General features: G+C 53.5%; 1 long non-coding RNA gene across 2 annotated transcripts; it reads right to left on the bottom strand.

The window, feature by feature from the left end:
* Positions 1–17,208: 17,208 nt before the first annotated feature.
* Positions 17,209–19,994, bottom strand: LOC121662936. Of its 2 annotated transcripts, none has more exons than XR_006015485.1 (3): positions 19,623–19,994; positions 19,371–19,528; positions 17,209–18,791 (listed from the first exon to the last, which is right to left on the bottom strand). It is a non-coding gene; the product is annotated as an uncharacterized LOC121662936 (long non-coding RNA). The 2 variants fall into 2 exon arrangements; XR_006015482.1 differs by having other exon boundaries at positions 17,210–18,241; positions 18,329–18,791; positions 19,371–19,994.
* Between the last annotated feature and the right edge of the window lie 35,488 nt (positions 19,995–55,482).

Below are 55,482 nucleotides of genomic sequence, written 5' to 3'. Positions count from 1 at the left end.
GGGACAGGGACAGGGATGGGACAGGGACGGGGACGGGACAGGGACGGGACAGGGACAGGGATGGGACAGGGACGGGGACCGGGACAGGGACGGGACAGGGACGGGACGGCCGGGACAGGGACAGGGATGGGACAGGGACAGGGATGGGGACAGGGACGGGGACGGGACAGGGATGGGACAGGGATGGGACAGGGACGGGGATGGGAACAGGGACGGGGACGGGACAGGGACGGGACAGGGATGGGACAGGGACGGGGATGGGACAGGGACAGGGACAGGACAGGGACGGGACAGGGATGAGACAGGGACAGGCGGGACCCCCTCACCCCGGGCACGGACCCCGAAAACCCCCGGGCCCCCGGAGCGGAGCCGGGCACAGCTCCCTGGTCCCCGAGCGGGAGCCATCGCTCCCTCGCTCCGCAGCCTCCCACCACAGCCCTCCACGGGACGCCCCCAGCCCAGGATGCCAGGACGCCACTTTTGAGATAGAATCAACAAATTCGAGGTCAAAATCTGGCCTTGTCCTCCTAAGCTCAGGATACCGAGGGTCTTTGGAGAGAGAGGAGGTGATGGATGCAGGGATTTGAAGGAGACAGAGGGAAAGTTATAGCTGGGTTCCCCTTGGGTTTGTGAATTGGTGTTTTGTTTTGAAAACACAGATATTTTCATCCTCCTAAGAGATGTTGCTTTTAGGAAAAGCCTTGTTTTTATCCAAATGTCTCTAATAAGAAAACTACAGGTGAGAGGAAACCTCAGGGGCACAAGCAGGGCCAACAGAGCCCCTCTAAGAAGAGAAGAAGATTTTGGGAACCTGACCTTGACCTGCAGGAGCAGGTCTGCAGGTGGAGAAACTTGTCTATATGCAGTAATTAAATTGAAAGTTTCCTTTGAAAAGTCCCAGTGAGCCTGTTGTGAGAGAGCGATTGTTTTCACCCTGCAACAAATTACTCTGGGACTTTCCGTGGTGTGTTTTGAGATAGTTTTTAATACAAATCCCTCCACAGAACTTACACTTGAACTGGATTGTAAAGACGACTGAATAAATTTAATACATTTCATGACTCATTTGCCAGCACTTCTGAGATAACTGAATCTATACACTCCATCCTGTGTTATTAAGCAAAAAAATAGAGAGATTGAGTAACCTACAAGGAAGGTTCATTCAAGGTACCACATTAATTGAAGGTATGTAACTGAGCTGAGGGGGCTGGCCCGAGGTCCCTGTCACAGCACAGGTGACCACACTGTGGTCAGGACTCTGACTTCCCTGGTTCCATGGGATTTGCAGGGCTGTGTTTCCCATCTTTGCCATATTCCTAAAAGCCTTTCCTGCAGGAACGCCTTGTCCTGCAGCAAATTAGATTGCATTTTTCCTTCCTGCAGGTTTAATCCAAGAAAGGGATCCAAGACAAGGAAGTAAACAGAGTGCTGTTGTTTTATAATCCAGAAAGAAAATAGGGATCAAGAGCCCAGCCTTGTCAGTGAGTGAAATTAATCTAAAGAACGTGAGGGCTGTAATTATGATACTGACTGAGATACAGGTTATTAAAAAAATACAGGTCTTCAGTGCCTTAACAAACAGACTCTCCTACGGAAACATATGGAAAACAGATTTTTAAAATTCTTTGTATTTCCTGCTTATGCCAAACCATTAATATTTGGTGTCAATTGCACTAGGGATTCAAACTATTCATTTCTGGTCTGTAGCATACTCCCAGTAAAAACTGAGTTTATACTTCAGTAGCTTGCTTTCTTTCATTACTCCTTTTAATATCATGTCTTGGCCTCCTGTGGTGGCTTCCACGTTTGGCAGTTCTGTGTGCCTCACATCCTTTCAGGACAAAATGTCAGATTAAAAAAAAAATTCTTTTAAACCTACAGATTCAAAAGTAGAAGGCCTGGAGTTGTAGAGAATCACATGCTCTGCACTGCGCCACTGAAAAGCGAAGGGAGAAGTAGGAGATCAGCTGGCAGCTCTGTTGGTTCATGGAGCGAGTTAAAAGGCTCAGCAAACAAAACATAAAATTATGTAAAAATAGAGCCAGCTAGCTTGAGATTGGACTTTGTCTCTTAATTAACAGCTCTCTCTGAATCACAGCACTGGGCTCTGTCAACAAGACTAAAATGCAAGGGGGTGTTCAGACAGGCACCCAGCAACAGTAGCTCACACCTCCCATCCAGTCCATGTCATTGGCAGCTTGAAATCGAATGCATTTTCTGAAACGAGTTACAAGTCTGCTGCTTGACCTCAAATCTTCCTGTAACAGTGTTTGTGGTTTTGTAATCCCATTTTCCTGGTGGCTTTTTTAGTGTTTTTCTTGCCCTTTTTCACTGGGTGAAAACCCAGCGTAATCCAGGGGAGAGGACAGGGAGGAGGAGACGAGGTGACCGCACTGATCCTGTGGGGAGGTTCTGTGTATAAAATCAGCAAAAGCTCTCGGCCTCACCCCGGGAGGACAATGCAAGGTGCAGCAGAGCAGAGCAGGGTTGGCGGCTGCGCACTCGTGGCATCTGTCCCTGCTCCTCAGGTGTGTGCACAAGGGCAGTCCCTGGCCCTGAAAACACCGTGTGGGTGTAGCCACAGCAGGAAGCTGCACTTTCCTGTAAATCCTGGGGTGGGTCTGTATAGGAAAGGGCTTGTTTATGGAGCACCTGCCGTAGCTCCACTGTCTGCCAGTCCCAGTGTAAATGGGTTTAAATCATGTGCTTCAGCTGGAACTGGGTTTTCTATTTCTGTAACAGCCTCGTCGAAGGGAAGTAGTTGCTCCATGCATCCATTTGTGCTCCATTTCAAAATGTTTGATCTCTGTGGTTTTGGTTTTTGTTTTGTTTGGGGGTTTTTTCTAAAGTGTTTCGTTTTGTTGTTTGTGAGAAGTAAGCATTGCAGCTCTCACGTCAGTTTCAAAGACAGGACTGCTGGGGCAGGAGATGGTAGTGAGGGGATTGAGAGGGATGAGAGAAGGAAGGAAATAAAAAGAATGAGGAAAGGATGTAGAGTGTTGTGATGGCAAGCTGAAGTTCCTGCCGGGTGGGCTGAATGGGCAGCAGCAACCAATAGAGAGAGGAAAAACTCAAAATACTCTAAAGGAATCTCCGGGTTCAAGTAGCAGCGTGTTGAGGCTATCTGCAGGCTGATGTCATGCCGGGCGGTGGGGACAGCCCCGGGGCAGCCGTGCGGTGCCACCAGCGGGCACAGCCCTGTCACCTCGGGTCCCTGGGCTGCCAGCGAGGGCCCAGGAGCAGGGCAGGGACTTGCAGACAGTGAGCTTTGCTGTGGGGGTCACCCCAAAATGCAGCCTCCCTTGAGGACTGCGGGCTCTGATGAAGTCAGCAATGCAGCAAAGTGACAAACTGAGGGTCTGGCACGAGTATCTCACGTGTGCTGTGGCATCAGCTCCTGGGGGCTCCCCTGTGTTCATCTCAGCATTCCATGTGGCTGGGAGGCATCACCATTCCTTCCCAGGGCTCAGATACATAAAGAACTGAGATTGTCTCGCAATATCCAGCTAGGAATGAGCATCTGCAGAGCCAGAAATCAAATTCCGGTGTCCTGGGGTGATGCGTGCCTCGGGACTCTGGAAATGCTGGTAGGTGGTGCTTTTGGGGGGACTGCAGGTACACAGCCTAAGCTGTGACTACTACACCCACCTTGGTGAAATAAGCCTCAGTCAGGAGGAGAAGGGATTTACCAGCACACCTGCAGCTACACTGGGGCTCCCTGGCAGCGCTGGCAGTGCAGGGATCAGACCCAGCTGGTGCTGCAGTGCCTCTGGGGTCAGCACTGGTTCTCTGAGAGCTGCAGCCACGCTGCTGTCTGTGCCAGGGCTGTGCTCCCCATCACTGCCACCCTCTCCAAGGAAAACTGTCTGCTAGAAACAGTTCATAATCAAGAAGCCATTGGATCAAGAAGCCATTGGATCCTAACTGGAACTCTCTCTTCCTGTACTATCAAATGCCCCTGAAGCCTCCAGAAAGAAGCAATCTACAACGCCAGCATGGCCAGGAGCACAGGGGCTGATCCCCCCTGCGCTCACACTGCAGCACATGCCTGTACTGCCTGAAAAAAACAGGCAGAAACTGTAATGAGGAGAAATGATGCCATCCCAAAAGGCTCAGCGTGAGCTGGGTTCACTGGTTGCTGTTCCTAGCCCGAATAGTTTGCATTCACCTCCAGGTTCACACAGCCTTTGTGTAATAAACTGTCATAGCCCCGGAGAAGGGAACATTCAAAAAAGCACCCCGAGGCAATGCATAGCAGAAGCCTGAGAATCCTCCTGCATGAGTCACTGACCTCCACACACTGCATCTATTTCAGCCTTTAATTAATAAGGTTTTACATTTCTATGGCACTTTCCATCTGGAAAGATCCGAAAATGCCGTAAAGACTAAGGGGTGTACAGCACCATTGAAATGTGGTTCCTGTAGAGGTGGGACTGTGCCAGCTTAGCCAAGGGCACAGGGGAAAAGGGTTCTTAATTTTAAATGCAGCCTCTGTTACGTCACTGAGTATTTCATATCTATGGAGAACAGACAAAAAGATTTTCGTTTCTAAGGCACTGCTTGAGTAAATAACATTGTAGATTTTTTTTGTTATCCAGGGGGGATGCAGTGCAAAAAAAGTACTGGGTGATTTTAATTTGGGGTGTTAAAGGGTCACAGAAATTTAAACCATCATTGGATGAAGGGTTTCCTGTCTCCTGATAAGTAAGTTATTCCCAAATGTTGGACACAAAGCAGAAGCCAGTGGAGGAAACAAATTCCACTCTGACAGCACCTGACTCCACATCCGGAACACCAAACTGCCTTGCACATTGCCTGAAAGCTCAGCAGGACCATGTGAGGCTTCAGCAAGGTAAAAACCAGCCCCAAGCAGCAAGTGGGGCAATGGAGAAAGCCAGGAGGAAAGAGCCCTCCTGTCCCACGGCTGACACAGCCCCTGAGGGGACCCAGGGCTTTGCCGAACCAGCACAAATCCCTTCATTTTATTTCAAAAGGTTAAACGAGTCCAATCGCTCTGCTCAGCGGATGAGCAGGGCCTGGCTTGCATGAGGGAAACCAAAAGGACTGTCAGCCACAGCTGGCATCCCTCTTACTAAGTACTCGGCCAAAGTGGGCTGGGAACACTTGACCACAAAGAGTTTTCAAAGGAATGTCGAATTCCTTTTTTTCTCAGTGTGATTCTAAACTATTTTTATCTACCTCTTTCTGGAAGAGAGACACGGGCATTGCCACGACTAGTCGTAAACTTTCATTACTTCCCGAGGAGAAATTGCAGGGAAATTACAGGCTAGTGCACTCTTTTTATGTCTCTTCTGCTCCGGGCATGTCAGCACTGCTGCATTCCAGTCTGCCCCCAACACATTCCTCCCTGCGAGTCCTGTCCCCTCCCCGCCTGCTGATGGACATTAATGACCTTCCTCGGTAATTAACGCGTTGAGCGCCGCAGCCCGCGCCAGATGAGCCCTCAGCGGTGTGCCAGCGCTGGAAAAGCACACATTCCCGGTGTGCGGGGTGGGATCGGCCCCGACTCCCGGCTCCAGCGCAGGGTGCCCCTCGGCCGCGCTGCACCTGAGCCGCACCTGCCCTGGGTGTGGGGGCACACGGAGCCCCCGGTGCGCCGTTCCTGGAGCTCCCTTCCCTGCGAGCTCCTGACTCGCGCATGCAGAGCTCCACACCGCTCCTCCAGGCACACAAAGGTGTCTGGAGAAACACCCCCAATCCTTCACGTTTCAGCATTGACGAGGAGGTGCCAGTAGCAGATATTGATTACCCCTCTCCCATAAAGACAAGCACCTACAAGCTGTTTCTACACTGTTGTAGTATCAGGGAAACTGAGGCAGAGCAGATTGGTGCTGCAATCCCTGTAGCTCCTGCCCCAAACTCACATCCCTGCCATTCCCAGCCCCGAGTCCAAGCACTGTCTGCAGTGCACCAGAGCTCCCTGAGCCTGGAAATCCCACACCCACGTGGCTTTTTAGGCATGGAAACTTCATCCAAAGGGAGAAATTCTGTCGTCAAGGTGAAAAGCATTGCTACTGAAATGTGATCAAAGAGAGAGTTATCAACTTAAGTGTACTCAGGAGTTTCTGTTCCAGACAGAATTATCAACAAGAAACCAATCTTATAAGGTAGCTGCTATTGACAGGGAAGTAAAAAGGAATACAGTTCTTACCAGACAGACCTAAGTTGCTCCAAATTGCTGTCAGCTTGAAATATCTTGCTGGTAATTTGTTTCCAAATTCTTTCTCCCTAAATTTGATTTGTTGCTGTACAGTGGATGATCTATTCTGCACAGCACCTCAAAGAACATTCCCGTTGTCCTGTCCCTGATTGTTTGTGAGCTATCACTTCTGGGAGTTGGCAGCATTTATTATAAAAAGGCACATCATTGCTTGAAAAGCAGACTTCTGTCTGAGGCTGTGGTATCTGCTGCCCTTAAAAACAGCAGCTGAGATTAGTGGGAGGAAAGTCATCAAGGAAAAGCCACTTTTCCTCCCCATCTTTGAGCTTGTCCACATAGGCAAGCGGCCACTCTGTGTGTCTGTACCCGGGGGCAGGGGAAGGATGGGGCAGCCTTTCCTAACAAGACGTGAAGAAATCCTTTCACCAGGATCCCTTTTAACCAGGATAAAATCCCACCTCCTGTGCTATTGTAGCAAGAGCATGAACATCACACCCAGCCACTTTTTTCTGCTGATCCCTGCTCTTTCTTGTATGAGGGAAGAAGAGAGAACTCTGACTTATGAAGCACCCTGCTGGGTTCAGGGATGTCTCCTACACGGTGTGTCTGGGGCTTTCCCAGGCCTCTGAGCAGTTGCCCTCTGCTCTCCAGAGGATTTATTTCTGCACACTTGACACAGAGGCAGAAATGTGGAACTCCACCTCACCTCTCCGTCAGGATCCGTCCAGCCTGCATCTGGGTGACAATGAGGAGAGCAGTAGCCTTGCCCTGGCTTTCTTTTTCAAGAACATCCATGTGTCTTCTCCTATCCTTTCTCTGCTTAACCCACTCTGTCCAATGGTTTAAGCAAATTCAAGGAAATTCTGGTTTGGGGACGAGGAGCTGCCTCAGCTTATTTACATGGCTCCAAGGCGTGGGCAGAACAGAGAGACTTGGCTTCCCAGAAATAAAGGCTCTCGCTCATCCTGTGTGTATGGCCATATTTGATAAAAAGAAGGAAGATATTTGTGGATCTTTCTGGGAATGTATGGGCAATTTTAGCATATTTTTGCTCTCCAGCTTGCTGGTGGTACCCATAGGTGGCTTTGCTGTGGGTAGGGCACTGCAGGCACAATGTCAGGCACTTCAGGTCACCCCAAGAGCTCGCGCTGCACCTTGGACAGGTCTCGGTGCCATCCAGAGCATGGAGAGAACTGGAGAGTTGGGAGCTGGTGGAAAGATTTCACTCCACCCACGTAGGCACCAGAAAATTAATAATTGCTGCAAATGCTCGAGAGCAGCACAAAACACAGTGCTAATTCAGCTGGCTGTAATTCTGCCACACAGTTTACTCTGACATCGCATCAGGGAAAGCTCCACTTAAGCAATTGTAACATCACTGAAAGGATGGAATTAAGAAAAAAGGAGAAGGAACATAAACCTCCCACCATTGTTATTTTCAGAAAGCAACAACAGGAAGAGCCAGTTAAAAGGCCTTGAGGCTCTGAGCTGTTATTCCTCCCTGGAAACCAGCCACGTAATACACAGAAAACCCTGAGCTCTGTGTGTGGGGGCTGCTCCGTGCCCACCAGGGGGATGTGGGCCCATTCCTGGGGCACGTGAGCCCATTCCCATGGGCAGGTCCCTACGGAGGGCTCCCTCCCCACCCCAGCTTTGGCCACCCTTGGCATTTGCTCTGCTCTGGGGTGCCCTGGGCAGATAATCCTGTGGCTGCTCTGGGGCAGCATCTCCCAAGTGCCACTGGCAGGACTGGAATGCCTCTGTCTCCTCACGCACAGTTATTGCACCAGGGCTGCTCAGGAACCAGCAATTCTTCCTCTTTGCCGGAGCAGGCTGAGCCTTTCCGAGGTGACCGAATGCAGGTGTCAGCCAGGCAGGAGCAGCACAAATCAATCTCTCACTGCTTAAAAATATATCTGTATACCAGATCTGAACCCTTTCCTCCAGAGTCTTGTGGCAGAAATGGAGTTTTAAAATGCTCAATTATTTATAGCTGAAATGCTGGGGAGAAAAATAACCTCATTTGTTGTGCTGGAGCAGAACGTGCTGGTCCCCATCACCCACTGTTTGCACAATGCCCAAGGGTCGTGAGATCTGGACAGGGGGATGAGGAACAGGGAGCAAGAAGTAGTGCCTGAAAGCAGGGTGCCAGCACCCCAAAGCAGAGCCAGTTCACCCAGGGACGTGGTCAAACCCAAATCACGACAACCCTGAGGTGTCCCAACTGTTGCTGGGTGTTAATTATTGAGAGTTAAGTGGGGTGGGTGGTCCTTAAGTACAGGCTTCTCCTGGCAGTCCAGGGGGAGAGGACAGGTTTTGTAGACCCACAGATGTTGTGTCAAAGGGGCATTTTGCAGAGTTAACAGCTTTTAGGAGGGAACCTGTGGGAGTTCCTCCCAGGGAGGACTGTCTGCCTAAACTTGCTTTTTTTTTTCTCTCCCTGTGTTTTGGGAGAGCTGCTGCTTGCCAAGGGCCCAGCATGGGGAGCGGGCACTGCGGGTCTCTGCCTGGTGAAGGAAGACACCACAAGCTGCAGTCACACATGACAGGAAGAGCAGCAAGAGGAGATGAAGGGGAAAGCAAAAATGAGAGACCAGAGGATGTAAAGACATCAAGTGTCACTTGGCTGCTGGATGGGGACTGGAAGAATTTTGCATGGGTTTAGAACAGAATTGAATCATTACAGCTGTGTAGAGCCTGTCTCCCTTACTGAGTTCCCCACTGGCACCCACTGGACAGGCAGGAGCAGTGATTTGGAGGGATGGTTTGGAGCCCAGTTAAGTACTTTCACTTGTGTAATTTTGTCCAGAAGGAGAGAATCACCACCTGGGGTCCCCTTCTCTCTCCTCCCTGTCCTGGGGAACATGGGCATCAGGAGGGGGCTGAAATCCCAGTGCCTTGTACTCAGCTGCTTTGTGGTGCATTGCACTGAGCAGTGGTTAAAAACCTCAAGGATGACTAAGAAAATGCCTGTAACCATGGCAATCCTCTGCAGCCACAGCCTTCCCCCCTGCAGCCCTGGCCAGAGGACCTGGAGCCACCCCTTGCCCTGTAGCAGGCAAGAACTGGTCCTGACACCTGTACTGTCCAGGGATAAAGGATACTTCCAGCCTGAAGGAAACAACCCCTGATAACTTGGAGCTGGTAACCACTACCTGGATCAACAGCCAGGTGCCAACATCTCCCAGGGGTTAAGGACAAAGGTGCCATAAGAGGACCTGCATAAAAGGCCCTTCTGCTCAAACTCTGAGAGAAGCCTTGGCCTGTCCCTGGGAGTATCGCCCAGCTCCACAGCCTCTGTCCTTCTTTCAGGCACTCGGGAGACTTTGGGCCACATCTTCCAGTGAAACCAGTGAAAGTTACAGCATTTGGCTGCTGAGGAACTGGTGGCTTGGCCTTCAATAAGGATAAAGCTGTTTAATTCCTTCCCACTTCAGCGCTACCTTCCTGCACAGCCCTGTTAGCGACGCTGGCACAAAGAATGTTAGGGATTAATGAGACAGGTGATTAAATACAGTTCTGATTACATCCAGTCCTGGGAGGATGGATGTGGAACTGCCCTGCTGTGAATTAAGTAATAGAGTGGGAAAAAGCAGAAAACGTAGCAGGGAAGTGGTTCTATTTCATTAACACCCTCATGCCTGACGGTGCTGGCACCTCTGCCCAGTGCAGGTGCGATTGCAATGTGACTTTGGGACCCTGGGCAGACCTGGCCCTCAGCCAGAGCCAGGGACATGTGCTCGTGCAAGGATGAGTAACACGATCAGGAGGGAGAAACAGGGAAAAACACGGCTGTGCACTGAACTACTGTCACTTCCTTGTGCTGGTGTTCTGAACAAAAATCTCATCCGTGCCACAATTTCGCCCCCAGCACCTCCTCTGACCACTGTAGCGGATCCCGGGGGATGGTGCAACAGGTACGTTGTGGTGCAGAGCAGCAGCACGTTTTTAGGACAGGCAGATTCCCACAGTATCTCCATACATTTGCAGAAGCTATCCAAAATCCTGTGGAAGTCTGAAAGTGGGGAAGTTGGGAAGTGCAATAGTAAACCCCTTCCAGTGAGAGCACTTCAAATCCACAGCTCTCAGAGCACTGGGGCAGCCAGCACCATTATCCCCTCCTTACAGATGGGAAAACTGAGGAAATCATTTGCCTTGTGTAACCCGGGAATGCAGCAAGATCCCAGTCTAGGGAAATCTCAGCCCTTGGACCATAAATGGGTCCTCAGATGTCAGCACCAAAGGCTGTAAAACCTGAGCCCTGCTGGCCAGCTGGCTGGTGCAGCTGGGGAGGTCTCACTGCTGGCAGGTCTGACAAGAAGCTGAGACTGCCCAGCCCCACGCCCTCTGCATCACCTCCCTTCCAAGGATAAAAGCTTCCCGTGAGCACCACTAAGGTCGTTGGGAGCAGGTAACTCCAAGCCGTCCATCTGCCTGCAGGCAGGCACAGAGCACGGGCAGAGCCCCCTCCGCGCAGGGGCACGCCAACACCTGCCTTTGTGCTCTCCAAAACCTCCTGGCTGCATGAAGCCACCCCTTGTGCTGACCACAAAAAGGCTGAGTCTCGACTGCACAGCCCCTGGAGTTCAAATTCCCGTTTTTTGCCGGGCGCTGGGGCACTTTACCCACACCCTCCTCCTGCTGCCAGCTCTAACGCAGGTACGGGGGAGCACTCAGCACACTCAGGAGCAGAGCAGCCTGCTTGTAAACTCAATATTACTTGAGGTTTGCTCAGAGTTCATGCCCCAGGTTGCAGTTAGATGGAGTGAGGCAGTCCCAAGTGCTTCTGATGGATATAAAAAGGATATGCAATCAGACGTGCACTTAAGCAAGTATATTACCAAGTTAAATGACTAGAGTTTTACTAAGCTAATTAAAAATGGAACAAAGCGATGATCAGATTAAGGTCATAATTAATAACTCTATAGGTTCAAATTATCCAGTCACCCAATAAATTCTCCATGTAATCAGAGGCAGCTGCAGCTAATAACTTGAGGGAATTCGTGTCCTGCTCAGAGGTCTTCAGGAGGCAAGAGCTGCCCTTAGAGCAGTGACCTCGGCTCCCCGAGGTGCCGTGCTAACCCTGCTGCTCAGGAGCCCTTTCCCTAAGGCTTCAGTGTCTATTCCAGGTTGCCTTCCTCAAGGGAAGCGAGGGGACTCAGGATGGGTGAGAGCCCCTCGGTCCCCACCTCCTGAGTAATCAGGGCAAGAGCCAGCACCCACCAGCAGAGTGGGGTCTTGCCATGGTTTATCTCCAGTTTTTAGCAGGGATGAAGCTTTTTAAGGAGCCCAGAATTTGGTCTGTGCTATATTTACACTCGGTGGTTTAAGGCCCTCTCTTTAGGTGCTCTCCAAGTGGTTGAGCTCTGACATCCCCCCACCAGCTGATGCTAAGCCCTTGGGTACCTGGCTGGTGCAGACAGAGAGGACTGCCCAGCACCTCCCTTAACCTGCCCCAGCTCCTCAGGAGCTGTTGGAAATGCCCAGCGTGCTGCTCTCCGTGCTGGGATTTGGACTCTTTCCATCCTCAATGCCCAGGATTTGGCCAAGTTAATGTTTTAAGAGGGTTGTTTGTCTTCTTGTTGCTCAGAGCCTGGAACAGCTGTAAGAGCAGGAGAGTTTGCCAATTACATGATCCTATTGTTAATTATCTTAATTATGAGTATGCTGCTAGGTGACATCTCCACTGGAGGCTTGTGCTGCAGCATTCGGGTCCTGAATCCCTGGGGTCTGCACATGGAGACTCATCCAGACCCTTTCTGGGGCTCACAAGCGGTGGGGAACAAGCCCCAAGAGGTGCAGGGAGGGCTCCATCACCCAGAGGACTTCCCAAAGCAGGAGGGAAAGATGGGGATGCTGAGGGTGCTGGGGACACCATGGTGACAGGAGTCCCTGGAGCTGAGCCCCGGGATGCACCCAGGCCCCCAGGGGATTGCTGGTGGATTCAGGGGAAATCGGAAAGGTCCCCTCAGGGTCTCCTCCACCCGAAGCCCTGGGGCAGTTCGGGCTGGTTCCCTCCCCTCCCAGGCTGTTTCATAGCCTGAAGCTGGTGTTTACAAAAAGCAAATGTTTTACCGTTGGCTAATCCGCCTTGTTTGCAAAAGCCCTGAAGGCGCATTTTAATTGCAAGTAAATGATTCTTAACGATATAAATCAGAGCCAGGGAGTGTTTGTGATATCTTGCACTGTAACCAGGAGTCAAGAAATGAATTAGTCTCAAATTGAAAAGGGGAAGGTTTCCATCTGAAATTGGGCAAATATGAGGCTTCATCAAGGAAAGATAATCACTTGGCGGGATAATAATGAGGCTTCATCTTATCAGTTTTGCATGAAGAATCCTTAATACGCCTGGAGCGTGTTTTGCTGCCGTGAGCGGTGTGAGAGACAACTCAATAAGAAAGGTAATGGAGAGAGAAGAGCTGTGGCAGCCCCTAGCTGTTCCCTGGCCCAGAAGCTCAGACCCACCTGGCTTCAAAGAAAAAAGTAGGAAAATGAAAACAAATCACACAGATGGCAAAGAGTCTGGCTGGGGAGCAAGGCTCTGCTTTGGTGGGACCCCTCTCGCTCTGCCAGCATGTCCCCAGACAGGGCACCCAGCTTGCTCTCCACCAGGACCCTGCCCAAGCTCCCAGCCTGCCCAGCTGGGATCAGCAGGAGTTTTTCTGCTGGTCTCAGTTCCAGCTGGATTAGCCCCAGACCATGGATGTACAAAAGCACAGGGACACCAACAGCCGAGGTCTGGCATGTTTGGGGTGCTGTTCCCTGTCCCATTCCTCTCTGGGAGGTTCCCCAAGTGCAAGGGATGGGTTCAGACTTGTGGACACTCAGTATCGCCTTCCCTCCGTTTGCCAGTGAGGAGCCTTAGCCAGGACAGCACAGGGCTCTTTGGGAAGCAGCTGGCACAGCTGGGATGTTCCCAATGCCAGTGGGGGTCCCCCAAAGGGGACAGTGATCCCCAAAGGGGACAGTGATCCCCAAGGCCATCCTGGCCCAGAGGCTGGGTGGGAAGAAGGGAGCAGTGGGATCTGCAGCGGGACAGTTGTCACAGCAGAGCTGTTGGACCTTCTGGCCAAAGGGCTCATGTGTCCTGCTTGCTGTGCCCAAATGGCACCCAGGAACTTGTGCACAATTAGCAGTGGGCTGTAATTGCTGTCTGTGACATCTCGGGCTGTCGGCAGGATAAAGCCGAGCCGGCCGGCTCAGAGGGCCCGGCGCTGGGCCAGGCTCTGGGTTTGCAGCCACCAGGGCTGTGCCAGCGCCGAACTGTGCCCTGACCTCCCTGCTCAGAGCCCAGGATGTACGTTCACCTCCCCTGGAGCATCACCCCTCGGCCAGGATGGGGGTCCTGACCCCTGGGAAGGGACAGAGGCCGGGGCAGCGGCTGGGGAGTGGGTGCAGCTGCTGCTGAGCAAAGCCGTGGGTTCATTACCAACCTTTTCAAAACCAGTGCTTAAAAATATCCCCCGCTCGCAGGGGCTGGCTCAGCTGCACGGCTGGTCCTCATCTCCCTCTCGGGATATAAATAGTCAGCACTGAATAGCAACGCTGGCCCAGCGCTTTTCATGCTGCTGCACAGGAGGGGACGGTGGCACGAGCCCCGTGGGTGGCTGGGGACATTGGCTGAGCAGCCTGGCCATGTCCCACCAAGCTGGGCTGTGGCTTCAGGTGTCACAAGAGGTGCTGCTTCCAGCTTGAAGCAAAATGCAACCAGGAGAGCAGCCAGGAAAAGAGTGGTGCAGCTTTGGGATGAGGATGAAGGAGAAGAGCCATCCCTGCTGGCTGGGGCTGCAAACCCCTCCTGGCCCCCTGGGACATGCCCTGGGAACAGTGCTGGCAATGGGAGCTGCGTCTGAACGAGCTTGGCTTTTCTTTCATAAGGTTTTACAGTTTTTTAGGGGAAATGGGTGATTTTGTGATGAATTTTGAGGCAAAATTGTAAATTTGCCATTTGTAAAAGAGGAGTCGCCTGCATTATGGTCCTTTGGTGGCACTGGATGAAGATGTTCCCACACCACGTGTCCTACAGCAAACCCTGATATCTGAGCAGGAGGAGTACCCAGGAGAGAAGGAAATAAATGCTAGAATAAAAAACATTTTTCCTTTTTTGCCTTCTAATAAGAGCCTGGTATTTAACAATGAAGGAGACTCACATACGCAGATACGCCCTTATTAAATGAAAGGTGCAAATGTCTTTGCTTGATCCACAGTGCAGCTCTCGGACTAAACACAGGGCAAAAGATCTTAACACCTCTTCTAAACAAGTGGATGCTCGCGTTATTCTCTGGTGCAGCTGCAGCTTCTCTGTTCAGGAAGCTCCTCAACTGCTTCATCACAGTCTCCCCCAGACTAATCCCTCTGTCCTGCCAGGAATTCATCATTGCTCTCCACATTTCTAGAAGATGATCCATTACGCAAAGGGAAGTGGCGGAAAAGCCCACGTGAAGCCTGTCCTGTCATGCCCTTGGAAGCAAATTATTCACAGTGCCACCACGAGAGGCCACGAAATAACCCTGGGTGCTCAGTGGGCTGAGCGAAGCAGGAGGAAAAATTCATGCCCAAAGGCAAGGTGAAGAGTTTCTTGGTTGTAAATTATATTTTTTAATTGGTGATGAAGTCTCTTCTGGGAAAGGGTTGGGAAAATCTGCTGCAGAGTGAGAAACCCCTCACAGCTCCATCACTGTTCATGCAGGCTGGGGCTTGGCTGCAGAGAGCCACCAGTGATGGCTGTGATGGCACAGGAGCTGTACTGGAGGGTGGTGCTGCAGCTGGGTGTCCCTTTCACCTGGTGTCCCTCCAGGTCAGTGTCTCTGGCTGTGTCCCCACACAGAGGTTGGGGACAGGCTCCACGGGGACAGAGCTGATCTCTGCAACCCTCAGGATTCCCACTGCTCCATGGGGCCTGGATGTTTGATCTTGCTTTGTCTCCTATTCCTTTCCACCAGCAGCAGAAATCTGCTCTCTGTCCTCCTTGGTTTAATCCAGGGGAGAGGGACATTTAATTGCCCATTTTTCCTCCACTGAAATGGTCTCACCTTCCAGCATCTCTGCCAGAGAAAAGGGGATGCTCTGAGCCCACCACCTGCCTCAGTTGCCAAGGAGTTGTCATGAACACTTGCAACCACCCCTGTCACGTTGGCCATGTTACTTACACCCTCTAAAAAGTCATTTTCTGTGGAAAATGGTCATATCATAACCATGACAATAAGGAAAGCTCAGTTTTGGGCATCCCTGCTAGAGAGGGCAGAATCAGTGCCCAGACTGGGAAAGGCTGTCGCACTGGGAAGGGCCACGAGCCCCTCCAGGGGCAGAGATGGCCTTTGCCTCTGTCCCCAAGCCAAACAAAGCTGTGGCTCAGTGTGATTCCATGAGTCATCCCCAGCATGAGTCACTGCTGCTCCCTGGGCTATCATTTTATTGGGAATGGGCTCTTGCTGGTTCCTCTGCAGCAGACAGAGCAGGGTGGGAGCCAGGGCAGAGCGGGAGGGGACACTGCAGCCACCCTTCTGGAGAGAACACCTCTCTTCCCGGCTGCAGCACCGGGCCAAAATCAGCTCTGCCAGAGTGACTCTCCTTTGAATCTCCAGCTGCTCTCAGGGAACTGGAAATGGTGGTGACACTCCCCTCGTAAGCAGATTATTTCTGTTCGGCGCTGGGCTCTTTGCCTGCACACAGTCGGTCACTAATCGCATCTTTTTCGCCAGTTAACTTGGGGGTTTATCAGTCTGAGCCCTCGCCTTTATCAGATCTCAGCCTTGCTGGGCCGATGAGCATCTCTTATGCTTCCCAGGCTCCCTGGAAGATCTCTGCCACTTATTTGAAATGTGCTGAAAGGAAGCCAGGCTTGGTGAAAGCGCCTCTCCTGGAAATCCCCGCAGCTCTGAGAGATGCTCCCAGCTCAGTGCACAAACTGGAGCCAGCGGCAGGGAGAAGCCTCCTGCCCACAGTGCCACAGCCCCAGGGGCATCCATCCCAGCAAAACCTGCTCCTGGGGAATGCAGGGTCCTCACAGAGATTCAGGGACTGATAAAGCTGCTGCAGGGTGCAGTGAGAGAGGAGAAAGCTGCTCCTGCAGCCCAGGCTGCTCTGTGCACAGTCCCCATGTGCACACACACAGTGTGTGTCAGACCCAGAGCTATCCTTCTTCTTGCTGTGCCCCAAGTGATGCTGTCAGCACCCTCAGTGACAAGGTGATGCCCTGGGTGATGCTCCCTGGCCCCAGGTCCTCAGCAGGGTAAGGTGAGGCCCTGTTTCGTGGGTGACCAGAGCAGGAGTCACACAGGAGGAGGAGGAGCTGTCCCTCAACCCTCTTCCACAAACCTCCTCCAGCCCAGGGTCACAGTGATGCCACCAGCCCCACATCACCCGGGGAGAGCCTTGTCCATTGCAGCCCTGGCAGTGCCAGTCAGGAGCTGCAATTTATTTTGTTGGCTCAGCAAGATACCACTGGCTCCCAGCACTGCATCTTCCCTCAGTGAGGTGAGAATGACCCTCGAGCTCAGCAAGCAGGTCCAGCAAGAGCTGGGGCTCTGCTGTGCACACCGGGAGCCTCTGGAAGTGCCGCATCCTCAGGAGGCTCCAATGGGCCGTACGGAATGAGCGTCTGTGCTCACCCCGCCTCAACATCTCACGTGTGAAACAGAGATGAAAAGACCTTGGAACACGGCCAGGGAGCTGGGAAAATAGATGGGCTGTTTGAGAAGCACCTCAGAGAGCAATGCTGAGTGCCATGGGGCAGCCTGGGTGGAAATCAATACCCTCGGCTCCGCTGAGCAGTTCAAGACTGGGTAGGGAGTGATGCTCCCTGCCCTGCACCCTTCACCTCGGGCCAGTCCCGGTGGCATCCAGGCAGAGCAGCGTGCAGGAAAGGCTGGATCCCACCTCACCTGGGTGTTTTTTAGCTTGGCTGTGTTTGTCTCTGTGACCTGAAGAAATCCTTTCAGGTAGGAGAGCACATGGCTTTGGCGGTCTCTCTGGGGGCATCCTCACAGCCAAGCCCAGGACTGGATACACACAGGATGTTTCCTCGGCTGCTGGTGCCAGCCACACTGTGGGAGGCAAGGGTTAACCAAACCCAGCTCAGTTTATTATCTTAACTCAAAATAAGCTTTTTCACAGAAAGCAGCTGGGTGTGTGGAGCGAAACTCATCACTCCAGGGATGCTCAGTGCTGCTGAAGCCAATTTCAGGAGTAAATACATATTTTTAATGTATTTCTTTTTATGAAGCAGAAAAGCGACATGGCTGGATGGTGGAGAACCTACCTGAGCTAATGGCCCAGCTGGAGCTCTTCCAACCAGCCTGTTTAAGGAAATGAATAGTCTGGGCCTTAGCTCAGGCTTTAAATGCTTTTAAATAGATCTGTGCTATTTGCCTGCTGTCCCTGTCCCTGCCACGGTGAAGGAAATGGGTTCTGCTGGGCTGGCTCGTGCTTGGGTGGGAGAAGTCCAGAAGATGCCAAAAGTGGGCATGGCTGAGGGCTCGCTCCTCTGAGCCATGTGTGACGCACAGTGCTGGAAAAGCCACCAGCTCCTGGCCCGTGTCTGTCCCCAGGGAAAAGACTGTCCCTGCTGGGCAGAGACCAACCAGCTTGTCACCCTCTGTGGGGGCCACCTTTGGCACAGGCGGCTTGGAGTGGGGCTTTGGATGCTACAGGAGGTTTGGAGACTTCGCCGTGGCTTCCCAGCAGCTCTGTGCCCCCACCCGAGGGAGGGAGCAGCACTGCCAGTGACCCAGAGCGGTGACTGCCTTTTCATGTGGGTACTGCCACAGCCAGGTCAGTCCATGAACTCTGTGATATTCTGCCAGGTCTGACACACATTGGGAGGTCATTCAAAAGCCAGCAGCTCCTGTTGGAGCTGGAGAAGTTCCTTCTCTCTCAGCTGGAGAAAGGCAGCAGCCCAGGGCAGCTCCTTTCTTGATCACTTGAGTGGAGCCGACAGCTCTGACTCAGCAGAGCTCTGCCCCCGCACTGGCCTTGGGGGGACTGAGGCACAGAGCACTGGCCAGTGCCATGCCTGAGCTTTTCCAGAGACTGCTGGGCATTTGCTTGGAGAAATCACCTCTGCAAACATCATGGAAGGAGTGAATTTCAGAGCTGTGCTTACACATGTTAACATGGGGCCAAAATCTGCACGGTGTCTGAACTTACACCCGTATGAACGAGAGCAAGGTTTAGTTTGATGGGGAGAGCCTCCCTCAGCAGAGCCCAGGCGATTCCTGGATGGAGCTGGTTGCACATGGTGGGAGCAGCCACCCACCCCACCATGGAGAAGGCACCAGCAATGCTCAGTGTGTCCTGTGAGGTGGCTTCAGGTGACACAACGATGCACCTTGAGCCTCAGCGCTGATCTGATCACAGAGATGGGAGATGAAGGTGCTGCCTTAGAGAAAGCAGCTCTTCAGCTGAATTCCCCTGCAGGGCAGTGTCCAAACAGCTTCACAACCTTTTCAGCCCCATGACAGGCTTGAAAATAAAATTCCAGTAATGGATTTAGGGGAGCGTGCCTTTGTCCTGCGGGATGGTGAAGCGGTGCTCTGCTGTGATCAGCCCTGACTCATGCTCTGATGTGGCTTCCAATTAGCTCCGGCGCAGGATGGGCTTTCCTGCTGTGCTGGGAATGAAAGAGCCAGGATGAAAGGCACTGGCCATGTGCCAGGTGGGCTGGGGACACAGAGGGAGCTCCCCAGAACCCTCAGAGAGGCCTGGCCAGTGGCTGTGTTCCCCCTTCCCCTTGGTACGAGCTGGGCATGTTCTCCACTAGTCCACAGACTAGCTCAGAAACTCACCAAAAGCCAGAGTATTTTCTATGTATTTCTAGGTTATAGAAGCATTCTATCATAGAATCCCAGAATGGTTTGGGTTGGAAGGGACCTTAAATCTCATCTCATCCACCCCTGCCATGGTCAGTGACACCTTCCACCATCCCAGGCTGCTCCAAGCCCCAATGTCCAACCTAGCCTTGGACACTGCCAGGGATCCAGGGGCGGCCACAGCTGCTCTGGGCATCCTGTGCCAGGGCCTGCCCACCCTCACAGGGAAGAACTAGAGATGGATATCTATTCCTATATAATCTATATATCTCTCTATAGATTTGTAATGATAGACATATCTATCTATTTATTTCTATATTAAAAAGAAAGATTATATTTCTATATATAAGCTATACAGAGAGGAAAATCCTGTTGCTTACCACGATGTGACTTCAAGCCTCGCCACCCTTCCAGCAGCAGCTGCAGCTCCAGGGACACACGTGCTGTGCCTGCTCCTGCTGCCCACCCTGGGCTTCCCACAGGCCCAGAGCTGTTACCAGGGCTCCTGGTGTGCCCTTGGGATCAGGGGTTCTGGGGGCTGACATCCAGCTCATCCTCATCACCCCCATCCTTCATCCCTCCCTACGCCAGTGGGCATCTTCTGGGAACAGGGACATTGTGGGCTGTCTCACCTGCCCTTGGTGGCCACAAGGCAGACGCTGGCCATGGCCAGTGCATGGCCCAGCCGTGGGGCTCGGTAGCCCCGTGCTGGCTGCGTGGCTACAGGGACAGCAGCAATGCCAGAGGGCCTTTTTCCAGCCTGGAAAAGGATGCCCGGTGTCCCACGGGCACCGCGGGGCTCTGGGGGCCAGCAGGGCGGGGACGCTGCTGTCACCAGCCTGCACCGGGACAGCGCTCGGGCACAGCACCCATTCCCTGCTGGATCGCATCCCTGCGGGATTCCTGCTGCCGTGCCGCCTGCTGAGCGCCGCAAGCACCGGCAGAGCCGGAGGTGGCAGAGCCGGAGGCGGCAGAGCCGGGACGCGGAGGGGCCGTGGGAGCGGCCCCAGCCCCAGCCCCGGCCCCGGTCCCAGCCCCAGCCCCAGCCCCGGCCGGGCAGGCGGAGCAGCGCGGGGCCGCTGCTGAGCTCCCGGTAAATCCCACCGGGGGATTTAACGGGAATCGCCTGTGAATGCGAGCAGTGCTCGGTGATTACCGAGCTACAGCGCGGCACGCTCTGCTGGCACCTTGCAGGGCTCGGGAATAAATGCAAGGGACGGTCTTCGGGCACTTGAGGGGGCTGTTCGTGTGCCAGGGGTTTGTCCTGTGGGCTCCCAGGCTGCGCTGCGCTTTGTGCCCTTCGTGTGTGAATTAAACATCGGCTGAAATTGCTGATTTGGGGCTGGGGTGCTGAGTTATTGCCTGTCACGGGGTGTTTGCTCCTTTGCCCCTGCACTCCAGGAAGCCCCTTTGCTAGAGCTGCACCTCCCCTCTCCTCCCAGTTTTGCGGGAAGCTGTGACACGGTGATGGGGACACCATTCCCAACCCTTCCCAAACACCATGGGGTGCCCCGGTGCCACCAGACCCCATGGCCAGCAGTGATGGCTCAGTGCAGGCAGGAACACTTGCAATAACTCTGCCAAGAGGCAGTGGTTTATTATTATTATTATTATTATTATTATTATTATTATTACTACTACAGGCACCTCAGAACCCTGCAGGGTGGTTACCTGAACAAGCTGTGAGTGGGACAAGCCTGGCTGGACATACAGGAAGGGTCATTGAGGAAAGGTCCTGCTGGGTCCCCTCCAGCCAGGGCCACCCCCTCCAGATGGTGACAACCCCAAACCAAGCCCTCAGTGCACGCACAGGAGCTGAGCTGGCCCTGGAACAATCGCTGCCTTAACAGGCAGAGAGGCAGCTGCTCCACTCCAGAAGGCCGAGCCAGAGCCAAGGCTCTTTCCCAGTGTCCAAATGGAGATGCTGTCCCTCGGGTCCTGCCTCTGGCTCTTTCCCATGTGCAGCAGTGGGCGATGGAAGCTCCCTGGTCCTGGCTGACCAAAGCCTGAGCCATGCTCTGATGGGCAAAGGACCAAACTCATACTCCCCAGACTTCACCCAGCCAAAACACACAAGTGCTGCTGCTCAAATGCATTGGGGATGCTCCAGGTCCCTGCTGGAGATCAGGTTTGAGGGGGTTATTTAAGAGAAAAATCTGTGTTTTTCTGGTGAAGGCAGAAAGACCAATTTTTGTCTCTTCTCCATAAATCTAAGTTCCACTTGCTCCCAAGTCGACCCAGTAATTGTAATTCTAAATTAAATGTAAATGTATTGGCTGCTGGTAAAGGTCATTCCACAGAAAATGGCTATGTTTGCCTCTTCTTCAGATGCATGAATACTAAACATGTATAATTCACAGGATCATTAGCAGATACAGACGTTTCCCACCTCTGCTCCCTAATCCTCACACAAACCCATTTTATACGTCAGTGGGCAAAAGGAAAACTGTTCACTCTTATTTAATGCTTATAGATCGGGCTGTCTGCTGTGAAAAAATGCAAGTGCTCAGCATCCATTGGGATCCAGCCCTCTGGAAAGGAAATCCATGTCTTAGAGGAGGCAGAATGACCACAGGATGTCCTTTAGGGCTCTGTGCAGTTGGGTCTCTCCTCTGCCAGATCATCACCCTGGCTTGAAAAGGGTGGACTTGGGTCAAGGTCTTCGAAACCTCCTCCAAACCTTCTCCCAGGGGAATTAGGGAATGCAGGTCTAATGAGGACCCAGGCAAAAGGCAGCGATTATCTCTAGAACTCCTTGGGGTGAGCTGGGTCACATTGTGCCTGCTCAGGGAGCTCCTAAAACTGGGCAATAACAAGCAGGTGGAGCAGAGCTTCAAAGCTGATGAGGACTTTTCCACCACCAAGTGCTGAAAAAGGAAAAACTACAGGGTCCAGCAGGAATCATCCCTTGGCGAGGGGAGGAGGTGGCCAGGCAGTTTCCCTGCCCAGACTAAGGCAGTGACTCACAGCATCCTCAAGTCACTGAGCCTCTTGTTGTCTGAGAATGTCACAATTTCCTCGGCTGTGATCAGGAGCTGGAATTGCTCAATACTTTGGATTTTCTCCCCTTTGTTGCCTGATTGCAAACAGTCTGCCCCAATCTGCTGGAGCTGCCGTGCTCTGGAGGCAGAACGAGCAGTGGATGCTCCTGCCAAGGGCACAGCTTTGCTCTCAAGGCCCTGCTGGTGGTTTCTGAGCCAGGTGAGGGTCTTGCAGTAACCCCCTGCCCCCATCTGCAGGGAACTTCCCCAAGGGCAGCCCTTGGTGGGAGGCTGAGTACCAGACCCACTGCCTGACCCTGGCACAGGGATGAGGAGGGTCTGTCTCACCTGCAAGCAGCTGGGCCAGCTCTGTGCTCTCAGGGCAGCAGTGCCACCCATGACTCACCCCTTGCAGCTTTGGGGTCCGCTCCTCCATCCCCACTGGATACTCAGTCCCGAAAAGCACAGGTTTTGTGACAACAGAAGTCATTAGCTCAGCATCCCTGAACACAGCCCCAAATCACCCCAAATTTGGCTGCAGATGGACACAGGATAGAGAAGCTCCAGCTTTTTGCTCTCATCTGAGCCACTCCCCAGGGAGTAGTAGGGGTTGGGATGCTCTGTGGGGATGTGTCCTCCCCACCATAGGAATTATTCCATGGGGCTGAGCACAGTGGTGCTGCCCACAGGTTTATTGGTCAGTAGCCTCAAGACCAGCGCAGTAACACTGGGAAGAGTGGGAAGCCAAGCTCCAGCAGCAGTGTGAAACCATGCAGGAGGTGAGGCTGGAGACACAGCCACCCACAGCACGGGGCTGCAGTGCCCCAGGAGACCAGGCAATAACCCAGGACACAGGGCTGGGATAATCCCACAGGTCAGGATGGGGATTTGGGGTTCAGTGGGGTTCCCACCTGTGGGCAGAGGGCTGGGGGCAGGTGGGCACACAGGGAGTAGCAGGATTTAGTGCCCTGGAGGCTCTCCCTGAGCCATTGCTGCTCACCCAGGCGTGGCTGTGCCTGTCCCAGGGGCAATGCAGGTCCTTCCCCTGTGCTCTGAGGAGAAGCCAAGCCTTGGTGGGTCTCAAGGTGACCGAGGTGTCCCTGGGTGCTGCTGAAGGGGGTGAGGAGCCTGCTGTGATGAGTGAGGGTTCCTTTGTGCAGTCACAGCGCAGGTGGTGCAGTCCCTGTCCAGGGAGCTGCTCTCCCTGCCCTGGAAGCAGCTCCCCAAATGCTCAGGGAGGCTGGCAGGACCTGGGCACAGCTCCCAGGGGCTGGGCTGCTCTGTGCCTCCCATCCTTCAGCTGGCTGGGAGGTTTGCAGCAGGGAGGGAGCTGGCAGGCCCTTCCTGGAAGGTGCTCATTCATGCACTGACATGTTTATTTGCATACAGACATTTTAGGCTTTTTGTTGTTGGCTGACTTATTGTACGAGTTCTCAAAGCTGTGATATTGAATTATAAATTGAGACAGTGTATCCATGAAAGATTGCTCTTTGACTATAGGCAGTACTATCAAATATGACAGTCACAATAAATGCATGCTTTAAAGCCAAGCTAAATATGCTCTCCAATCCAAGACGTGCAAATCAAGCAAGTAGAAAAATAACCATAATATTTTTTTTTCCCACAAACAAATCCCAAACCTTGGGTGATGATTTTGTTTAGCTTTATGTCTTGGCTCCTTGGCAAAATACTCAGGCAGCAGATAATGAAATGACCTACTTTTGCTGTCTTTGTTCATGACAACACATAAATTAAGAATTATGCCCTTTCAAATTAAACTTATCGTTTTTGCAGAAATTAGAGTGTAATTCCTGCTGCAGGTTGGAGGTGAGGGAGGAGGAGGTGGTTCAGCTTCTGTGGGATCCCTCTGTGCTGTGCCCACAGACAGGAGCAGGGCTGAGCATCCCAGAGGTCCTGGGCTGGTCCCCACCAGCAGCAGGGTCCTCTCCTCTCCTGCTGCTCTGACTCATTTGTGCTCACCCTGGAGGCCTGGAGGCTGAGCAGTGCCATTTAGCTGATGATTTAACCACGGCCCCGGGTTTAACCTAAGCGCTGCCTTGGAAGCTGCCACGGTCGGGTGTCGTTGGGAGCGAGCGCCCTTGGAGACCCCCCCTCTGCAGGGGAATTGTTTTGCCTCCACCCGCATGCGATGCGCAGGGTGCTGCAATGCTTCCTGACTGGGTGACAGCAAAATAGTGCTTGCCTTAATTGAATTTCAGATGGGGCGTGTGGGTGGCAGCCCGCGGGGCTGGGGGGCTCCTGTGGGATGGGGGGTCCGCGGGGCTGGAGGCGATGCTGAGGGACAAAGACGTTATTTGCTCAAGTGAGTGGTGTCTGGCTATCGCTGCCTCCGGGTGGGATGGCTGGGTCACAGCAAGGTTGTTCAATAAGGCTGTGTAATTTCCTGAGGATGCCGGAGGCAGGAAGGAGGATGGAGCGTGCCCGGGGGTGATGCTGGCCGGCCCCAGGTGGGCTGCGGAGCTGGGAGAACTTCTGTCCTCCCCGAACACCTCAGATGGATTTAACAGTCTACAAAATCCATTATGAAACTCAACGATGTATTTCCACGAACGAGAGACTAAATATAGCACTTGGAGCTTTCCACTCGCGGGCCCTGCAGGCGCGGTACGAGCCCGCGTGGGGCAGCCGCAGGAGCGGGGCTGGAGTCACGGCACGCTCCCGCTCCCAGCCCTGGTCCCCTCCACGAGCCCACCCAGGCCCCCTTCCCAAAGGGGATCACTGGGATGCAGAGGTGACAGCGCTGCTGGGTCTCCATCCCTTGCAGAGACCAGCAGGATCCGGGGCAGGGTGTAGGGGATGTGCAGCAATGCACCCCTGTGAGATGAGAGGGGCACCTTAAACTCATCCCTGACCCCCTGCAGCCCCCCAGCTCCACGTGCAGCCATTTCTCTCCCACAGAAACTCCCTCCCAGCTTGCAAGTGCTGGGCGAGCTGCATTGCCCCTGGCAGGGCTTTGCTGGGCTCCCTGCCCTGGCAGAGCTCTCCGGCAAGCTGTGAGGATGCTGCTGGCCTGCACCGAGAGCTGGATCTGGCTCCGAAGGGGGTTGTGCCTCAGATCCTGGGGCACCGGTGCAGCAGGAGCCTGGGAGGTGCTCACACGGCCTCTCCTTGTGCTCTCATTCCCAGCAAGCTGCAGGTGAATTCTCAGAGCTCCCAACTCCGGCAGAAGGATTTGAGGATCAGAGGGTGACGGGCCATGCTGCCCAAGCCCTCCATGTGCAGGGGGTGAGTGGTGCTGGGGAGCAGAAGACCCACCACAGACCCCAAGCCACACAGTATCCTGTGGTGATTCCCAGCTGTGTCCGTCACTGAGGGGCTGAATTTACCGCAGGGGTTTGGGCGTGCTGTGCCTGGCTCAGCCTGGTTCAGGCTCTTGTGCCTTGTGGGCAGGTGGAGGCTTCATTCTGCTGGAGCAGGAGAGCAGAGCAGCCCCTGGGATGCTGCACCCTGCAGCAGAGACCCCAGCCATGGGGTGGGTGAGCAGGGCTGGCAGCAGTGACCCCACTCTGCTGGGACCTTCTCTGTCACCTCTTCAGCCCTTTGCATCGATCCTCTTGGTGCTGCCAGAGTTTTCCAGGCTGTCCCGTGGTGCTGGTCCGGGTCCAGTTACCCTGAAGACGGTGGCTCTGCTCCCCCTCCAGGCTGGCTCCTGTCTCCTGCTGGTTTTGAGCAGTTGTGCTGGCAGGAGCACTTGTACTTCTTCCTTCCAGCCTGTTGTTTCCAGGTTCAGTGAGTAATTCCCGATGAGCTGCGATTTCTAAAATTAAATCCTTAAGATTACAAACAAGAGGGCTGAATTAATATTCCTGCAGTGTGTGGTGCATTAACTCCCTCTGGGATGTCTCACCTGATGACTGTGCCTCCCCTGCAGGCCTGGCCCTCCTGCCACTGCTCCCGGTGCTGCTGTGGCCAGTCAGAGCAGGATGGGGCCCGCTTGGTGCAGATCTAGACCCAGCTGAGAGTGGATGTGTGGGCCACAGCTGCTCTCCACGCTGATCTCATCTTTGAAAATATCTTATTTAGGTCAGATTTCTTTTTTTTCCAGGCAGATCTTCTGCCAGTCTTTGTTTAATCTGAGCTGTCTAATTGGGGGCCCCAAATTCGGCTGAACATGCTGTTAGTCTCATTGAAGAGCTCTGGCCTCATGGGTTGGGTTTTTTTCTTTTCCCTTTTTGCAGAGGATTGATTTTCCTGCCAGCGTGATTCCTCCCCACTGAAGTTCCTATCACTGCAAAGTTCAGGCTCCTCTTTGTTCTAATTATCGCTGTCTCCACACAAAGTGAAAGAGGCAAACGCTCTGCTCTATTTCAGGTGTAACTGAGATGACAGTCCTGCACTGCCGGGAAGGCTGCAGGAAGCTCCTGCTCAAAGGATCATCTTCCCTTGACCAGAATCAAAGGAGCAGCCAGTCTTTGGGAGCATCTCAGGAAAGGCCTCGTCTACCTGGCCAGGCTGTCCTCAGCGGGGAGCAGCACTGCTGTCCCCTGGCCAAGACAGGAGCTTTCTCTCCCCTGTGGAGAAACTGGAATTTTCATCATCCCCGCAAGTGCCCCAGGGATGCTCCTTGTCCTCCCACGATAGAGGAGCAGATGCCCCATCCCTGAAGACATTAAAGGCCAGGTTGGACAGAGCTCTGGTCAGCCTGGTCTGCTGAAAGGTGTCCCTGTCCGTGGCAGGACAGCTGGACTGGGTGATCTTTAAAGATCCCTTCTAACCCAAACCATTCTGTGATAGGGAAAGGAGCCCTCCCATGGGCTGCTCCAGGGTTGCTCTTCCCTGAGAATGGAGAGTGGTGCTCCAGTAAGGAGACCTCCTACTGCTTTTAGTTATTCCTAATTCCTCAGGAAAGTCCACAGAGAATTGGGTTTGTTTCTCTCACCACACTGCCATAGTTGCTGTTTGCCATAAGGACATCAGGTAGCGGGAGCAATGCCAGCCCAGCTGCCCTGGCTCCAGGTGAGACCCTGCTGTGCTCTGCTAGGGCTGCCCGTGCCCAAGCAGCAGAGGTGCAGCTCTCCCTCTCCCACACCCACTCTTAGCTCTGCCCCCTAAATCCCACCAGCCCTATAAGTGACATTTCTGGGGGCAAATGGCCCTGGCAGCCATGAGTAGGTCTGGTGCTGCAGGCACTCCGGACAGCACAGCAGGCTGTGGGCAGCCCCTGCACCCCCAGAAGCTCCTCCAGGGGCTCAGGCAGACTCTAAAGCTGCTCAGTGTGGTGCCATCCCCATCACATTGGCCCTTCTGGCCTGTGCTGGGCAGGGTGCACGTGGGACACGGGATAAAATCCATCCCTGTCCGATGACTCGGGATTTTCCCTCTCTGAGCAGACGGCTGTGTGATCCCAAGGGAAGCGCAGCCAGGTGGGGAGCAGGTCTCAGCTGAGTTTGAGTCAGGCAGCCAGGAGCAGATGAAGTTACTGAGCCCCAGGAGCGCCATGGTATTTCTCAAGTGAAGCACTCTTTTACTGCTGAGATTAACTGTTGATGAAAAGGCTATTTTCTGAGAAGGCTCTTCCTGACAAAATATTTGAAAGCGTTTTAAAATAGTTTGCGTGGAAACATGGAAGAGCTTAGGCGGGAAGGAGCTGTGGGGATCATCTGTTCTGCCCCCCCTGCCAAAAGCAAACCCAACCTGAGCTGCATCCAGCTTTGATGCTATACCTTATTTTTACATTTTTTAGTGCAAATCTGAATTTTTCATCTTGATGCAACCTTCAAAATCTCTGTCAAAACAGTTTAACTGGAACTTCTGCTGAAAGTAGCTGAAAAGGTTGGCATGGAAAGAAATGTTTCCAAATGAAATGTTTACTGACCCCCTCTGGATGCCTTTCAGTGATTTTTATTTTATTTTTCTATCTGGTTTTGAGCAGGAAAATTTTGTAAGATCTTCAGATCTGGAGGTGGGAATGGGCTGTGGCTGAGCCAGCTTTGTTCTGCCCTCCCACATGGGATGCTTGGGCTGTGCTGAGCCCTTTGGGGAGCTGTGGCAGTGACTGCCGGGGGACAGTGGCACAAACGGCCACAAATCCTGCAGATTTGTATCAGACATGGGCTTGATTAAAAATAAATGAACGAGTTTAAACCTTCTCACTGTGCATGGAGAGGATGGGACTTCCAAAGGCAGAGAGACCGGTGTGGGCACAGAAAGGATCTGTGTTTTATTACTCTCATCTCAGTTTCTTTTCCCCCTTGTTACTAATCTCATTATGTTTAAGAGTATAAATTTAGGTTGGCACAAATCTGTATTGCTAAAATATTTTACCTTGAGTTCTTAGAAGCTCTCTCCATCTGTGAGGATAGTACTAAGTATTAATTAACCAGCTAATCCTATGCAGTGCTTGGAAAACATAAAATATGACAAAGAAGCAAGTCCAAAGTGCAATTCCATTCTAATCAAAGCAAACCTGTCCTTTTGCCAGAGGAGAAGGCTTTGGGGTTCTTTTTGCTTTGAGAACAGCACTCAGCTTGCTTCAAGTGTCTGCTCAAAGCTGCAAATCACTTTTTGAACCAGAAAAGGTGAAGCAAAGGGAGATCGAAGGGTGGCCAGGACAGCGTGAGCACGTGGGGTATCCCAAGGGAGACCAGCAGCTGTTTCTCTGTCCCTGCCATGGCAGCACATCCAGCAGGCAGAGGGATGGAGCAGTGCCGGTTCCTGTGCCCTGGGCCAGCTGCTCATTTCTGCCCCATGGTAAGTGCGACAGTTTCTGGCTCCTTCTCTTGGCATGTTGCAATCAAAAAGCTCATATTTAGCAACAAACCTGCTCCCCTGTCATCTGAGGGAGTGTCTCTGTGGCTCAGAGAAGCCCCTCTGAGGAGGGTGAAGCCCCTCTGAGGAGTGCTGGGTCCCAGATTAGGATTAGGATGCAGGTGGCACTAGTGGAGGCTCCAGAGGGAGCACATGTAAATACGGGCTGGGCTCTGTGTGGATGCGTGGCAGCCTCCCCACACCCCGTCACCAGCACTCTGTCCTCTGCCATGTCCTGAGTTCACAGGGATGTGTCTCAGGAATGTGGGGCAGGTGAATATTATGAAGAAAATGAAAAGTCTGGGGTCTGGCTGAGCCTGGGGATGCAGCAGGGCTGGGGAAAGGGCTCGTGCAGCAGGAGCTGGGATTCCGTGGCTTGGTGTGCCAGATGATTGCTTGTGCATCTGGCTGGGGATCAGGGGTATCCTGAAAAGTCATGGGGGGGGTTATCCCTACGTCTCATGGGTGTTTTGGAAAATCCTGCCTCTGGTGCTCACATTGTCACAGTCTCTGCAGAGCCTTGGCTCTGTTTGCCTCCAGACAATGCCAGGTGAAATTATCTCCTGATATGATCTCGAGGTGCCAGGCTTGACACGAGCAGGTTCACTGCGTTCCCACTGTGTGTTCACAGCTGTTGATCTGGTCCTCCCTGTCTCCCTCTGCTCAGAGGAGCTGGGCACGGTGCTGTGGGCACGAGCAGGGCCAGCACTGGGGCCCTGTATCCCTTCAGCCTGTTGTTTGTTCTGCTGCAAAGGAGCCTGTGCAAAGCCTTAGGTTATTTGGAGTGGGGTAATTGAGCTCGTGGCTCCTGATGAGTCCTCTCTCCACACACAGCACGTGTAGCCCAAGCCCGGAGCTGGGGAGGCGGTGTGGGATGTGCAGCCCTGTCACCACACTGCAGAGTGCTGGGGATGGCGCTGGCACAGCCCCGGAACACGGAGCTGCCTCCTGTTCCCACTCCGTCTTGTGCTTTCAAAAGCACTTCTGCCAAGCCACGCATCCGGAGTTTATGGGATCGCTTGGCTGGACCCTGCAAGGACGTGAAGTCAGAAACAAGGGCTGGACAGGGCATAGGGAGCTCATCCATGAGGTGGTGGGGCTGATGTCCCACAGAGGAAATGGTGCTGGAGTGAGCACAAAACCAATGGGATTGTTCTCCATCCATCCCAACACTCCATCCTGGTAGCCAAGTTATTTTTAACACTTTTCCCATAGCAACACGACAGTTCTGTGCATCAGGGAAGGGCCAGCAGGTTCCCCTGGATCAGGATTGGGGCAAGAACCTGAGGGCACGTGTGTCCTTTCCTCTGGAATCCAGAGCCAGGGCTGTGCGTCCTGCCCGCACACACCCAGTGTCCCGGGGGAGCCGTGGAGTGTCCCCCTGTGTGCCCCTTCCAGGTAACTCAGTGCCCAATTTCGCTGTGTTTAGTAGGGATTAAGGAAAGTTAACCTATTTCCATGTGCATTTCCCATTGGGGAAACAAACTCTGGAGCTGAGGACTGATAAAGCGCATTGGACAGCCTGTCCTGTCTGTGATGTGGACACTTGCACCACGTCCACTCCTGCAGGGGAAGTCCTGGGGAAGCCGTCTGTGCCTCCAGAGTCCAGAGCCCAGCCATGGCTAAGCCAGTGCCAGCCCTCTGAATCCCAGAACCCCAGAGTGGGTGAGGCTGAAGGGCCCACAGGGGCTCAGCCGGCGGCACCTCCCTGCCCCAGCAGGGCCATGGCAGAGCCCAGGGCACAGCAGTGTGCCCACACAGCTCTGCAATATCCCCAGCGAGGGACACTGCACAGCCTCTCTGCACAATCTGCTCGGGGCCGGGCCCTGCCCAGGGCAGCAGTTCTGCCTCCTGGGCGGGGGAATTGCTGCGCTCAGGCCCTGCCCGGTGCTCTGGGGCCGCTGCCGGGCCCCGGAGCAGAGCCCGGGCCCTGCCCTGAGCCCTCCCTGCAGCCAGGGACACCCAGGACTGAGGGCCCCTCTCAGCTGGGGCTCCTCTCGAGGCTGAGCAGCCCCGGCTCCCTCAGCCTGTGCTGGGCACGGAGATGCTCCAGGCCCTTCCTCCTCTGCCGGCCCCACTCCAGGAGTGAGGATCAGGCTGATCCCAGCTCCTTGGCTTGCTGAGGTGGTGTTGGTCACTGATGTGGTGCTGGTGGGCAAAGGGTGCAGTGGCTGAGGGAACTGCCAGTGCTCATGTCCGGGGCTGCTCCCCACCCTGGGAGAGCTCCTGCCCTGTGTGTGCCACAGGAAGCCTCTGGAGCCCAGCAAGGCCCGTTGTGCTCCGGTCAGTGCTCAGCACGCAGTTGCCTGGGGACATCTGCCCTTCAGAGGGGACCTTGTTCTGCTGCAGTCACAGCAGAGCTGTGAGTGCTGACACCATCCCCGACTTCAAATCAAACTCCCACACTCGCTCCTGCTTTCAGAGCTGTTTTTCTGCACTGTTTTCAACTGTGGAAAATGCTGAATGGAAATTAGGATGTAGAGGGTGATAAACTGAGGTTGGGGACAGAGGTGTGATGCAGACCGTGGGGTTTAGTGGTCAGCACCATGTAGGGCAGGGCAGGACACCTGTCCCCAGCCCCAGGCTCTACCCCACCTTCACAGCAGCCTCTGCCCAGGCAGTGCATCCCCCCACAGTCCTGTGAGACCAGCACAGACAGTGGACAACTGGAGTGCCAGCAACTGGGTACCCAGTTAGCTAGTGCCAGCAAAGCCCTGCCCTCCACTGCAGGAGCCCATTGTGGTGTCCCTGCCCATGGCAGAGGGTTGGAACGAGATGATCTGTAAGGTCCCTTCCAACCCAAACCATTCTGTGTTTCTGTGATTCCTACAACAGCCTGTCCACTTCAAATATTGCTCTGTTGGTCTTGAATTAGTGTTAGGATTTGAAAAACTTACACCGCTCTTTGAAAAACCCAGATCAAAAGAAATATGTTAAGTAGCTCCAGCCAGGTGCAGCAGGGAGCAGGGAAGGTGCTGCTCGGGAGCACAAACCAGAGGGTTGTGATGCATGAGGTCAATTTTGGCCCTGGACACAGAAAGCAGAAAATCAAAGAGTGTGAGGAATTTAAAAGGGGATCTGAGGCCAGTGTTACCTCTGTGCCAGGAGTTATAAAGCAAGGGAGTGTTTCATACAGTGCTGTGAGAGGAGGGACTCGCTGCCTGAACAACATTCCTGACCTTGCAGGGATCCAGGGCCTTACTTTCCTTGTGTCCTTGGAGCAAGGCTGGGTCCCCATGGTGGGACCAGCTTCTCTTCCTCCTCTCTCTGTCCTTCATGTTCAGACTTGGCAAGTGGCATCTGCTTGGAATTCCTGATAGGCCAGGATAGTCCTGCTCTTCCTGCTTGGTGCACAGCAGAGTCACTCCTGCCCACCAACAGGCAAGGTCAATCTCTGCAGAAACTGGAATTTAGCCCCATATTTTGGTGTTGTGAGACTTTTTTCCTTTTGTTTCAAATTATCAGTCCTAGTAGTAAATGTCTGTCCTTCCACCATCCAGAGCTGTGGAAAGATTATATCATTGTTTTAATTCCCTTGGCATTGGCAAGATTTTGGGGGAAGAAACACCAGTGCGAGTGTGCACAGTGCCTGGGCGAGTGTTGGGAGGAGGTCGTGTCAGCCGAGGGGCTGGGAGAGGCATCCTTAGCTCCGGGAAAGCAAACAGCTCCAGGGCAGCAGGACCTCCTGGAGATACAGGGTTGGAATGCTGCTGCTTCCTGTGCTGGCCTCGGAGGGGACAGCGTGGAACCATCGTGCGCAGTTTTGTTGCGAGTCACGGGCTGGGGCAGGGCTGGTGTGAGCGCCGTGAGCTCGGTGCTGATCCGATGTGATGGGCTCACAGGGCAGGCATGGCCCCTGCTAGACAAGGTAATACAGGACCTGCAAGTCCTCCTGGCACAGGCACCTCGCACCAGCTGGAGGTACTTTTGTTGCAGGGCTTGTGCCAGTTCTCTCCGAGATATCAACTGGAAACACTTTTCCCCTGCTCTAAATGCGTAAGGATTTCTGCCAGTATTGTAATGTCACATGGAAATCTGCTTCTGCATACATACCTCTTATTACTGGCGTAGCAAATGATCCTAATGGGGACTTGGCCAAACCTCTCCAGCTTGAAGGATCAGTGCAAAATTTGAATGTGTGCTTCCTCAAAGCCTATAAAGAAACCTATTTCACCTGCAGTTGCTGGGACAGGAGCACTTGAAAATCCCATCTCAAATGGGCAGCCCAGGCAAGGCATCTCCTCCCCACAGCAATGCCTGCACCTCCTCACAGCCCTGGGGTGTTTGGTCCCCAGCTCTGCTCTGACCTTGGTCCATCTGTATCTCCTGGCTGAGCAATTTCAGCTCTGCCAGCCCAGTGCTGGGCAAATCAGGGAAGGTTCCCTATCCTGGGGCAGGTGCTGCCTGTGGGGAATCCCTGGGCTGGGAGGTGTAAGGTGGTTATGGGATCCCAGCAAGGTGGGGTGGGGCCCTGTGCAACCTCATCTGGTGGTGCTGTCCCTGTCCCTGGCAGGGGGCTGGAACTGGATGTGCTTTAAGGTGCCTTCCAGTCCAAACCGTTCTGTGATCCTTGCTGGAAAATGGAAACAGAAACCTGGCACCTTCAACAGGATCCTTGGTGGTGGCAGAACAGAAACAGCCCAAAAGGGCCATGAGCAGGAACTGCACTGCTCTGCAGCAGGATGGGGGTGCATGAGCTGCTTCTGCTGGCCCAGACACGGGCTGGCTCCTGCCTGCGCCTCAAACACTGTCCCAGCTCCCTGGGGTGAGACCAGGATAGCGCCTGTGCTGTCCACACTCCCTGAGGAGCTGCCTCAGATCTGTTTATAGACACCTGTGAAGTCCTCACCCTGCTGCAGTCAAAGAATAAACTCCTGTTGCCTTCAAAGTCGGGACGGTTTCCCACTGAGCCGGTATCTTCCATCCCCTCCTCCTCAGATCCTGCTCCTGGACCTTTAGATGTCCTTCTCTTTTAACTCGACTTGATTTGTGCAGTCTGGAGCTATATTTGGGTTGGAATAAGCAGTGTTTGCCCCCTAACATCATTTGCTGAGCAATTCTGAGCTGGGTTTTGCATCACTTGTCAAGCAGCTGTGTCCCACGGCAGTGCTGTGTCAGGTGTGCTGTCTGTTGGGAGCTGCTCTAGAGCAGGTGTCTCTGAAGGCATCTGTGCCCTCTGGGCTTTTTTCTTCTATATTTTAGGTTTGTTCCAACTTGATAAAAAAACCATTTCACTCCCTGGAGGGGCTTAAAGCTCTGCCCTGGCTCTGTGGGCTGTGGGAGTCTAGGGAATTTGTTCCAAGGGCAGTCCTGACCCTGCCTTGTTTCCAGCTTAGCTTGATCAAAGTCCCTGTGGAACTTCCCAGTTTTGACAAATAACTAATTTCTACCAAAAAACTGTTTAGCTCTGAATTTTTCTGACTCCTGGTAATGTATCCAGACTGTAGGAAAACCACAATATGCATTCTCCCTTCTCCCTTGGGTCCCAAAGACAACTGTGCACGAGCCAGGGATGCTGGGCTGCCTCTGAGGAAATGCAGCTTGTTCCTCTGGAGTTATTTTGAATTTACATAGTGTCCCTGAAATCAGAATCTCAAACATTATCCTTACTTATCATTAAGTTTTTCTCTGCTGCTTCATGCTTTCACTCAGCTTCACAAAATTCTGATAATTCCAGCCTTTCCCCCATCCCTCCGGCTTTAATTTGCAGCCCATCACAGCGTTGGCTAAGAGAATCAATCTCCAAGTTCATTACCTCAAGCTCTTTCCCAATATGTTCCCCTGTAGTTTGGATAGATTGTGGTGTTCTCCCTTCAGATCTTTATTTTTCTCTGCTGTGGCTGATTGAGACAAATTACCCCAGGTGAGGAACACAAGGCTGATGCTGCATCCAGTGCTGGCTCCAGCGGGTGCAGAGTGGCCCCAACAGAGGAACGTTGGTCACTGGAGTGTCTGGTGGAGCCCCTTTAGGCACTGGAAGAGCTCTGAGCTCTCCCTGGAGCCTTCTCTCCCCCAGTATCACGGAGTTTCTCCTTGCATCTCCGTGAGGGAGTCAGTATCTGTGCAGCGGGGACCCAGGGTGTGCTGGGGTAGGTGCAGAGCTCTCCTCCTGGTTCCAGGTGTTCCATGGGGCTGCCGTGGCCTCGGGTGATGGGAGATGTGGGCGACACCAGGAGAAAGGGATGCAGCTCCTCGTTCCCTCTGCCCTTCAGTGCACAGCAAGGGCAGCTTGGTGCACTGCACTGCACGGCAAGAGGGGCTGTCTCTGGCTGGTCCTTTTGCCTGGCGCTGGCCATAAATCACCTCCCGACACTCCCTGTAAAAGCTGAGGCTTTTCTTAGTGCCTCAGCATCCCCAGTGGGCACTAGCGCTGCACGAGGCTCTGCCTGCACTCGCACAAGCTCTTCAATAACTCCAGGTGTCAGGTATTCAGAAGGTTTTTATTTATTAAGGCTCAGACCAACTGTTTGGGCACAACATTTGACTGTGTCTGTCCCACCCCCAGGGATCTTGTTGCTCCTCATCAAGCAGCAGCTCTGTCCTGCCTGGGAGGTGCCAGAGGCTCCTGGTGCTGCTGCTGTGTGGGTGTTGGTTGGATTTTCCTGCTGACAGAGCCAGGCTCACTGCTGTAATTATGGGTTTTTATCAGTCCTTTGGTTTGTCCTGGGGACCAGGAGCACTTCATGTCCCATGGTTGTGGCAGCAGGTGAGCGATGAACCCATGGGTCAAGTTAAAGACCAATGAAAAGTTGTCTGTAACCACAAATAATTATTTCTTTAAGGTGTGTTGGCCTTTCACTAGAAAAAGAAGGAAAAACATTTTAAGGGCTTGAAACATGAAGTCTCAAGTGAAGTATTTGTTTTAACATCATCGCCTTATCCCTGTTCCCTTCAAGCAAAGTGAGCTTTTATAACCTTGTTTGGCCACAGCCTGGGTGGCCTTGAGGGCAGCAATAGCTGTTGTTTTGGGGGCGGAAAGAGAAAAAATTAGCCAATATGTGCTGGAGAAATTGGTGCTGTTCTTCTTCTCAACGTCTGATCCCATTTCCCTGAGGACAAAGACCAGAACAAGGCAGAACAGGGGAAGGAGCAGCATCCTTGCAGCCGGCGAGCCCCGTTCCCACTCCTCACGGGGTGGCACCAGCACCAGGCTCTTCCCCTGGGCTCCATACACAGGAGGGCTTTAGGAAACATTTGGGTACCGGGGCACTGCCCCTCAGGACAGGCCTCTGCCCTCGGTGCCCTCTCTCCTTCCATGGGGGACAGCACCACTCCTCAGTTTGCCGCTGCTGAAATGTTAAAATTCGGACAAACCAGCAATTTTTCTGCAGAGTGCAAAGTCCCAGTGGACCAACCAGAAACCTGCAGTAAAGGACACATCCTCCTGGCCCTCTTATTTGTGTCTGCACTGTCCCTGGCTCTCATTAGTGGGGATTTATTCCTGCAGATCCAGCGGGATCCCTGCCCGGGCTGCGAGCAGTCCGTGCTGCCCCTGCCCTTCGCAGCGGTCTATTGGCTCTGTCTGTCCCAGCATCCCTGCCCTCCAGGGAGCTGCCTCGGAGCTGCTTCCCAGCAGATTTGCAGCCCCATCCCTGCTCGCTGCTTAACTGGGATGCAGGAAAAGCAGGACACAGCCACGCTCACACAGTAGCGGCGCTGGGTTGTGACCCCGCGGTGCCCACGGCCTCTCCTGCCCCGGGACTGTCATTTCCCGCTTTCCTGTGGGATTATTTCCCTGCAGAGGTGCTTGCCCAAAGCTCAGACACCTGCAGCTCCCATCCTGCGGGCGCTTCCATGGGATGGCTTCCCGCAGGTGCCGGGGAGCCCCGCGCCCAAGGTTGCTGCCAGCTGAGAGCAGGGCTGGCCGCGCTGGCAGCGCCGCGAGCCTCCCAGAGATTTGTTTGCTTTCCTTCATTGCTCCTGTTGACTTTGCAGGAGCAATATGTGCACGCAGGGACCTGCATACAGATGTCCCCGTGCGGCTGCGAGCTGAATCACGCCTCTCCTCCTATTTTTTCTTCAAACCTGGCCCCCGCTGACATTGAATTAAGGGCTTTTATTATCACTTGTGCAGAGGATTTTTCTTCATCCGTGCCTGTGCAGCCACGGCCAGGCTCTGCCAACCTGACTGCCCCGCTATTAATAGCTGCTTTTACCTTTCATGTGTGAGGCCCAGCACTTTTATTGCAGCTCTTTGGATGTACTTCAGTTTCCAGTGTTTCCAATTCTCCCAGCAATGTCTTCTCCTCCTTCAAATTCTTCCTGCCTATTTTTGCTTCCTTTTATCTCAAATCCCTTTTTTCCCCACCCAGAAATGATCCTGCCAGAGGATGATTTTGTTGGTAATATTGCTCTTGCATTTTAGACTTCTCAAGGACTAATGAACTTTATTAGATTATAATGAACTTATTACTCAGTGCTGCTGACCTGCTTTTGAAAGAACTTGAATTATTATTTGGAACAGGCCTGTTGAGGGACTGTATTTTTTTTGCAGAGCAGTGTGGGTATATTAACTAATCAGAGGCACATTTTTTTGCTTTGCTTTAATTATCTAAGATTCATGTGGAATAGAGCTGGTGTGCACTGATGGAGAGCCAGGGAGTGGGGATGGGGCTGCTCCATCCTCCAAATGGGCTGGAGGAGCTGTTCCATGATGGATTGTTGGGTTCCCATCTCTTGCCTCCCTCCAGAGCATCATTCTCCACCCTGTCCTCGAGTCTCATCCTCTCCAGTCCTCACAGCCAAGGGATGCTCTTAGGGAAAGCCCAGTGGATCTTGCACCCTCGTGCTGGCTCTGAGACTGCTTTAATGTCCATCGGATTTGGGGTGGCCCCACCTGAGCTCGAGGGTGGGTGGGTGAGTGTGGCTCTGGAGGAGGAGTGGCTGGTGGGTGGGAATGGATGGGCAGGAGCATTGGGATAAAGCTCCAGGGAGAACTCAGAGCCCCTTCCAGGGCCTCAGGGAGCTCCAAGAGAGCTGTAGAGGGACTTGGGACAAGGGATGGAGGGACAGGACACAGGGAACAGCTTCCCAGTGCCAGAGGGCAGGGATGGATGGGATATTGGGAAGAAATTGTTCCCTGGGAGGGTGGGCAGGCCCTGGCACAGGGTGCCCAGAGCAGCTGTGGCTGCCCCTGGATCTCTGGCAGTGTCCAAGGCCAGGCTGGATGGGGCTTGGAGCAGCCTGGGATGGTGGGAGGTGTGGGATGGGATGGGATTTAAGGTCCCTTCCAATCCAAACCATTGTGTGATAAACTCAGGGATGCCACTTGGTGACTTCCAGCAATTCCACATCCATCACTGGCAGTAACAGTGCTGTCAAATCCCACATTTTGGGAGCTGGAGCAGGAGCTCCCATGGCTGGAGCTTTCCACCTTTCCGTGGTGCAGATCTGCTGAGAACCTTTTCCTCCCCCCAGCCCTCTTCTCTTGCTCGCTGGATTTTGGTTCCCAGTTTCCCCCTTGTGCCGTGGGGCTCCCTGCTGCTCCCCGGTGCGCTGGGGCTCCTCGCCAGCCCTGCCGCGGGGCCGGGCTGGTGGCAGTGTTTCCTCAGCCCTGCTGGCACTCCGGGCTCGGAGCAGGATGGTTTATGAGCGCGGGGGGATGCGTGTGCAGTGAATGGATGAGTCAGGCGTTGGCAGGGCACCAGTTCACTGCAAATCAATTTTCACCTGCCTGCAGCCTGCGCTGCCGGCTCGGAGGAGAAAAGGGAGCGTGCTGAAGGCTGAGGGAAGAGCCTCCCTACACCAGCCAGCCCTCAGGACCGGGCTGCAGCCCTGCATGGGGAGGCAGGAAAGGGGAACAGCCAGAGCTGGGGAGGGAGAGAGGGAAGAGAGGTGCTGGCATGAATCCCCAGCCGCTGAGCAACAGGAGAAAAGTGTCAGGAGGGAACAAGGGCTCCTTACTGCATCACATCAGGGTGAGATCCCATGGGAAAGGCAGGAAAGGTACCCAAAATATGCCCTCTCTGGAGGACTTCGCTGGTGGGTGGCAGCTGAGATTGCTTGATGTCCCCCAGGAGCCCACAGCTGACCCCAAAAATGTCACTGAGTGAGGATTCTGCCCCAGAGAGGGGGCCGCAGGACACCCACGGGCTGCACAGCATCTCCATGGAAGCACCTCCTCACCCCATGGCACAGACGTCTGTGGGGCTGGGGACAGCATCAAGGGGATGGCATCTGTGGGACACTGGGAATTGTGGGCAAGCAGGGGGTGAGAGGTGCTGCCAGGAGCAGGGACACCTGCAGCCCATCCTTCCCTTCCCCCTCCAGTTGTGCCCAAATCCTGAGCCTTGCTCCTGTGCACAAAGCCACCCTTTTCTGGGAAACCAGCAAAGGCTGCTGTGGTGTGGCACAGCCCATGGGACACATGGGACAAGGCCAGGTGGAGCCCAGGGAACCTTGGAGAGCATGGGAGGAGGGAGCAATCAGCCTGACTTCGGGATTCAGGCGCTCTTGGGATGAGGATGGGCTCTTGGCATCTCTGCCTTCCCCCCACGAGTGTGGTACCCCGTCTGCCCTGGCTGCAGGAGCAGTTCTCTGCCAAAAGAGCCCCCATGTTGTGCTGGCAATGGTTTCCCCTGCTGCTGCCTGGGAGATGGAGAGCTGCGACCATGAGGTGGGTGTGGGGCTGGCACGTGGGGTCACAACTGTGGGGATGGAGTCCCCAGCTCTTGGCAGACAGGAGCGTTGCAGGGCACTGGTGACAGGAAATCCTTGTGCTGTATGGAGAGACAGCCCCCACAAACCTGCCCTGTCCCAGGCTGTGGTGGAGGCCCAGGGTGGACACAGGGCTGCTCTGGGTAGGGTCCATTGTGACCCTTCACTGCCTCAGACCCATCGAGCTGAGGTGCCCTCGCTGACCAATTCCAAGGCACAACAAGGCACCCTGTGACTTTTCCCTTCCCCTCTAGCAAGCTTTGCTGGGGACCCCACCAAGTCTGGGAGTCATAAATCAAAGAAATAAGCTTTTTCTTTTTTATTTAGCTGCTAAAGTTAGAACGAGATGATCAAAAAGCCCCCTGTGGGCACCAGCCAAAGACTGTCAGGAGGACCTCACCCCTCCCCTTGGCAAAGGCACCTCGGTGCCCAGGACGTGTCAATGTTGCTCTGGCAGGATGTCTTCGGGAACTGTAGGGATAAAACACTTGTGAGAGTGTGAGCAGAGTCCCAGGCAGTGTCTGTGCCCACAGCAGCCCTGAGCTGGTCCCTGGGCTGCCGGGTCTGGATCAGCCGAGGCACGATGTAATAAACAGCTCTGGCAATCCCTGACAGCAGCGCAGATAACAGTGACCTTTTCTTCTGCAATTATCTCTTCTCATAAAAACCACATGCTGACTTTAATAAAACAGAGAAGGGAAGTGATGGTTTCATAAATGCTGCCATACAGGAGCCTAATCTGTGCCTCCAAACCCAGGGAGAGCGGGACCCTCTCGGCGCTGGGAGGAGGTGACACTGCCCTGGCCCGGCTGTGCCGGGTGAGGTGATGCTGCCTTCCCACACCCTACCTGGGTGAAATATTTTTTGTTTCAATCCAGGCTGTGGTTTGGCCATCCTCTGACTCCAGGAGCTGGGAATTCACCTGGGATGCAAGACCCTGAGATGCTTTAAGGACATTGCCAGCAGGTCTGCTCAGAGAGGGCAAGGAAAAGGGAAGGAATTCCCGGGATGTCTGTGTGCCTGCCCTGACTCCCAGCAAGCCACGTTAGTGCTGGTGGTTCCCTGCCTGTGCCCTGGATGCCGCTGGGGTGTTGGAGTCCCTCCCTGTGGTGCCCAGCACATCCTGCTGCAGAGCTGCCCACGTAGGCAGCTGACTAACAATGAACTGGAGATTTGTATGACCCCTGGCTGTGAAGTGAAGGGGAAGAATTAGCACCAGGCCACTCAGGAAGTATGGGACATGGTTTAGTAGTGACCATGGCAGTGCTGAGGGAATAGTTGGACATGATGACCTTAGAGGGCTTTTTGAACCTTCTGTGATCCTGTGGTTGCTTGTGGAGCCAACAGCCCCTTTCTTTCCATGCCTGTCTGGGCACACGTTGGCTGTGATCACTTGTGCAGGGGACATCAGGGTCCTGCCCATGGCCAGCAGTGCTGTGCATCAGGGTGACATCTGCTCCAGGACTTCCCCGAAAGAGCTGTGACCTTGTCCCACAGAAGGGGGGACATCTGCTCCAGGACTTCCCCGAAACAGCCGTGACCTTGTCCCGGGGAAGGGGCAGGCAGCAGAGCCAAGCTCTGGGGGCAGAAGGAGCCCCTCGTGCTGGATGTGCACTTATGGCTGGAGATCACTGGCAATTATGATAATGGCTGGGATATCCAAAGCTGACATCTTCCTCGAGGATGATGAATATGCTGTCTGACTCCTGTTCATTTTTAATTCCGAACTCCAACGCCGGCTAATCCCGAGCTCCGGGTGCTCAATGCTAATGAGCAGCGCGTTGCCTGACTCCCATACTTAACAGCAAAGCAACTCCCAGGATCAAGGGGGTTAAGCATTGAAATTGTCTCCTACATTAAATAATTAGTAGACAAACAGACTGACTTCTCAAGCCATCACCAGCCCCATCTGTTCCCTGTGTGTTTGCTCCCTCTCTTCGCTTGATCAGATAATTGGGTAGGGCTTCACCGAGAGGCACTCGCCCTGATTTGGGCCTTTGTGGTGTGTCAGGAGGAGAATTGTGATAGTGAGGCTCTGACTGAGGCTGGAGTCACACTGCAGGTGGATGATACCACAGGGATGGCTGGTGTGGGCTCGGGTATGGGCTGAGATGAGAGATAAACAGGCAAATGCTGCAAGGGAAGTGGTTGGGTTCAGTCTGAATCTTGCTGAAAGAAGGTGTGAGCCCAAAGCTCTGCGGATGGGCCCACCTGTGCATGGATGTGTGTGGAGGGAGAAAGTGAGGGCAGAAACATGGGAGAAATAATCACAGAATCATGGAATATCCTGAGCTGGAAGGGACCCACAAGGACCATTGATCCAGCTCCTGGGCCTGCACAGACACCCCAGCAACCCCACCCTGTGCACCCCTGGCAGCTCTGGCAGCCTCGGGCCCGTGCCCATTCCCTGGGGAGCCTGGGCAGTGCCCGGCACCCTCTGGGGAAGAACCTTTCCCTGCTCTCCAGCCTGAGCCTGCCCTGGCCCAGCTGCAGCCGCTCCCTGGGTGCTGTCCCTGGCCCAGGAGCAGAGCTCAGTGCCTGATGTGCTTCATCCCAGCGTGCACTGAAACTGTGAAACACAAACTCCGTGGCCCACCCAGAGGGGAACGCTCCAAAAACTCATTTACTGCACTGAAATGTTTTTGTAAATGCTTCAAATGGGTGTTTAAAAGCTTTTATTCTTTTATTTCCTTTATAGTGCTAATGCTCGGAGGTTTCCTGTAATTGCTTCCCTTTTTTTACTGCTCTGTGGCTTTTGTGAAATATTTTTGTTTTAACTACAATATTGATTTAGATACAATGCTAAGAAGACCCCTGGAAAAAGGTAAATGAAAAGCAATTACTAGAGAGTGCTCTGATGGAAAGGAGCCTCACATGGCGAATCAGCCCAGACCTCAGCAGTTATTATTATTTATAGGGCCTTGGGAAGGAGCACTTGGCCTGGCTGGCATGGAGAGTTATGGATGGGCAGGCTGGTTCCATCAATAACACAGCCAGGCCTGCACCCAGCGCTCAGACAGGACCTGCCATGGTCACCCAGCTCTGCCCAGGTCCAGGATGGGGAGGAAGGTGTCCATACTCCTCCTCCTCTGCACACCTGGAGCCCAAGGGCTTGGTAAAGCCTTGGCTTTGGCAGAGCATGTGGGAGGTCAGGAAGGGGCCTCTGAGGGCAGAGCACCCAGGTTAGTCCTGCCCAAGGGGATTTGAGCTTGAAGCCATTCCAGGCTTCTTTTGTGGTGAGCTTTGTTTTGGGTTTTTATGTGAAAGGCTCTCCCAGCAGGCTGTTACCATGACAGATCCCCATTCAGCTGGAATGTCGGGAGGGTGATGTGCGCTGGGGAAGAAAGGCAGGCGTTAGGAGAGGAAGGGAATGTTATTTTGTCAGGGTGATAAAAGAACTGAACCCCAGGTGTGCCATAGAGAGAAAGTTGACTTTTACCTAAAACACACCAGACATATTGCTGGAAAACCTCGATTAAGGATTTTAAAAGGTGAAAACCTTTCATCCGATTGATTCCTGAGGAAGGTTTCTCGACACTGAGTAGATAAATAGAGGCTTTTGCCCTTAGCTGTTCTAGCATGAAAGGGGAGTCTCAGGAATGCTCACCAGATTAATGAGACAGAGGACTCATAAATGTGTCAGAAAAACACAATAGTTGGAGATGAAATAGATGTCTCCTTGGGATGTACATTAATATTCACGAGGCTGGGGGGTTTGCCAGGGGCCGGTGTCCCCAGGGAGGGCCATGCCCCTGGCCAGCTGTGCCAGGCAGGGTGCCAGGGCTCAGCCTGTAGGAAGGAGCTCATCCTCTGAGCAAGGTTCCACCTTTGCTTGGCCACAGCAGGCAGAGGAGATGGACGTGACCTCAGGAACACGGGTGAGTGGTGGGCTTGGCAGTGCTGATTTAATGGTTGGACTTGATTACCCTAAAGTTCTTTTCTAACCTGAATGATTCCATGATTCCCTGGCCTTTGCTGTCCCGCCAGGATGGCAGGGCTCAGCTGTGCCCCATCTCTGGGGTGCTGTGCAGCTGGACTTCACGTCTGCTCTAAAAATCCCCTTTTTGGGGTGTGTAGATCAAGCTGTTCAGGGTTTGCCAAGGTGGGAGCAAGTCCAGGTGCAGAAGGAAGAGCAGCAGCTCCCTTGGTGTGTTCCCAAAACGCAGAGTAGGCAGTAGCACCCACTGTCGTGGTCCAGCCTCCTGCACAGCCCCCATGCACAGTCACCTCTTGCAGATCTCCCAGAGGTCAGAAAACAGATCTTCTGCAGCTCCTGCACTGCCCAGGCATCTCTGCAGAGCCTGGCCAGGGCTATCAGGGGCTCTGCTTGAAACTAGGGGTGGCTGGGAGGTGTGGGGTGAAGGGGGAGCAGGGCAGAGTGCCCTGAGGGCTCGTTCAGGGAGGGCTCACAGAGAGGCTGCTTTCCCAGGGAAAAACACGGCTTTCTCCTCATGGCTCTTTTCCTCTCATAGGAAAGCCCTGACTCCCGCAGTGACAACTCCCTTGGGCTGCACCTTTGCAGCCACTTGTCCCAGGGGCTGGAAACTCCGTGTATTCAGGCTGCGAAGGGGAGGTGAGGAGCTGCCCTGGCCTCCACAGCCATCCCTCCTGTGGGCTGCACACAACCCCTGCCATTCCTTGCTGACAGATGCCCACAGGCCTGTTCCAGGGGCAATGCTGCCTGCTGTGTGCAGCCCCTCCTGCCTCCTCATCCCCCAGGAACCACTCAGCACCGGGAGCAGGGAGCAGCAGCAGCCTCATAGACACCAAATCAGGGCTGCTGGGAGGAAACCCATCCTAAAATGCCATGCGTGTGACATGGCTGGCGTACAGTGGGGCAGAGCCAGGGGGATGGGCAGCATCCCAGGCCCTGCCATGGCCACCCTGGGGCTGCACCCACCTGCTCAACAGTGCCAACGTGCAGCTGGCAAGAGCAGGTTGAAGGTGGTTCTCGCTCTGGCCTGAGGACTGTGAGCATCTCAGCTCCTCACACCGGCAAGGATCAGCACAGAGAGGCGGCTGTGACCTGGTGTTCACCCTCCTGCCAGCCTCTGTGTGCTCCAGGGATTTTGGGGAAACTCCCCGGGGATGTCAAAGTCCCTCCAGCAGTCGCTGCAGGGCTCTCCAGGGGCAGGGGATCAGTCGGAGGGGACGTGGATGAGCGCGGGGCACAGGGAAAAGCTGTGGCAAAGGAGCTGGGCAAAGGCTCCTGAGGGCGTGGGGAGCTCGTCCCCGGCGGAAACAGCCCCGTGTGTAGGTGTTTAATAGGACGATTGCATGGAGTGGCACTGCATTAATCACCATGGGAACAGGCAGCAGTAAACAGTCTGAAATCATCCCGGAAAACATCACGCCAGTGTTCACATCGGCCCTAATCTGAATTAACAACCAAGCTGGCAGGGACTCAGTGCAGCAGGGAGCACAGCCAGGGCACCACAGCAGTCCCCCAAAGGGCAATCCCAGTGTGGCAGTCAGGGAGGGAGCCCCAGAGCACCCAAACCGTGGTGTGCTTGGGGCCATCCCACACAGGCATCCCTGCCCACGGGCAGCCTGGGCAAGGCTGGAGTGGAGCAGCTGGAAATGCCCAGGCCAGAGCATCCCCATGGCAGGGGGGCGTGGGATGAGGGCAGAGCCTTGGGGCTGTGACAGGACCCACCAGTGGGCTGTTCACGTGGCCTTGTCCCCCCCGGTGCCACTCATCACCACTTGGCATCTCTGGTTAGGCAATTTCCACAGGAATGTTGGCCCTTCCCATCACAGTGGCTGAACTGGTAGCACTGGGGAGTTCAGCCCATGGCGGGGCTTTTCCAGCCTCTGCATCCAACAGCAGCTCTGAAGGGTTTACGCTGTAAAACCTTCCTGGCACGTCTGGGTGTCACCCTCATCCTCAGCTGGGTGACAGCCTGCCACGCACTGTTCTCCCTCCCTGGGTCCAACAAGTCAGTGTCACCCTGGCACATCTCCTTAGGGTCCCTGAGCATCCTGTCCCCAGCCACCAGCAGGACCAGCAGCAGCTGAAACACATCCTCAAGCACAGAGAGTGCTGCTGGTCCCCAGAGCCCCGAGAACCCTGCTGTGTACCACAACCAGGAGCTGCTGGTGCCTGCACCGTGTCCCCAGGCTTCGTGTCCAAGGAAAGGTTTCTTTCAGAAAGCCTTTTCCCACATCACTTTTTAGTATTTGTTTTTTCATTAAGACCCAAATCTCCTGCTTGTCCTCCTTAACTTTTGCTGAGTTTCTTTGTGTTGTCATTTCAGTGGCAGTTTCAAGGTTAAAGCAAACTCCTCACGCTGCAGTGACTGCAGCTCTCCAGGGGAAGGTTAAAGGATGCAAATTGTTGACAGAGGGCTTTTCAATTTAGCGTGCAAAGATCTGATGGTTGAAAGGTGAAGTTAGACAAATCCAGGGGAACAGGACGGGTGATCGGCAACTGGAGCTGTTTGCCAGGGCTCGTGATGGATTCCCCTTCAACTGCGATTTTAAAATGAAGATTGGGTGCTTTTCTAAGCGATGTGGTCACATTCAGAAAGCATTAATTTGGGGAAACGCTTCAGAGGAGCTCAGACGGGTCCTACCTAAAAAGCCATGAGCCCTGAATCCCTCCTGGGCTTTTCCACATCTCCTCTTTCTTGGCCTTAATCACACAGTTGTGTGGGGCTGCCACGGCCACCTGGCAGAGGCTTGGTCACCTCGCTGGTGCCTGTGGTGACCGGGGGGGGCCCAGACCCCTTCGGCCCCACCCTGTCTCCCACTGCCTTGGCGCAGGGCCACTGTCACCACAGTGGGATAACCACAGAGTTCCCCCTGCTACTGCCTCACCCACCTCCTTCTTCTCCCAGCTCCTGCCACCCCCAGCTCCCTCGTGCCTCTCTGGTGCCCGTTGTTCCCAAAGCCTCTGGCAAAGCCAGCTCTCCTGGGCAAGGGGAGAGTTTTGGACCCCACTGTGCTCACCAGCAGGGTCTCACCTGTGCCCAGAGCTGCCCCCAGCCACCTCTGCAGTTCCAAATCATGGATGGTATCTCTGCCCTGGTCCCTCTCCTGGTCTGATCCTCTGATCCCACTTCCTCTCAAGCAGCACTGCCACAGCCAGTCCCAGCCTTGCCCGTGGATGTGGCTGTGTGGGAGCACGGTGCAGAACGTTTTGGCCGGCAGCCACCTCCTCCCTGCTCACTCACACTCGGTGCTTCCGCGGGACCCGGGGAGTTTTTACGTGGTTTTTATTGCTCAGTTGCAATGCACGGTCTCTGGAATGCCTGTCCCCGTCCCTGCTCTGGAGCTCAGATGTGCCTCCTGGGCTCATTTAAACTGTTTGCCTTGCTCTTTCATTTCTTTTTTTTTTTTTCTGCTGGAATTCAGTGCCCGGCTGACAGATCTTGCAAGCAGCATCCAGTCCTTCCTCCTTCCAGCAGAGCCTGTCCTGCTGCCTCCAGCCCACCCTGCCCAGCCCAGGGCCACCCTGCCAGAGGGTAAATGTGTTCCTTCTAGCTTTTCACTTCTATTTTTGTCTTTTCTACCTGTCTGATGGTGTCTTTGGGTTCTTAGCCCTAGTGAGCACTGATTCTCCGTGCTTGAAAATGAGTGGGGCAACCAGTTACTAATAACTGTTGTTATCCATCAGCAATAATTGCAATCCTTTGTGCCTTGGACACAACATGTCCATCATCTCGCAGGCACTTCAGCCTCTCCTGCAGGTGTGTCCCAGCTGAGCACTGACAAATGATCCCACATGAAATGCAACAGCCAGCAAGTGAGAGTCTCTCTATATTTCTTCATTCTCTTGAACTTTATTTAATGTAAAGGTGTGTCTCTCCTGATGCTCAAACCAACCACTGTGCCCACTTCTTGGGCATTCAGATTGAAGAGATCTGAGATCCTTGTTTTGTGCTGTGTGCATGGAAATAAAGTACGAATGCCTCTTGTCTAATGGTCTAAAAGTCTCTCTCGCTCTGCAGAAACCCAGCATCCCCAAATCCATTTTCATTTATAACATTATGAGTAATTCTACTGGCAGCAGTTTTTCCTTGCCATATATATTTATTAGAGGGAGAAATTCCCCGTCTTGAAATGATGTTCTTGCTTGGATCAAATAGCTTTTGAACTCCAGCTCTGGGTTTAACCCTTTTGTTGCTTCCCATGTGCTGTTTTATCCCATACTGTGCAGGGCAGAATGCTTCTCTCAGAGGAGAGGACACCTGGAATGCAGAAAGCAGCCTCAGCAGTGCTCAAAAAACAACACTGGAGCAGTTTTAGAAAAAGTTGTGCCATTTTTTCAAGATTAGGAAGCCACAGGGACCAACATCCTTCTCCCCAAAGAGCAGAGATCTGCCCGTGCCCAACTGATGACCATCAAGTTGTCATTTGGGCATTGTCATGTGCACACAGACACCCTGGGCTCAGCTGGGGGACACAGGTGAGTGTCCCAGCCCTGCTAAGGGGACTCTGCAGGGCGGGGGGAAGGTATTTCTGAGCTTTCATGGACCTCAGCCTGCTGGTGGTTGCAGAGTCGTTCACAGCTCCGTCTCCATGTGGTGGTAATTGCACAATGGTTCAGAGCTCCCAGGACCTGGTTTTGTACAGAGAGGCCTCTTGAAGGAGGGGATCCCCCCTGCTTCCTGATAAAATATTCCTGGGGCATCTATTCTGGCAACTTGGGAAGGAGAAGGAGAGAAGTGAGTGCTGCCAAAAGAGGAGGGCGAGGCCATGAGCGGGACAGGAGACCTCAGGAATCCTGGTGCTCTCCGGCCGTTTCTGATGACAGGGGCACCATCTCCTGAGGAGCAGGGGATTTCTCCACGTGTCGGTGACAAATGGCTCTTGGTTGAATAGAAGGCTGGTTTATTGATTAGCTGGCAGAGGTGCCCACAGGGACTGTGCTGCTAACGACCTGAGCCTGTCCTGCAGCTGCTCTCTGCCGGGACCTGGCCCAGCGTGGTCTCTCCTTCCCGTGGCCCTGGGCCCTGCAGAACAGAGACAGGGGCTTGGGAAGCCTCATCCTGCTCCTTTCTCTGCTCCCTTCTGGGGCTAAGCAGGGATGTCACTGTCCCCTGGCTGCCAGGGGCTCTCGGTGACAATCACCACTGTGCAGCAGGACCATCTTCCTGGGTTGTTTCCTGGCAGTCAGGTCTTAGCTTTCCCATATTTCTCCTTCCTGGGTCCCCCATCTAAGTCCAGCTCCAGGGAACACTGGATTTAAGCAGTGAGCAGTGTTCCTGAACCCGGCTGGTCTGTTCCAACCGGGTGGTTTTGGATGCTGCAGGCTGGGAAGCCCAGGCAGTCATCTGAACTGCCTGGGAACTCTGCAGTGTTCAAGGCTTTGCCCCTTCTCAGAGCTTCATTGCTGAAAAAAACAGCCCAGTTACTTTGTTCTGCATTTTTTCGTGTTCATCCTCTGTGTGTCTACCCACAGCACACCTTGAGCCAGCTGAGCATAATTAATCACAGTTTGCTTCCCGTGTTCGCATGGGATTCCTAATCCGCAGTAAATCCTTTGGGGAACAGATGCAATTATAAAAGAAATGCTTATTAAAAAGAATGATATGTGCCATAAAAAAGTGTCAGGACAATTGTCCTTTAGTTGTTTGTAATGTTGCCAGCTGTGATAAACACTCCTGGTGCCACGTCCCAGCTGTCCCTGTCCCCTGAACGTGCTGGGTTCCATGTGCAGCTGAACCCAGCCCTCGGATTTCAGCTGTTCCCCCTTCTCTCCCCATCCTGGGGGCCCCTATCCTGAACTCACCCAGCAAAATCCTGTCACAGCCATGGACCTCCCACAGCAAACGCTGTCAGGATCTCTCCTGACTGAAATGGATGATGAGCTGCCTGGAATTAATATCTTCTGCACGTGTCAATGTGACCAGCTCCTGAAGAAGATGTGTTTGACAGTGATTTGTTGGTTTGACTGGCATGGCAGAGGAGAGACCACAGCAACTGAGCTGCTTCCATTGTTTTTTGCCTGGCAAGGAGTGAAAAAGGAGGTTGCAACCAAAACCCATGTGTTGGGACCTTGATCAACATTCCTGAGGTGGATGAGACTGAGGAAATGAGGACAGTGGGGCTGTGCTCTTGGATTTGGTAAATCCTTTTTTCAGTCCATGGTTTAACCTTTCCCCTGTAGGACTGGGGAAGTGCTGCCAGTCTCCCCCTGTAAAGACTTTGAGGGAGCAGCCAGAGAAGCACTGACAAAGAGATCTCCAGGAGAGCTCTTTGATAGCACAGTTGGGAAGCCCATGGCTGAGGCCAAGTGACCCCTGTGCCTGGGATGGTGCCAGAAGATGGAGAAAGAGAAACAGAGGAAAAGGGAGATGGTTCTGCTCTGTGTGTCAGGATGGCCATGCTTGCCACAAGCTCTAAACAATAAGGGGATGTGGGACCTGCTGAAAAACTGGGGGTGATGAATGAATATTTCACATTGTGAGGCTGCTGACCTGTGTTTAATTACAGAACCACGGAGAAGTTTAAGATGGAAAATCCTCTGGGATCACTGAGTCCAACCATTCCCCTACTTTGCAGTGCCAAGGCCATCACCAAACTGTGTCCCCAAGTGTCACATCCACACGGCTTTTAAATCCCTCCAGGGATGGGGACTCCACCCCTGCTCTGGGCAGCTCTGCCAGCCCTTTCAGTGAAGAACTTTTTTCCTGAAATCCAAAGGTTTAGAGGTGAATCAAGTCTTTTTGTGGGCAAATAGGGCCCTCCAAACCTGAGGAGACAGGACAGGAGCTGTAGCAGGGGCTGTTCTGTTCAGCTCCAGCCCATCACTGACCTTTGGGAGAGGAGGAAATTCTGAAAGAATGGAAATCCAGGTCACATTCCCAAGATGTGAGCAGGAAGGGACAGAGCCAGGCAGCTCAGGGTATGAGATGCTGTGCAATCAGCAGGGACTGTGAAGGGCAATAAGGATCAGTTGCAGATAAGTAAAGCATTTTCAAAGTAGCCAAAGCCAGAATTTTATCCTTGGTTAGTCAAGGAATGGGCAGAAGCCATCTGGGCTGTTACAGCGCTCCAGGAGATTGGCAGAGGCAAAGGTAAAAATCTGTATTTACAGAGGGGGGAAAGAAGGAGGCTTGGAGAATTGTTATTAACATTCTAATCTGACTGCTTTAAACTCAGGTCCCAGAAAAATATAATTTCTAAGTTACATTTTCTAAACAAAAATAAAAAAAAAGGATCGTCCCCAAAAGAGAAAGCCAATCTGAGTTCCCTGTGTGATGAGACTAAATATTCTGGATTGAGAAGAAGCCAGGCATGCTGGATGCCTTGGCTTTGCTAGGAATCTGCTGTGTTTCCCATGATATTCCTCTCAGCAAGGCTGGTGAGCAGGTCTCCACACAACTGCTGTGGGAGAGGTGCAAAACATGGTTGGAAACCAGACAAGAAGAATCAATAAGTGGCTGTCAAATAAAAGGATGGATTGAGTGACTTTCTGCAGGAATCCATCCTCAGTCTAATACGAGTCAGTGTTCTCCCTAACAATCCAAATGATGGAATATTCGCTGCTCAGGCTGCGGAGGCTCAGGATGGGAATTAGTGCTGCAATTGCAGAAAAGGCGATTTCCAGCCATGGAGCAGAAAGGACAATTAAGCACGGGGTTGTTGTGCCTGGGGAGGGCTCTGGAGTTTCTATCATCAGAAGTGTTTAAGGAGAGTTTGGAGAAACATCTCCTGGGATTAATGGAGAGCTGACCCTACTCTGGGGCAGGGCCAACACTCGAGGTCCCTCCCAGCCCTATTTTCTGTGATTCTGCATCATTCCCAAAGCAGTGTCACATCTCTAATGACTTCTAGGGGAAAGTATGAAAAATACCACAAAAATCTGGACATACGTGACGACTTTGGGAAAAAAAGCACTGCATTTTGTTTACCAGAATCTCAATATGTTAACCAGATTTCCAAACAAGTGGCATAAATTGAGTAGCCTGGCTTCCAGGAGCTGCTGGAGCTCTTGCTGGCTTCCTCCACCCTCCCTTCGGAAAGCCTGGCTTGGGAAGGTCTCACTGCAGTGGAAAAGTGTTGGATTTCTAAAACTGAAATATGAACAAGTGTATTTATGTGAAATGGGAATGAATTTATTTTTTTTCCATCGGTTCCTCTGGCAAAGACAGCTGGGCATTTGGAGTGATGGCGTTTGAAATGCAAAATGCACCTCATTGGAGAGTTGTTCCCCGCAATTCATCTTCGGAGCGCGCTCTTAGCGCTTGTTTGTGATGTGCAGCCCCGGCCCAGCGCCGGCTGGCTCGGGCTGAGCACGAGGGGAAGCATGGCAGCATCACACATTCCAATCCCCACTGCAGCCCACATTGCTCAAAGCAAGATGACTTGCAAACATCCAACAGGAATGAGGAAGATGAATCGTATGCAAGGTCAGGCGCAATGCCAGGAAACCGAGAGAGGCAGAAGCAGTTAATTGCTTTAGATTCCAACAACCCCAAAACGTGCCCTGTGTACAGACATCCCTTCCTCGCACAGCACTGGACCTCACTGTCCAAGCCAGCAAATAAAATAGGCAATGGAGGTGCTTGTTGTGATTTTTAATGTCAAAATTAGATTCACGGATGCCTTATGGTCTCTGTAATTACTAGACATCACTCATCATTTTTCCCAGCTCAAGGGATACTCTGTTATTGACCTCACTGGGAAGATATAAATACATTAGTGAATGGAAATATCACCATTTACTGTTGTGGAAAGGTCTACACCATAGCTCAGAGGACTCTGAAATCTTTATCTCAGTGTACCTACAGCAGAGGAGAATGCCTGATACTGTTGATACGATGCCAAACCACTGCTACTGAGGTCTTATCTTAAGGAGAAAAACCTATTAAAGGTTATTGAAGGAGAGCACCAACAGCAAACCACAAACTCGAAGGAACTTACTACAGTCAAACAGCTGAAAGCACTGTTTCAGGCCAGCACGGAGCTGCCAGTGATGGAGTGGCCAGAGGGCACTGTGGCCTCGCTGGTCCCAGGCTGGTGGGGCCACAGGATCTCCTGGGAGCATGTCAGGATCACAGAGAGCTGCAGAAGGAGAAAGAATGTTCCACCCCATGAATGTGATGAGGACTGAGAGCAGGGCGAGCCCAGGCAGGGGTTCTTGTGTGGGTCACTGTGGTGCTGAGGGGCTCTTGTGGAGCTGTTCCATGAAGCACCGTGCTGGACATTGGGCTCTGTGGGTCACCTGTGAGGGAGGAGTTGTTCCCCAGCTCATGTTTGTCACTCCAGAGCCTGCGATGGGGACACTGCTGGTGCCTCCCTGCTGGTGGCAGCCCCATGGGTCTGGCAGTGCTGCCTGAGCTGGGCCGGGCTGTCTGTCAGGGCCAGGTGTCCCCTGGACCATCTCCTCCTTGGAGAACGGGGTCACTGCCAAGGTGGTGTGTGCCCTGGGTGCCAGCTCTCACCTGGGGCTGCTCCCTGGGACCTGCTGGTGACAGCTGCCTGAGTGGCACTGCCCCTCCTGAGCCAGAACAAAAATGTTTCCTAGGGAGGCATCTGTGGAGAGGAAAGCAGAGGTTCCCTGGGGCAGGGCTGGCAGAGCTCCTTTAGGATTCCCAGGCTTTTTAAGAGGCCCCCTAAATGAGCCCCACCCATTTTTCAGGGACAGTGGATGTTTTCAGACATGCAGGGCAGCGGCAAAGCAGGAGCTGGATCTGCAGACCCTTCCAGAGATGTGGCAGCATTAGGTTGGCATTGGTTTTTCAGACATTCATAGATTTTGTCCAGGAAGGACAAAACAACATGTGCTGGGCTAAAATACATCCCTTCTGACAAGGACACTGGGACTTGAAGGAAAACAAATTTTCAATTTAATTTAATTTAATTTTTAATGTTTGGGTTGGAAGGGACCTTAAAGATCATCCAGTCCCACCCCCTGCCATGGCAGGGAACCTTCCACTAGCCCAGGCTGCTCCAAGCCCCGTCCAACCTGGTCTTGGACACTTGCAAGGATCCAGGAGCAGCCACAGCTTCTCTGTGCCAAGGCCTCACCTCCCTCACAGGGAGGAATTTCTTCCCTGTATGATCTAAACCTGTCCTCTGTCAGTGTGAAGCCATTCCCCCTTGTTCTGTCACTCCAGCTCCTTGTAAAAAGTCTTTCTCCATCTTTCTTGAATCCCACCTGCTCTTGGTGACTTTCCTGTGGCTAACCCCACCCATCTCGATTATAAATGGGGTCTCGTGCAAATCTATTGGCTGCTTTGGAAAATCCCTTTTAAACTGGTGTGGCAGCCTTCAGGCATACAAAGCCACGGAGCTCCCAGAGCTCCCTTAGGAACCAGAGGGAGAGAGGACCTTGCTTTTGCTGTGGGACAGGGACAGAGGGGTATCCCAGGGCTGGTAGGAGGTGCAGGAGGAGCCGTGGCCTCAGAGGACCTGGCAGAATGGGAGAAGGGAGAAAGGATGTGCTTGCAGGCACATTTCACCCAGACTGGGGGTTTTATGGTGTTTTGTGATGGAACCAACCACGGCTGTGCCCTCTGCCAGGACTGTGCTCTGAGTGAGCACCTCTGCTGTGGGGAGCTGTAAATCCCATGTGCTTCAGCTTAGGGCAGGGCACAAAGGGAGGAGACCCTGGGAATATGGCAGGGTTCAGCCACATCCAGAGGGACCAGCCTGCGAGCAGCAGCAGGGAGAGGAGCAGGACAGCCCAGGAGAGGGCTCCGGGGCCAGGCTGCCTCCTCCATCCTTGCTGGACCTCGATGGACGGACGGCAGCCAGAGCCCAGCCAAGCCCGCGTCCTGTGGGTAGAGCTGGCCATGCGAATTACAGCTTCCCTGCCTGCAAGGGCTCATTACAGTTTATTGAGCTAGGGAGGCTTCTCTGCTTTCTATTTTGGGCCAAGCTCCCCTTGTATTTATTTACAATCAGTAGAGCAGCTGGTAGCCACTGGAGTTGAAGAAAATTACTGTGAAAAGCAGGAAATTGGCTTCTCACCTTATGAGGGGGGCTGAGCCTGGGGCCTGTGTCTGCCCTGAGGGACCCAGCCCTGCGCTCTGCCCCTACCCCCAACCCCACGGCTTGTGCTGGTCCCTGTCACCAGGTTTCAGGTCTCATAGGTGTGCCTGAAGCACCCTCCAGGGCTGGCTTGAGGTGATGTGGCAGCAAATCTGCTTCAGGTGGTCAGTGTTGCATCTCATCCCAGGACGTGTTAGTAACCAACAGTGCTTGCTCATATGTGTCTTTGAAAGGTACCTAGCGGCTTTTAGCAGTGCAGTTATCCTCAGGGATTCACTTTGGGAGGCTGAAAGCCTCCCCAGAGGCCTGTGAGATGCACAGCCCCATGTTCTTTGTGGTTCTGGGCTCTCCTGTGCTACCCACAGCCCACACCCACCCAGGCATTGCTGCTCCTGAAGTCATCACCATTTCCAGGCTAGGAGATGAGAAAGCTGCTGTGTGCTGGTGTGGTAGCCCCCAGAAACACCTGCAGGCCCTCCGGCTTCGGGAATGAATCACTTGTCTGGCCTCTCCATGCCAGGGGTGTTGAGCCCTTCAGCAAAGCCTGGCTCTGAAAGCTCAGCACGGCTCTGGCTGTCCCCAGCCTATGCCAGTTCCTCAGAAGAGGAAAAACTGGTGAGTGCCTGTGCATCCTCTCTGCCTGGCCCCACGTAACCACCATAGCAGTGTCTGTAGGTGGTCTAACATATTAAAGTTCAGGCAGCAAGGCAAGGGATGACCTTTTGCATTTTTCCCAAGGCAGGCAAGGGGAATGTAATTATAATTTCATGTAATTCATCTCCTGACACTGTGTAATAGCTGAACTTCACTTGGTCAAGGCGGGGATGGAGGGAAAAAGGGCAGGAGGAGGGAAGCACCCCAGCACCCAGATGGGACAGCCTCCCCTGGGCAGAGCCACCGGTCCTGCACCGCTCAGCTGCCACCATGAGGGTCCCCAGCCTGGCCTGAGTGCAGATGGAGCCTCTCCTCCTCGCAGGAGGCTGCTGGGGCCATTAGCTCAAAGCTGCTGTGATCACAGGCCAGCAGGTAAAACAACTTCCCAGCCCACAGGAACATCTGCTGTGGCTGGGGCCATGTGCTCTGCCAGCCTCAGTCTTCCCTTCCCTTCCCTTCCCTTCCCTTCCCTTCCCTTCCCTTCCCT

This window comes from Corvus kubaryi, unplaced genomic scaffold, assembly GCF_017639235.1.
Source record: "Corvus kubaryi isolate FWS band 111438036 unplaced genomic scaffold, C.kubaryi_AGA036_p1.0 128, whole genome shotgun sequence".
Classification (NCBI taxonomy): domain Eukaryota; kingdom Metazoa; phylum Chordata; class Aves; order Passeriformes; family Corvidae; genus Corvus; species Corvus kubaryi.
This window is presented reverse-complemented; position numbering and strand designations above follow the sequence as displayed.